Here is a 72,089-nt window from a genome sequence, read left to right as displayed (position 1 = left end):
TGGCCGCCCCCGTATCTACAAGAAAGTTTAATGATTTACCAGCTACATTTATTGCAATTTCGGGTTCACTCCCAAGACTTGCAATCAATTTTACTGGCAGCAGATTACAGGTATGGCCACACCCCTATTGGGTATGGTGACCTCCCTGAATCCCGCTGGCAGCAACTACTTGTGAAGGGGTTAAATGGGAACTGCCAGAGGCTTGCCAGTTTCTGTTCGGGGGGTATCTTTTTGTTTCCCCTGCATGTGGCTCATAACTCCGTTTCTGCGGACCCTGCTCCCAATGTCGTGTGTCGTGTCGTTGTCTAGGGGGTTGATATGAGTTTTGTGAATTTTTCACTCTACAGTCTCGTGCCATGTGTCCCTGTCTATGACAAGAAAAACAAGTTACCACATTTGACTTACCCACAGGGTTTGGTGATTTATACAAAGGCTGCCTTGTGGTCAGGGCCTGTATACTTACGGCCATTAACTTATCACCTTGTGACTCCCTGTGTCGGGTGATATTCCGGTCGTGATCAATAGCAGCCTCTCTCAAAGTAGCCACCGACAGACCTCGCCAACATGGTTGCGTGGTCTGTACCCTTGTCTTTAATGTCTCTTTTAAACCATCCATTAGTACAGATACTGCTACTTCTCGATGGTTTATGTTTGTTTTAATGTCCTCTATACCTGTGTATTTTGCCATTTCTAGTAATGCCCTGTGAAAATATTCTGCAGCAGTTTCTGACTCTTTCTGTTTAATGGAGAAAATCTTGTTCCATTTAACTACCGCTGGAAAATACTCCTTTAACTGTAAACTTATTCTTTTTACGTTATCTTTGTTGTACACATCTGTAAGAGGTACATCCTGATCCAATCCACAGTCAGCTAAAAATTGAGCTGCGTCGACATTGGAGGGTAAACATGCCCTCAGCAATATCTGCCAGTCTTTGTTATTGGGCTCTAAAGTGTTTCCTAGGTCTCTGATGTATTTCTGGCTAGCAACTAAGTCTTTCCTAGGGTCAGGGAATTCTGACACTATGGTTCTTAATTCCATTCGGGAAAATGGGCTGTACATGGCAATGTTCCTAACAGGTGTGATTCCTGTCATGTCAGTTTTCCCATTTGGCACTGCTATTACCCTAACAGGATTAAGTCTACTAACATCATTCTGTGTAGGTTCTACAGCCTGTGGTGAAATGGTTTCAGCATAGTGTATGGTGCCGTACTTACCTGTAGATACGACCTCACCTATCCCTCCGCTAGGGGCTTTTGTTACTAATCTCGTGGGTGGAGCCGTGCCTACTGTTGTCTCTGCTATGGTGGCTGCTAGAGAGAGCGCCGATATTGTTGCCGATTCGTCCTCTTGATCACACTCCTGGGGAAAGTTCAAAACAGGGTACAACTTGCACGGGTTAATACTTGCATTTGTTAACTTATTAACATTTACACAGTTGCTAAGTGTTTGTTTGTTACACCCTAATGCGTCATTCTCCGCAACCAATTTCTCTCCTGATATGTATGGTGGCGGCGGGGCCGTGGCTACCAATTTCTTGATAGGATTAGAACCCGCCGCCAGAGCCAATCCTCTCTGTATTTCACCCTCCTGTTGCCATAACTGCAAATAATCATAATGTTGGATTCGTCTCTTTGTTGATTTAATGAGACATATCCTCCTCCTTAAATTTTGCAACACTTCTGGGCTAAAGCTACCTACTCTTGGGAATTTCTCCCCGTCATGCACTGTCATTCTCTCCCATTCATCACATAAAACCTCTGTGTGTGAACCATATTTTTCACACATTACGTACCTTGCCGACCCGACTGGTCGGTTTACTGAATCAACCCGAACCGAGGTTGATCGCCCCTTTCCTGAACAATTGGCCCCCATAACTTGCAGGCGTTGCTTTCACCACCTCTGACCTTCAATCAGGGTCTTCAGCGAACCCTTACAAAAACCAAAATGTTCACGATAGGCTGACGGTGGCGGTTTACCGAGTACCCCACTCACTCGCCCACGCCGACCAATACGACCTACACACTGCCTTAGCGCTGGCGTACTCGACCCAGGGCCCCTATGAACCTCTATTTACTGGAACATGCGAGGGATATCCGCAGAACACTTACTCTTTCCAGTAACTATTGGTTGTTGGACAATTCCTGAGTGACCAGCGAACTTCCCTTCAGAAAATAAAAAATTACACAAATCACGTCAGAATGTACAAATAGTTTTATGACCGGGTTCGTACACAAATGGTACTGGTCAGACTAACTAATGCACACAATTACGTGCGGTACAATCGTTCAGCACATAAGCAACTAATCTTATGTACTGAGCGACCAGTGGAATCGAAAATTTCGGCTGCGAATTCCTTCAGCCAGAGCTTTATTGGCCTATATGGGTTTTGCACCAACCCCCTGGGTTGTGCCCTTTTCTCTTATTTATGGCAGACTTCTTAGTCTGCTGTACCTGGACCTCCTGGTCTGTAGTATGACCTCCTGGTCTACTATACTCTACTGCTCAAATTTTATATTTAACAAAGGATGCCTCCCTCGCCACCATGTACGACACTTACATGCATGTACCTCTGCGAGAACTCGACTTCTTGTGGTTCAACCTGGAAATTGTATAAACTTATATATACAAAACACTCACTCACCACATATATACTTTTGTTTCTATTTCTATTTCTGCGCAGAAATTTTCTTTAAACCAGATGTGTTGTGAATTTGGAGAAGGATCTGTTAGTCTAAATTTCGGACACTAAAATAAACTTGCGCTATTTATCGCATTGCCACCTTTTCGCCTGTTACGATAATACTACCGTGTGATTTGAGTTACGTGGGCGTACCCGGACGCTCCGTTGCGTAATTTACGCTGCGTGCGTCGGCCTTTGAGTTGCGTACGCGAGTCTCACCCTTTGTTAGAGACACGTGTACGCAAAGCAAATATCCACCGTAACACAACTAACACGTTTATCAATGTAGATGATCCTCGATCGTCTACCGCGCAACACACCAATCTCTCCTTATACCTTAGGTAGAGTTGCGTGTGGGCTTTACACTTTATCCCTTTATATATTACTTTTACACTTTAACTATGAAATAGCGACAAATCTCTCTTAGCACGTTTTATCAATTATAAAATGGCAAACAGGAGAGTGATATGAAAATACACGAATGAAAAAGAAATGCAGATATGTGCGTGCGTGCGTACGCAAGACAGAAATAAACAGTTTTAAAAGACACTAGCGTTTTGTTCTTACCTCCGGTTCCGGATTCCTTCAGCACCCTTTACTAAGCTAAGCAGACGCTTATCCAAACAGCACTACGAGGAATATGACCTCCCGCCCTTTGCTGCTGGATAATGTCTGCTGAAATTACCTAGCAGAGATATGTGAAGGACGGACGAGCCGCCAATTGATAAAGCTAAATATTTATCTTATTTAAAACCCTTTAAGAGGCCTAAGAACACTGTACGCTATTGACGTATGGAGTACCGTAAGGGTACGCACGTTGCGTAGCAATCGCTTAGCCGAGGTCGAGACGCTCAAGCGTCACGTTCGCTCACGGCCAAGAGATCACAGGCAGGCACGCTATTGGCTGCTGACTAACGTAATGGTTCGCTATAGCGTAGCGGACGCTCGGGACCACGAGGAGATCACCAGCGGCGCAGACGCTCACAATGTTAAACCTTTATCTCTAAACCATAAACAATGTAATATGCAGTAAAACTTTAGTGTAGAGATAGGGTGTAGATGCAACACAGTGTAACCTTATTAACTTAAAAGCTGTTTGAGCGTCACCGACGCTCTGTGAATACTTAACACTATAATAAATACACAACTACCGGGCTTAGGGTCTAACGCCTTATATGAATGTTTATACTTGCAAAAAGAATAATACAGTACAAGTCATACACTACAATATAACACAGACTAACTAACCAGGTAACTACACAGGAAATACAATACAATACTATTACGTTTAAGAGAATACGAGAGAAAGAGGAGAAGAGAGAGAGAGATATGGCTCACAATAACAAGAAAGACAATATGATTGCGGAGAAAACTTACGCACAAAGGGGAACGATCGCATGCGCCTCTGGACATCCAGCTCCCGATTATCAGCAATGAGAACCGTTGAAGAGTGAGCTGGATGTGATCGGCTTGTCTATTTATGCCCCACACACAATACAATTCAATGGTCCCTACAATCTCATTGTTCATTGGACACAGGAATTCCTCTTCGCATTATAACAAAAGGTCATAGGTTGATTCATACAGGTGGGCTGTGACGATTTCCAACTGCTCAGGTGAGTGGGAAACTAGGTTTCCCGCCGCATGGATAAGTAAGTGCAAATAATAGTAAATGGACATAAACTTCTTATGTCCATAACTATTCGCACGAGCGATTAATCTGTTTCAAACCAACACCGGAATATTGCTAATTAAATACTCTTCCGATGGATACTAAACACCACTGTATTACTCCTGTCTGACCCTTCGTATCAAACAAAGAGGGATTTATCTGTCCATGAACATGCTACATTAACCAAACTTTCAGAATCTATCAAAGGGACCATAATCTACAAAATACATTATATAGTTAAAATATGTTATGAACGAGTCGCCCGCTAGACGCATACAATCTCTACCGTAAATGCGCACACCGTGCGCCTGCGGGTGCCCGCAACAGCGAGTATGCGCACGCACGGGAGAGCGCACGCATGCGCAGCAGGGACACATATGAGGTGCAAATATGGCAGTGTGCATCATGATATTTTTCTGACTTTGACAACCTATTTACCTACTTAACACTATGTCAAGGTTTTCTTATACTCCCCACATCACTCAGTGTCTACCTAATAATGTATCTTTAGCCTTCCCCCCTAGTCTCCTACACCTCCTCCTCTCTCCCCTCCTCTGTCTCCCCTCCATCCCTCTGTTTCCTTCCCCCACCTTTCCTGTTACCCCACTTTCATTCACCTCTGCCCCATGGTCCTGCTACCCCACAACTCAGCCCTGCTCCCTCTCTCCCTTCCCTGTCACCTCCCCACACCCCCATCCACATCACACTGACCTCCCTCCCTGCCCACCTCCTGCAGTTTCCCCTCCTAGCTCAGGCACCCGTACCATCACTACTCTCTCATCATCCCTGCCCTCAAAGTTAATCCCACCTCATCGCTACAGCAACCCTGAAAATCTAATTCACATCTCTCCCACAAACTCATACCCCCTATCCTGTGCCCTCTGGAATGCCAGATCTGTTTATAACAAACTGGTCCCCACTCATGACCTTTTCATTTCCAACTCCCTACACCTACTAGCCATTACTGAAACTTGGATTACGCCCTCTGACACTACTTCTGCTGCTGCTCTCTCTGCTGGAGGCCTTACATTCACACACACACCCCGACCTGGGGGTCGCCATGGGGGTGGTGTTGGGGTCCTTTTACCTTCTAGTTACTCCTACCAACTCATACCACCAGAACCATCCCTTATATTCTCTACATTTGAGGTCCACGCCATATGCCTCTTCCAACCAGTCCATCTTAGAGTAGCTGTCATTTACCGCCCCCCTGGCACTGCTTCCAAATTCATCGACAACTTTGCTTACTTGCTTCCTCACTTCCTCTCTTCTGACATTCCCACCATTATCCTAGGCGATTTCAACATCCCTATTGACATCCCCACACAATCCCCTGCCTCTAAACTCCTTAACCTCACCTCTTCACTTGGTCTCTCCCAGTGGACCTCCTCACCCTCCCATGTGAATGGGAGCTCACTGGATCTGGTCTTCACTCACCGCTGTGATATTTCTGATTTTTCCAACTCCCCATTTCCCCTCTCTGACCACCACCTGCTCTCCTTCAACCTATCTCCCTCGACTTCCCCATCTCAACCTCCTAAGGCTACCATCACTAAGCGTAACATTGAAGCTATTGACACCACATTCCTTTCCTCCCTGTTTGACTCACTTCTCTCTCCTATTCTCTCTCTCTCTCTCATGCCCTGAACAAGCCACTTCCACATACAATGCTTCCCTTACTTCTGCTCTTGACTCTGTTGCTCCACCAACCACTGTTCACCCTCGCAAATTAACACCTCAACCCTGGCACACCAAATGCACCAGATATCTGCAAAAATGCTCACGTACTGCTGAGCGACACTGGAGGAAATCACGCTCTAAGGCAGACTTCCTCCATTTCAAACTTATGCTCTCATCCTTCAGTGCTGCCCTTTCTCTTGCTAAACAGTCATACTTCAAGAACCTCATCTCCTCCCAGTCTTCCAACCCCCGGCGCCTCTTTGCCACTCTCAACTCACTCCTCTGCCCACCTCCACCTCGTCTCCCTTCCTCACTCTCTGCTCTTGACTTTGCCACTTACTTCACATCCAAAATTGACTCCATACGTCAGGACATCACATCACACCAGACTATCAGTAACCAGCCTTCTCCCATCCCTTACCAACCCTCCCCATCCCTCGCACCAACTCTGTCATCTTTCTCCCATGCATCTGGAGAGGAAGTCATGGCCCTCATTCGTTCCTGTCCCCTCACCACCTCCCCACTTGACCCTATCCCCTCCCGCCTCCTCTGCCACATCTCTTCTTCTGCTTGTTCCCATCTTTCCCACCTTCTCAATCTCTCCCTCTCATCAGGCACTGTCCCCTCTGCCTTCAAGCACGCTCTCATCTCTCCTATTCTTAAAAAAACCTACCCTTGATCCAAACACTCTCTCCAACTACCGACCCATCTCTCTTCTCCCTTTTGCCTCCAAACTCCTTGAGCGTATTGTCTACAACCGCCTTACTTCCTTTCTTTCCTCACACTCACTGCTTGACCCATTCCAGTCTGGCTTCCGTCCTCTCCACTCCACTGAAACTGCCCTTACAAAAGTATGCAATGACCTCCATGCTGCTAAATCTAAGGGACACTACTCTCTACTTATTCTACTTGATCTCTCTGCTGCTTTTGACACTGTGGACCATCCTCTCCTACTGCAAATCCTTCACTCCATTGGTCTGCGTAACACTGCCCTCTCTTGGTTGTCGTCCTACCTTTCTGACCGTTCATTCTCTGTCTCCTCTCATGACTCCACCTCCCCCTCACTTCCACTAACTGTAGGGGTACCCCAAGGTTCTGTCCTTGGTCCTCTTCTCTCTCTATACGTCCTCACTAGGTAAGCTCATTAGTTCTTTTGGTTTCCAATATCATCTCTATGCTGATGACACTCAAATCTATCTTTCCTCTGCAGACCTCTCCCCTACTCTCCTCACTCGTATCTCCAACTGTCTCTCTGCTATCTCTTCCTGGATGTCCCAGCGCTTTCTTAAACTTAACATGTCTAAGACCGAGCTGATCATCTTCCCTCCCTCCCGCATAACCTCACCTCCTACAATCTCATTATCTATTGATGGCACTACTATCTCCTCTACCCCCCAAGTGCGCTGTCTTGGAGTAATCCTTGACTCCTCCCTCTCCTTCAAACCACACATTCAGCACCTCTCACAAACCTGCCGTTTTCATCTAAAAAATATTTCCAGGATCAGACCCTTTCTGACCCAGGATGCTACTAAGACTCTTATCCACTCACTGGTCATCTCCAGACTGGACTACTGTAATCTCCTCCTGACTGGCATTCCTGACAAATACCTCTCTCCACTCCAATCTATCCTCAATGCTGCTGCCCGGCTCATTTTCCTCACCAAATGCACTACGTCCACCTCTCCTCTCTTACTAGTCCTTCACTGGCTCCCCTTCCCTTTCAGAATCCATTTCAAGCTTCTCACACTTGCTTACAAAACCCTCACCCACTCCTCTCCCATCTACATCTCTGATCTTATCTCGCTTTACACTCCCACCCGTCCTCTTCGCTCTGCTAATGCACGCCGACTCTCCTGCCTACGGATTACTTCCTCCCACTCCTACCTCCAAGATTTTTCACGTGCTGCACCACTTCTCTGGAATTCCCTACCTCTCCCCCTCAGACTCTCCACCTCTCTACAAAACTTCAAATGGGCTCTCAAGACCCACTTCTTCACCAAACCCAGCCAAATCTCATCCTAAACCTCTGTTCCACGCTCTCTATGTACCCCATCTGTCTCACCCCTGTCTGTCTACCCCTCCCCTTTAGAATGTAAGCTCTCATGAGCAGGGCCCTCTTCCCTCATGTGCTTACTCTTTTCTTACTTTAATAATCTTCAGCTGCACCAAATCCAGCAGTCTTCTGCCACCTGATACTTATTCCAGTGTCATCTGCTGATGTAGCTATGTTTATTTACCCTGTACTTGTCCTATATTGTCATCAACTGTAAGTTGCTGTTTTCCTGTTTGATTATTTGTTTATGTACTCTGTAATTTGGTGCTGCGGAACCCTTGTGGCGCCATATAAATAAAGGATAATAATAATAAATAATATAATATATAGCAGTACGGTACAGTAGGCCACTGCTCTACCTACCTCTGTGTCGTCAAGTATACTATCCATCCATACCTGTGGTGCATTTTAGAAAAAAAACATATCTCGGCAGAGCAATCTATATATCCATCATTTTTCAGACAGCAACAGTGGGTATTGTAATAGTCACCCAATCCATCACTTTTATAGGGTTACATGCATCCACATGCTACAGCCTGTCTCAATAATTTTACTGTCACGGTGTGTGTGTTTGTGTTTTTATTTGGGTATTTTTTGTTGTTGTAGAACTACAGGTACCAGCGAGCCCGTTATTTCCCCGCCTGCTGGTACTTGAGGTTCTCCAAGTACCAGCAAGTGGGGGAGGCTTGCTGGGCCTTGTAGTTCCACAACAAAAAATCAATATTCTTTTTTTACACATATGGCTATCAGCCCGGCACCCACCACCCAGGGGTGCTGGGGACAGCCTCGGGCTTCACCCCTGGCCCTTGGGTGCCTCGAGGGGAGGAACCTCTTGATTTAAGGGATCCCCACTCCTCCAGGGAACCCCGGCCAGGGGTGACTAGTTGGAGGGGTAATGCCAGGGCCGCAGGGACCTACATAAAAGTGTCCCCTGGCTGTGGCATTATCTCTCTGGCTAGTGGAGCCCGGTGCTGGTTTTAAAAATATGGGGGACCCCTACATATTTTGTCCCACGTATTTTTGGAACCAGGACCCGTCTAAGAGCCCGGTGCTGGTTGTCTAAATACGGGGAACCCCTGTCCAATTTTCCCCCCAGTATTTAAATAACCAGGACCGGCTCAAAGAGGCTGGTTATACTAAGGAGGGGGGACCTCACACATTTTTTTTAACCCATTCAGACCCTTCTCCTTTAAGTTAATGGAAGCCCTGGACAACAAAATTGCATTCATGTCCTCCTCCCTCACCCTTCCCAGTCCCAAACACTCATTTTTTTTCTTTAAAAATGTATAATATATCACAAGAACAATGAGCAGGCAGGCAGCGGGCATTGGCGGCATCGGACTGAGATAGAAATTAGTGGTGGAGGGCTGGGTCAGTTGATTGTGGGAGAGTTTGTAAGCCATTGGCGGTGGCAGTGGGTATCGGCTCAGAGGCAGTAGCGGGCATTGGCTAAGGGTCATCGGCAGGATTCGGCGGACATTATGGCTGTAGTGCCTCACTAGCCACTGACCTCACCGCACGCCACTGTGGGACAGATGTAACATGCAGAGAGAGGTAGATTTTGGGAGAAGGAATGTCCTAGCATAACTGTTAATTGCAGTGTAATACTGTAATTCAACTGTGCAGCATTTGTGGCTAAATGTCAAAGAAGCCAGTATTTACCCTGCATGCAAAACAATAAATGTATTTGCACATACCTCCCAACTAACCCAATTTTTGCAGGACAGTCACTTTTTTTGGGAATGTCCAGCTAACCCAAATAACCCCCCCCCCCAGTGTCCCATAGTCATGGGGAAGGGGGGGGGTGGAAGGCTCCCTGTAGCTTGTTACTCTGCAAATATGCACATTGTGGGTAATTCAGACCTGATCGCTAGGGTGTGTTTTTTGCATCCCTGTGATCAGGTGGTTGCCGCCTACAGCGGAAGGGAAAATTTGCTGTGCAGGTGTGTGATCACATGTGCACAAGAGCTGCACAGCTCAGCACTTACTCAGCCATTGAGGTGACGTCACAAATCCTCCCACAAAACGCCGGGTCCCTCCAGTGTTTTTCCGGACACTCCCTAGAAACATTCAGTTGCCACCCACACAAACACCCTCTTCTTGTCAATCTTCTTGTGCACCTACGCATTGTGGCGCATACGCATGTGCAGTGCAGACCTGATTGCCCGCTGGGTGAAAATAAATTGAAGCGATCTGGTCTGAATAAGCCCCAATGTCTATTCACGGGAGAAAGAGGGGCTGGGGCATGGTCAGCAGCTCACAGAGCACCTATAATGACAAAAATGGGAGACATGGCTCATGATCGCGATATACCTGCGAAGGTACGCCCTCTATTGATTGACAGGCAGAGGCATTCGCATTTTCTGCGGGGCACCCAGAGAAAATGTAGGCACATGCCCCCATCCTCTTCATAGTTTTTGGGGTTGGAACGAGCAGTGTGAAAACATCAATCGATGGGGGTAATTCCAAGTTGATCGCAGCAGGAATTTTGTTAGCAGTTGGGCAAAACCATGTGCACTGCATTTACGAACAGATGATTTTTTATATAAATTTTAAAATGTTAGTAAATGTGTGTTTTTTTCAACCTGGAAGCCCAACATCGATTAAGATCGATCTTAAATAGACCCCTGGGTTTTAAGGATAACCATGGTTGAGTCCAATAATGAATTCACATTGACCGAAGTTCTAATTAAGTAGTGATGTGCACCGGAAATTTTTCGGGTTTTGGTTTTGGGTTCGGTTCCGCGGCCGTGTTTTGGGTTCGGGCGCGTTTTGGCAAAACCTCACCGAAATTTTTTTGTCGGATTCGGGTGTGTTTTGGATTCGGGTGTTTTTTTCAAAAAACCCTAAAAAACAGCTTAAATCATAGAATTTGGGGGTCATTTTGATCCCATAGTATTATTAACCTCAATAACCATAATTTCCACTCATTTTCAGTCTTTTTTGAACACCTCACACCTCACAATATTATTTTAATTGGTATTTGGTACCGGGGACACAGTACCTCAATCAAGTCTATAGTTGGCTCTGAAATCAGCATTAAACTGGATCCACACTTAGATTATCTGTCCAATTTTTTTTTCTAGTTGAAACAAAATTATGCTAATATGTGGCAGCAAATGACAATTGACCATTTGCTCCCAAACACTGGAAAACATCCAAAAATGGTCATTTAGATAAATTGGTTAAATCCATTTCATTTAGCTAATTTATCCAAACTACCTTTATTGTATCTTTGTGGGTGAATGATGTGTGGGTCAGTGTTGAGGGTGGTGGAGGAGATGGGTAATAGGCACAGCAGGGTGTGGACAGTCAAATAGTGTGCTTAGAGGTGCAGATAAATAGGGATATCTAATAATTCACCCACTATTCTATAGAATTATTAGATATCCCTATTTATCTGCATTACTCACCTAACACTCAGCATTTATCTACATGCTGATGCTATTCATAGCACTTAGCTTGCAAGTATTTTACACATAAGGAGACACATTAGATGTTCCCTCTCTTTTCATTAAAGACGTCCCCAGCAACCATACTGTACTATACTACAACAGGAATAATTACTGTGGGGGATTATACCATTTGATCTCGAATAAAGGGAAAATATTGTGGAAAGAGTGCTGTAAGTGTATGATATGTAGAACTATTGCCAGGTTCTGACATTTGTCAAGTGAATTACTAATATACATTCAACTAATATTACATAGTGTCCAGTAATTCAGTATCAGACTAATTGATATAGTCAATTTGGATCAATAATAAAGACACAACACAGGTAGCGAACCTTGATATTAATAAATGTATTTCCATTTATTATATATGGTAATTACATTATACAAACTTATTGTACTTTATTTCGTGTTTAGACAATTTTAACGAATTTATTAAAAGTTAATTTTTAAATCATCATTTGTGCGCCAGCAAAAGAGACATTCTTTTCTCTTCTCCTTTCCTGCATAACATTACTTGTCTCTGGTAGCACCCCCGAACGTCCTACAATTAATATTTAATATAACTGATGGACATTTATTGGGGCCTCTTCATACAAATATTTAGAATTTAATAGCTGGTGCAGAACACATCCCCTTCCCCCCATTCCCTGTATATCTGGATTCACCAAGGAAATGCTGATACTGACTCCAATAAGAAAGGGAGTCTCTTCCCTATGAAGGTGAAGCCTTGTTTGGCGACGGCCTAGTTAATTTGATCTCGGCAGCTCCCGCAGGTAAGTCAACCTTCTTGCACTATGTTCCCTCTCAACGGATAAAGACGCATCATTATCTGATGCAGTCATTTCGGCCCAATAGATATGCAAGAAGTTAAGATTCCCCTTTCTTTGCAGGTAGAGGAAGGAGAAGAGGGAAGAGGTCTGTAGCCTCTTCAAGATTGCAGGAGCAGAGATTGTCCTCTGCTTCTGCCAAATCCACTGCATGACGCTAGGGCTTTCTTGCAGGAGCCCGCACCAGTGGGGGCACGTCTAAAACTCTTCAGTCAGTTCTGGATTCATTCGGACCTGGACTCGTGGGTTTTATAAATAGTGTCCCAAGGGTACAAACTGGGGTTTCAAGACGTTCCCCCTCACCGATTGTTCAAATCAGCCTTAGTCAGCAGGGAGAAGGTTTTTATTCAAGCCGCTTCGTGGTCCCGAAGCCGGACGGCTCAGTCAGACCAATCTGAAATCTGAAATCCCTCAATTTCTACCTAAAGAAATTCAATTTCAAGATGGAATCTCTCACGGTAGTGATCTCCAGTCCGGAGGAAGGAGATTTCATGGTTTTGGTAAACTTAAAGGATGCCTACTTACATGTTCCCATTTAGCCACTGCATCAAGCTACCTGAGGTTTGCAATTCAGGATTGTCATTACTAATTTCAGACGTTGCCATTTGGTCTGTCCACGGCTCCGAGGATTTTCACCAGGGTGATGGCGGAAATGATGGTTCTCCTTCGCAAGCAAGGAGTCACAATTATCCCGTACTTGGATGTTCTCCTGATAAAGGCGAGATCCAGGGACCAGTTGGTGCAAAACATTGCACTCTCCCTGACAGTTCTTCAACAACATGGTTGGCTCCTAAACTTGCCAAAATCGCAGTTGGTCCCAATGACGCGGTTGTTGTTTTTGGGAGTGATACTGGACACAGAAGAGGTTTTCCTCCAGTGGAAAGGCTATGGAGATCCAGAGTCTGGTCAAACAAATTCTGAAACCAGCAAGAGTGTTAATCCATCAATGCATTCGGTTGCTGGGGAAAATGGTTTTGGCCTACGAGGCCATTCAGTTTGGCAGGTTCCATGCCAGAGTGTTCCAGTGGGACCTGTTGGACAAGTGGTCCGGATCCCACTTACACATGCACCGGAGGATAATCCTGTCTTCCAAGACCAGAATCTCACTCCATTGGTGGCTGCACAGTTCTCACCTCCTAGAGGGGCGATGGTTCGGGATCCAGGACTGGATCCTAGGGACCACGGATGCAACCCTTTCGAGGTGGGGAGCAGTCACACAGGGGGAAAACGTCCAAGGAAGATGGTCAAGTCAGGAAAGTTGTCTCCACATAAATGTTCTGGAGTTATGGGCCATTTAATAACAGCAGACACAGTACACACTGGGACGGGTGCCCAGCATCCTCTACGGACTAAGAGAAAAGGATTTACCGGTAGGTATTAAAATTCTAGTTTCTCTAATGTCCTAGAGTATGCTGGGGACTCCGTAAGGACTATGGGGATAGACGGGCTCCGCAGGAGACATGGGCACTTTAAGAAAGACTTTAGTTCTGGGTGTGCACTGGCTCCTCCCTCTATGCCCCTCCTCCATACCTCAGTTTGATACTGTGCCCAGTTGAGACTGGGTGCTTTTCAGGAGCTCTCCTGAGCTTTCTGACAGAAAGTATTTTGTTAGGTTTTTAATTTTCAGGGAGCACTGCTGGCAACAGACTCCCTGCATCGAGGGACTGAGGGGAGAGAAGCAGCCCTACTCTCTGAGTTGCAAGGTCCTGCTTCTTAGGCTACTGGACACCATTAGCTCCAGAGGGATTGGTACGCAGGATCTCACCCTCGCCGTCCGTCCCAGAGCCGCGCCGCCGTCCCCCTTGCAGATTCAGAAGATAGAAGCAGGGTGAGTATGAGAAGAAAAGAAGACTTCAGAGGCGGCAGAAGAGTTCATAATCTTCACTGAGGTAACGCACAGCACTGCAGCTGTGCACCATTGCTCCCATACACCTCACATACTCCGGTCACTGTAAGGGTGCAGGGCGCAGGGGGGGCGCCCTGGGCAGCAATATAAACCTCTTTTTGGCAAAAATATAACATATATACAGCTGGGCACTGTATATGTATGAGCCCCTGCCAATTTTACAGTTTAAGCGGGACAGAAGCCCGCTGCCGAGGGGGCGGGGCTTCTCCCTCAGCACTCACCAGCGCCATTTTTTCTCCACAGCACCGCTGAGAGGAAGCTGCCCGGACTCTCCCCTCCTTATACCATGGTAGACAAGAGGGTTGAAAAGAGAGGGGGGGCACATAATTCGGCGCAAATGACATACAGCAGCGCTACTGGACAAACATTAAGTTACTGTGTTATTCCTGGGTTATATAGCGCTGGGGTGTGTGCTGGCATACTCTCTCTCTCTGTCTCTCCAATGGGCCTTGTGGGGAAACTGTCTTCAGAAAAAGCATTCCCTGTGTGTGTGTGGTGTGTCGGTACACGTGTGTCGACATGTCTGAGGAAGAAGGCTATATTAGAGAGGAGCGGGAGCAAATGAATGTGGTGTCTCCGCCGACACCTGATTGGATGGATATGTGGAATGTTTTAAATGCTAGTGTAAACTCATTGCACAAAAGATTAGACAAGGCTGAAGCTTTGGGACAGTCAGGGTCTCAACCCATCCCTGATCCTATGTCGCAGGGACTGTCAGGGTCTCATAAGTGCCCACTATCCCAGATTGTTGACACAGATACCGACACGGATTCTGACTCCAGTGTCGATTACGTTGATGCAAAGTTACAGCCAAAATTGGCAAAATCCATTCGATATAGGATTATGGCAATAAAAGATGTTTTGCACATCACAGAGGAACCCCCTGTCCCTGACAAGAGGGTACATATGTACAAGGGAAAGAAGCCTGAGGTAACCTTTCCCCCCTCACACGAGCTGAACGAGTTATGTGAAAAAGCTTGGGAATCTCCAGATAAAAGACTGCAGATTTCCAAAAGGATTCTTATGGCGTATCCTTTCCCATCAACGGATAGGTTACGATGGGAATCCTCCCCTAGGATGGACAAAGCATTAACACGCACAGCTACAGCTGGAAAATCAAATTTTTTACCTTATGTTCCCTCACAGCATAAGAAAGCTCTGCATTATCAAATGCAGTCCTTTCGGTCACAAAGAAACAAGAAAGTGCGAGGTGCGTCCTTTCTTGCCAGAGGTAGGGGCAGAGGAAAAAAGATGCACAACACAGCTAGCTCCCAGGAACAGAAGTCCTCCCCGGCCTCTACAAAATCTACTGCATGACGCTGGGGCTCCACTGGCGGAGTCCGGCCCATGTGATGTCATGCAGCCGCTCTGACCACGCCTCCTGTTTCTCCGTTGCCGACCCAATATTGAAAACCCTGCCCCCGCACCGCTCCATCTCCGACTTGGAAATGGAGTGTTGTTGACCCCCCTCCCCCCCCCCTGCACCGATTGACAGGCAGAGGCGATCGCATTATCTGCAGGCGGATGCGTATGCTCTTAGCAATTTTTGCAGTTGGATTGCTTATTGCGATTGCAATCCAACCTGAATCAGGCCCTATTACCTATCACAATGCACTGCGGGTAGTACAAAATGGGGTTAATATAGGAGAAAAACCCCCAGAGCTGTGCTCCTTAACTGTCCCTGGTGGCTAGTGGAGCAGCTGCCCAGTAATCAGTGTCCACGCCAGTGCGCACACGGCCCGCCCCCTACAGCCACGCTGGATCACGGTATAAAGTGGGCACAGAAGCCCCTTACCACCCTTTCATCAGCGGCCTCGTGATCCCGGAGGGCGGTGTGTGTGTGACTGACCTTAGGAAGAAACCGGAGCCTCCGCTGCAGTGACCCAGCAACCGGGGCACTGGAGTATACTGTGCCGCTGGGAGTGATGGAGCTGCAGTAAATATGTCTATTAGACCTAGCCTGCTGCAGCCCTTGTAGATTCTTATTAAAAAAGTTCTTCTTTTCTTGTCAAAATTAATAGCTAAGAATAGGCTGCCTGAGGCAGCCCCCTGTTAAGTGGCCTGCTACTGAAGGCACCAACTACAAACTGAGCTCCCTGTTCATGGAAGCGAGGTTATAGAGGAGGGGGCGCTGAGTATCTTGTGAACAGTCAAAAGCTTTGAGCTTGTTGGTGCCTCAGATCAAGATCCTACTCTACACCCCAATATGAATCCTTGTGGAGTCCAGTGTACCCCACAGAAGAAAATAATGTGTCACAACCATTGGCAGCAACATAAGAATAGCTGCTGATGGGCACAATTGAGAAAGGAAGGGGGGAAAACATTTGAATCCAGCACATATATGTAATTCGAATATGTAATTTGTACCTTCCTACTTTAAAATGTAATGGATGAACCTCACCCTGTGAGAACTATCTTCATGATCAAGAGATCTCATATGCAAGATAAGTATGTGTTGGGATAGGGCTGTGGAGGGCGGCTGCTCGGGCACCCCCCCGTCAAGTTAAGGAGATTCAACTGAGGAAGCACAAGGGAACTCTCATCTGGGGACAACAACTGCAGGGAGAACACATTTTCAGATGAATGTGGGAGGGCAGAAGGCTGCCTAATACTGAAGCACCCCCAAACAACAAACCAAATGCAACAACTAGTGCAAGCATTCCTGGGGGAAGGCCTGCAGCAGATGGATCCAATAACAGCTCCAGAGTTGCTCTACAAGACAAGTAAAAGGGTGTGAGCCCTGCAGCACCACCTGTACTTTGCATACACACATATAGGACAGCATCTCTTATATGCCCCAGGGTCAATAAAATAGTATCCTTATCTAGGGTATCCATCCCCTCAGATAAGGTATCCGTCCATGCTGCTACAGCACTACACACCCAGGCCGACGCAATTGCCGATCTGAGTAAGGTACCCGAATGTGTATAAATGGACTTCAGGGTTATCTCCTGTTTGCGGTTAGCAGACTCTTTGAGGGTAGCCGTATCCTGGGACGGGAGGGCTACCTTCTTGGATAAGCGTGTTAATGCTTTGTCCACCCTAGGGGAGGATTCCCATCTTAACCTATCCATTGATGGGAAAGGATACGCCATAAGAATCCTTTTGGAAATCTGCAGTCTTTTATCTTGAGATTCCCAAGCTTTTTCACATAACTCGTTCAGCTCGTGTGAGGGGGGAAAGGTTACCTCAGGCTTCTTTCCCTTGTACATATGTACCCTCTTGTCAGGGATAGGGGGCTCCTCTGTGATGTGCAAAACATCTTTTATTGCCATAATCATATATCAAATGTATTTTGCCAATTTTGGCTGTAACTTTGCATCATCGTAATCGACACTGGAGTCAGAATCCGTGTCGGTATCTGTGTCAACAATCTGGATAGTGGGCACTTATGAGACCCTGACAGTCCCTGCGACATAGGATCAGGCATGGGTTGAGACCCTGACTGTCCCAAAGCTTCAGCCTTGTCTAATCTTTTGTGCAATGAGTTTACACTAGCATTTAAAACATTCCACATATCCATCCAATCAGGTGTCAGCGGAGACACCACATTCATTTGCTCCCGCTCCTCTCTAATATAGCCTTCTTCCTCAGACATGTCGACACACGCGTACCGACACACCACACACACAGGGAATGCTTTTACTGAAGACATTTCCCCCACAAGGCCCTTTGGCAGAGCTGGCCCTAACCAATATGATGCCCTAGGCAAGATTTTGCCTGGTGCCCCCTAGCACCACCGCTGGTTCCGCCTCTGACCTTGCACCTCTTTCCCAGCACCATCAACCCTCACCCATAACAGTACTTATTTTGGTGTTTGTACCCCCTATATTTTAAACAGGAACAGTTCGCACATTTGGCGCACAGTCCAAAAAGGGGTGTGTTTTTGCTGGCAATGGGCATGTCCTCACAATAGTACCCCCAATTAAAATTCCGCCACACAGTACTGCAATTTTATTCACATTTGATCACGCGATAGTGTCCATAATTCACATTACATCCCACAGTAGTATTACTTTACCTTATAAACGTTACTTCTCACAGTAGTGCTCCTTATTCACATTACATCACACTGAATTGCTCCTTATTTACATTACACCACACCCTATTGCTCTTTATTCACATTAGACGACACAGTAAATGCCCTTTCTATACGCAACGCTACATATTAGAGCACCTTATACACATAATGCCACACATTAGTAATGCATTTATACACATAATTCCACACAGTAATGCCCCTTACACATATGAGACACATCACTAATGTCCTTATAAACATAATGCGTCTTACACATTATGACAACCTTTATTAATGCCCTTTTACACATAATGGCCCTCATTCCGAGTTGTTAGCTCGCAAGCTGCTTTTAGCAGCATTGCACACGTTAAGCCGCCGCCTACTGGGAGTGAATCTTAGCTTATCAAAATTGCGAACGAAAGATTAGCAGAATTGCGAATAGACACTTCTTAGCAGTTTCTGAGTAGCTCCAGACTTACTCGACAACTGTGATCAGTTCAGTCAGTTTCGTTCCTGGTTTGACGTCACAAACACACCCAGCGTTCGCCCAGACACTCCCCCGTTTCTTCAGACACTCCCGCGTTTTACCCAGAAACGGCAGCGTTTTTTCACACACACCCATAAAACGGCCAGTTTCCGCCCAGAAACACCCACTTCCTGTCAATCACACTACGATCAGCAGAACAAAGAAAAAACCTCGTAATGCCGTGAGTAAAATACCTAACTGCATAGCAAATTTACTTTGCGCAGTCGCAGAGCGAACATTGCGCATGCGCAATTAGCTGAAAATCGCTGCGATGCGAAGAAAATTACAGAGCGAACAACTCGGAATGACCACCCTTGCGCATGCGCAATTAGCGGAAAATCGCTGCGATGCGAAGAAAATTACAGAGCGAACAACTCGAAATGACCACCAATGTCCCTTACACATATGCCGCACATTATTAATGCCCTTATACACATAATGACACACATAGTGCCCCTTACCCATATGTTGCACATTATTAATGCATTTTTACATGACACACATAATGCTCCTTACTCATATTCCGAACACTACTGCACAATCAACCCACTCACATGCACACAGCACTCACACTGCCACTAACACTGTGACCTCTGCCTCTGCTTGGATACAGATGTGTCCTCATAAATCTTGCCTCAATGCTAACGTTGGGGCACCTTTTTTTTATTAAAATGCATCTTATTTGCATTGCTATGTTGTTAGGATGCACACGCAGCTTCTGCCGATTAAAATGATATGCAGCACGCCTATATACTGTGTGAGACTGTGGCTGTATCTGCATATGAAATGCTACACACAGAATATAGGCATGCCGCATATCATTTTAATCAGCAGAAGTTGCTGATGCCCCTAGGCATATCAAATGCCCTAGGCAATTGCCTAGTTTGCCTATGCCTATGGCCGGCTCTGCCCTTTGGAGAGACAGAGAGAGAGTATGCCAGCACATACCCCAGCGCTATATAACCCAGGAATAGCACAGTAACTTAATGTTTGCACAGTAGCGCTGCTGTAAGTAATTTGCGCCAAATTATGTGCCCCCCCCTCTCTTTTCAACCCTCTTGTCTACCGTGGTATAAGCAGGGGAGAGTCCGGGGAGCTTCCTCTCAGCGGTGCTGTGGAGAAAAAATGGTGCTGGTGAGTGCTGAGGGAGAAGCCCCGCCCCCTCAACGGCGGGCTTCTGTCCTGCTTAAACTGTACAATTGGCGGGGGCTCATACATATATACAGTGCCCAGCTGTATATATGTTATATTTCTGCCAAAAAGAGGTTTATATTGCAGCCCAGGGCGCCCCCCCTGCGCCCTGCACCCTTACAGTGACCGGAGTATGTGAGGTGTATGGGAGCAATGGCGCACAGCTGCAGTGCTGTGCGTTACCTCAATGAAGATCATGAAGTCCTCTGCCGCCTCTGAAGTCTTCTTTTCTTCTCATACTCACCCGGCTTCTATCTTCCGGCTCTGCGAGGGGGACGGCGGCGCGGCTCTGGGACGGACGGCGAGGGTGAGATCCTGCGTACCAATCCCTTTGGAGCTAATCCCTTTGGAGCTAATGGTGTCCAGTAGCTTAAGAAGCAGGACCTTGCAACTCGGAGAGTAGGGCTGCTTCTCTCCCCTCAGTCCCTCGATGCAGGGAGTCTGTTGCCAGCAGTGCTCCCTGAAAATTAAAAACCTAACAAAATACTTTCTGTCAGAAAGCTCAGGAGAGCTCCTGAAAAGCACCCAGTCTCCACTGGGCACAGTATCAAACTGAGGTATGGAGGAGGGGCATAGAGGGAGGAGCCAGTGCACACCCAGAACTAAAGTCTTTCTTAAAGTGCCCATGTCTCCTGCGGAGCCGTCTATCCCCATGGTCCTTACGGAGTCCCCAGCATCCTCTAGGACGTTAGAGAAAATAGGATTTTAATACCTACAGGTAAATCCTTTTCTCTTATTCCGTAGAGGATGCTGGGCACCCGTCCCAGTGCATACTGTGTCTGCAGTTATTAAATGGCCCTTAACTCCAGAACATTTATGTGGAGACAACTTTCCCGACTTGACCATCTTCCTTGGACGTTTTCCCCCTGTGTGACTGCTCCCCAGCCTCGGAGGGTTGCATCCATGGTCCCTAGGATCCAGTCCTGGATCCCGAACCTTCGCCCCTCTAGGAGGTGAGAACTGTGCAGCCACCAATGGAGTGAGATTCTGGTCTTGGAAGACAGGATTATCCTCCGGTGCGTGTGTAGGTGGGATCCGGACCACTTGTCCAACAGGTCCCACTGGAACACTCTGGCATGGAACCAGCCAAACTGAATGGGCTCGTAGGCCGCAACCATCTTACCCAGCAACCAAATGCATTGATGGATTAACACTCTTGCTGGTTTCAGAATTTGTTTGACCAGACTCTGGATCTCCAGAGCCTTTCCACTGGAAGAAAACCTCTTCTGTGTCCAGTATCACTCCCAAAAACAACAACCGCGTCATTGGGACCAACTGCGATTTTGGCAAGTTTAGGAGCCAACTATGTTGTTGAAGAACTGTCAGGGAGAGTGCAATGTTTTGCACTAACTGGTCCCTGGATTTCGCCTTTATCAAAAGATCATCCAAATACGGGATAATTGTTACTCCTTGCTTGCGATCACCCTGGTGAAAATCCTCAGAGCCGTGGACAGACCAAACGGCAATGTCTGAAATTGGTAATGACAATACTGAATTGCAAACCTCAGGTAGCTTGATGCAGAGGCTAAATGGGAACATGTAAGTAGGCATCCTTTATGTCTACCAAAACCATGAAATCTCCTTCCTCCGGACTGGAGATCACTGCACTGAGAGATTCCATCTTGAAATTTAATTTCCTTAGGTAGAAATTGAGGGATTTCAGATTTCAGATTGGTCTGACTGAGCTGTCCGGCTTAGGGACCACGAAGAGGCTTGAATAAAAACCTTCTCCCTGCTGACTAAAGCCGATTTGAACAATCGGTGAGGGGGAACGTCTTGAAACCCCAGTTTGTACCCTTGGGACACTATTTGTAAAACACACGAGTCCATGTCCGAATGAATCCAGAACTGACTGAAGAGTTTTAGACGTGACCCCACTGGTGCGGGCTCCTGCAAGAGAGCCCCAGCGTCATGCGGTGGATTTGGCAGAAGCAGAGGATGATCTCTGCTCCTGCGATCTTGAAGAGGATGCAGACCTCTTCCCTCTTCTCCTTCCTCTACCTGCAAAGAAAGGGGAATCTTAACTTCTTGCATATCTATTGGGCCGAAATGACTGCATCAGATAATGATGCGTCTTCATCCGTTGGGAGGGAACATAGGGCAAGAAGGTTGACTTACCTGCGGGAGCTGCCGAGATCAAATTAACTAGGCAGTCACCAAACAACGCTTCACCTTCATAGGGAAGGGACTCCCTTTCTTCTTGGAGTCAGCATCAGCATTCTCTTGGTGAATCCACAATGCCCTCCTATCCGAGACTGCCATGAAATTGGCCCGTGAACTCAAGAGTCCTATATCCCTTGCAGTCTCACGTAAGTATGCTGCAGTGTCCTTGATATGATACAACGTAAGGAGTATCCCATCTCTCCAAGGTATCTATATCGGATGACAAGGTATTCGACCAATTCTTGAATACTACTACTCACCCATGCACATGTAATGGCAGGTCTAAGTAATGTACCCTTGGTTACATAACTAGAAATAATGTAGCTTCCTGCATACGATCCGCTGGATTTGTGACAGGGCCCCGTGCAGAACAGGGGGTGACTCCCACTTTATTCTGTCCGCGGCGGGAAATGAATAAACAACCAGAATCCTTTTGGGGATTTGAAACCATCTTGTCGAGCTGGCCCAGACTTTCTCAAACAGAGATGGAGGAACGTTACATCAGCTTTCATTATATATCTATATATACATACATATAGACCCCTTTCTCAGGAACAGCAGGGTCTTCAGTGATTTTAATATGTCCTTAATATCCACAATCATGTACTGAATGCTCCTTGCCAATATTGGATCTAATCAGGAAACATTATGGTCGACATAGGAATCAGTATCCGTGTCAGTATCAGTGTGTAGTAACTGGGCAAAATAACATTTTTGCGACCCCGTGGGGCCTGAGGGAAAAGAAACATAGCCATGAACATCACATCTATTCTCTACGTCTGTGTCTGGGACACAGATTTATCCAACCTTACTCTGATATTACTGAAACTTTTACCCAGTCAGTTATTGGTGGTGCCAACAGGGCCACCATCATATGTCTGCATTCCTAATATAGTTTCCTCTTGGGAAAAACATTCAGCCATCGACATGTTGACACACATGTACCAAGTACCCACAGACACATCGGCTTATGGGGGACAGACCGTCAGTAAATCTGTCAGAGGGACACAGAGGATTTTTCAGCTCACAATCCAGCGCCAAAAGTACACAGTCTGGGAAATAATAAACTCTATAGTGATAGACTTGTAATGCTCTAAAGATGTTCTGGTGAGGTGAGGAAGAAGCCCCGCTACTGTAATGGCGCGTATCTGTCCTGCTCAGAAATAATTAATTACGCTAGCGGGGTAAGGACAGTGCCCAGGCACTAATGTCCACTTTTTCCAGCCTTTTGTGAGGAATTTATGCTGCCCAGGGTGCCCCCCCCCCCGTGCCCTGCACCCTGCAGTGCCTGTGTTTGTGTGGGAGCATGGCGCGCAGCGTTCCGCTCGCTGCTCGGTACCTCAGAATGCCATCACTGGAGAAGAAGTCTTCTGTTCTTCTGCTACTCACCTGTCTTCTGGCTCTGTAAGGGGGTGACGGCAGGCTGCGGGAGTGTGCATCTAGGCGTACCCAGCGATCAGCACCCTCAGGAGCTAATGGTGTCCTGTCAGCCTGAAGCAGAGCTATTGAACTCACTAGAAGTTGGTCATACTTCTCTCCCCTAAGTCCCACGAAGCAGGGAGACTGTTGCCAGCAGCCTCCCTGAAAATAAAAAAAACTAACAAGTCTTTTCAGAGAAACTCAGTAGAGCTCCCCTGTAGTGCATCCAGTATCACTGCGCACAATACTAAAACTGGAGTCTGGAGGAGGGGCATAGAGGGAGGAGACAGTTCACACCCTTTGAAAGTCTTAAAGTGCCCATGTCTCCTGCGGATCCAGTCTATACCCCAAGGTTCTTAATGTGACCCCAGCATCATCTAGGACGTATGAGAAAACAAATAACGCACACATGAGGAGGAGAGAACTAAGGAAGCTATAAGGAGAAGAGGGGAGGGGGGGTTGAAAGGTAAGGTAGTAAAGGCATATTGGATAAACTACAACCTTATACATATTCATTAATGTACCAGTAGTTAGAAGTAGAAGAGCTCTAACAGAAACCACAAAGCTTATCTAAAGCCACACCACACTGGATATGCCCAATCTCATTTGATTTTTGAAGCAAAGCAGTATTGGACTTTGTTAATACATGGATGGGAGACTGCTTGGTAGTATCAGATTCTTTAGGTGTTTTTAAACTACCAACACCATTTTCTTGGTACATTTAATTTTTACATGTATTCTTTTATGTACCAGAAGTTAGAAGTAGAAGAGCTGTAATAAAAACCACCAGCTCATCTACAGCCACAGCACACTGGATTTGCCCAATCTCTCCTGATCATGGAAGCTGAGCAGTGTTGGTCCTGGTTTTAGTACTTGGATGGGAGACCACCAGGAAATACCAGGAGCGGTGTGTATTTTTACAATACTAACACCGTTCTCTTGATGCATTCCATTTTGAAACATTGGGGCAGATCTATTAAGCCTGGTGAACTGATAAAGTGCAAGGTGATAAAGTACCAGCCAGTCAGCTCCTAACTGTCATTTTTCAAACCCAGCCTGTGACATGGCAATTAGGAGCTGATTGGCTGGTACTTTATCACCATGCAAATTATCATTTCACCAGGTTTAATAAATCGTCCGCTTACTCATTTATGTACGAGTAGTTAGAAGTAGAAGAACTCTAACAGAAACCACTAAGCTCATCTACAGCCACACCACACTGTATATGCCCAATATCACCTGATTTTAGGCCTGGTTTGTTCTTGGATGTGAGACCACCTGGGAATACCAGGTGCTGTAGGTAGTTTTATACTACCAACACCGTTCTCTTGATGCATTCTATTTTGAAACTTATTCATTGATGTACCAGTAGTTAGAAGTAGAAGTTAGAAACAGCAAAAATCATCTACAGCCGCATCACACTGGATATGTCCAATCTCATCTGATGTTGGAAGCTAAGCAGTGTTGTGCCTGGTTAGTTTTTGGATTTCAGGTCCTGCCTTCTGGTTTGGCCACGGCACCTCGGAAATTCACCAAGGTCATGGCCGTGATGACGACCCTTCACCATCGGTGGACCAGGGAGGAATCTCTCCTCCCGATAAACATTCTGGAATTGCAGGCAGTGTTCAATTCATTGACACTGGCCCTGCCTCTAGTACAGAACAGGCCTGTTCAAGTACAATTGGACAACGCCACCACGGTAGTGTACACAAATCATCAAGGCGGCACTCGAAATTGCATAGCAAAGCTGGAAGTATCAAAAATCCTCAGTTGGGTAGAACGTCATCTGCCAGCAATATCGGCAGTGTTCATTCCCGGAGTCCTCAACTGGGAAGCGGATTTCCTCAGTCGTCAGGACGTTCACGCTGGAGAGTGGAGAGGCCGCAGCAGAAATGTCTGCACTGGTGTCAGTAGGTGACTGAGGCAGGGATGACTGGGAGATAGTGGGTGACTGAAGCATGTATGAGTGGGAGATAGTGGGTGACTGAGGCCGGGGTGACAGAGATAGTGGGTGACTAAAGCAGGGGTGACTGGTATAGTGGGTGACTGAGGCAGGGGTCGCAGGTATAGTGGTTAACTGAGGCAGCGGTGACTGGGAGATAGTGGGTAACTGGGGCAGGGGTGACAGGGAAAGTGTGTGACTCAGGCAGGGGTGATAGGGAGATAGTGGGCAGCAGATCACTGCCTTGCTGACAGCAGCACATCCCTGCTTCACTGACAGCAGCACATCCCTGCCTCACTTATAGCAGCACATCCCTGCCTTACTGACAGCAGCAGATCACTGCCTCACTGACAGCAGCAGATCACTGCTTCACTGACAGCAGCACATCCCTGCCTCACTGGCAGCAGCAGATCCCTGCCTCACTGGCAGCAGCAGATCCCTGCCTCACTGGCAGCAGCAGATCCCTGCCTTACTGACAGCTGTATATAGGGCCTAATTCAGACCTGATCTCTGCTGTGCATATTCACACAACAGGAGATCAGGTCTGCAGTGTGTGTGTGTGCTGGTGCCGCAGTGCACCGGCACATGCCAGAGATGCGATCAGCATCTCTGCCCAGTGAGCGCCTCTGCCAACACATACTTATCTTGCATATGAGATCTCTTGATCATAAAGATAGTTCTCACAGGGTGAGGTTCATCCATTACATTTTAAAGTAGGAAGGTACAAATTACATATTCAAATTACATATATGTGCTGGATTCAAATGTTTTCCCCCCTTCCTTTCTCAATTGTGCCCATCAGCAGCTATTCTAATGTTGCTGCCAATGGGTGTGACACATTCATTTCTTCTGTGGGGTACACTGGACTCCACAAGGATTCACATTGGGGTGTAGAGTAGGATCTTGATCTGAGGCACCAACAGGCTCAAAGCTTTTGACTGTTCCCAAGATGCTCAGCGCCCCCTGCTCTATAACCTCGCTTCCATGAACAGGGAGCTCAGTTTGTAGTTGGTGCCTTCAGTAGCAGGCCACTTAACAGGGGGCTGCCTCAGGCAGCCTATTCTTAGCTATTAATTTTGACAAGAAAAGAAGAACTTTTTTTATAAGAATCTACAAGGGCTGCAGCAGGCTAGGTCTAATAGACATCTTTACTGCAGCTCCATCACTCCCAGCGGCGCAGTATACTCCCGTGCCCTGGTTGCTGGGTCACTGCAGCGGAGGCTCCGGTTTCTTCCTAAGGTCAGTCACACACACACACCGCCCTCCGGGATCACGAGGCCGCTGATGAAAGGGAGGTAAGGGGCTTCTGTGCCCACACTATACCGAGATCCAGCGTGGCTGTAGGGGGCGGGCCGTGTGCGCACTGGCGTGGACACTGATTACTGGGCAGCCGCTCCACTAGCCACCAGGGACAGTTAAGGAGCACAGCTCTGGGGGTTTTTCTCCTATATTAACCCCATTTTGTACTACCTGCACTGCATTGTGATAGGTAATAGAGCCTGATTCAGGTTGGATTGTAATCGCAAAGAGCTGCGCATTGGAAAATTCAGGGCTATGCCGTGTAGATGATGGCCTAACAGGAGGCTTTAAAATTTTCTTTCTAGTGTCCTTCGTTTGGAATTTTAAAGCCTCCTGTTAGGCCATCATCTACACGGCATAGCCCTGAATTTTCCAATGCGCAGCTCTTTGCAAAAGAGAGATATTGGCAAGGAAAAGCTGTCTTGTACCTTTGCATTTTTCTCCCAAACGAAGGACACTAGAAAGAAAATTTTAAAGCCTCCTGTTAGGCCATCATCTACACGGCATAGCCCTGAATTTTCCAATGCGCAGCTCTTTGCAAAAGAGAGATATTGGCAAGGAAAAGCTGTCTTGTACCATTGGATTTTTCTCCCAAACGAAGGACACTAGAATGAAAATTTTAAAGCCTCCTGTTAGTGCTTCATCTACACGGTATAGCCCTGAATTTTCCAATGCGTAGCTCTTTGCAAAAGAGAGATATTGGCAAGGAAAAGCTGTCTTGTACCTTTGCATTTTTCTCCCAAACAAATGTAGTTTGTTTTTGTCAATTACCATTTTAATAATAGGGTAAAAAAAATTAAGTAGATTTTTGAAAGAAAACAATACTGTCAATATACTATTAAAACAAATTAAAATGGTAAAAGTTATTGTACTTTAAGAAAACATAAAAGAGCTAACATATCAATCCCAGTTTTGGATTACTTTAATTAACAAAAAAAATGCATATAGCAGAGGATAGTTTCAATCTGCCTACCTCTGGGTAATGGGCCCAGCATGCTTCCATTGCAGTACTCTGCTGCACATGTAAGTGCAAGAGATCCTAAAGCACTCACTCATCATGGGAAAGTACCAATGTGTTTCTTCGTTGGTTGATGGAAGAAACATCTTAAAAAAACTCTCCAGATTATTGACTTTTTAAAGTTTTTCTAGGAAAAGTTTTAGATGTATGCTTATTAGCCTTAGTCAGTATGTACTTTTCGCGAAGTGTCTCTGTGGCGCAATCGGTTAGTGTGTCCGGCTACTAACCAAAAGGTTGGTGGTTCAATCCCACCCAGGGACGTAATTGACCTTGTTATCAGATTTTGGTGATCTTTAAGTAGACAAGTCAAAATTTCAAACCCCCTGTTATGGTGTAGGGTACCTGGCCTTTTCTGATGTAATCAGAGTTAGATTTGATTCAGTGATTTAATAAAAACAGCTAGGAAGCACAATTTAGCAGTGGGTTGCAGAGAAAAAGAAATATGCTGGCAAAAAAAATCCAATTGAGTGATTAAACAGCTCTTCATTTTCTGGCTTTATTTTTATGCTAACAAATTTGTTCTCTGAAAAGTGTCCACAAAGCCAAGTCTCTGATTAACACCTTTGTAGGGATGGTTTTTCACCTATTACTAAATTAAACTTGCTTCATTGGAAAGGCAGCAAGATGCATCCTCATTTCAATGTTTACTGAAATAATACAGGTTGACACCAGGAAACATTAACGCCACTGCATCCTTGCTGCTTTCTCATGTAGAAGTCTGTTTAATGTGAAAACAAGGTGATATCTAATTAGCACACAGGTAAGGAATTAAGAAAATCTTTATTTAAGGGTGAAGATGTTTCTCACAAAATCGTTGCCCCAATGCATCATTGAAATTCAAGCTGGAAAGATGATTTTAATATATCACTTGTACATTTTGTATTGCTCTTCTGGTGACAATGTAGTTTGTTTTTGTCAATTACCCTTTTAATAATAGGGTAAAGAAAATTAAGTGGATTTTTTAAAGAAAACAATACTGTCAATATACTATTAAAACAAATTAAAATGGTAAAAGTTATTGTACTTTAAGTAAAAATAAAAGAGCAAAAATATCAATCCCAGTTTTGATTACTTAAATTAACAAAAAAAATGCATATAGCAAAGGATAGTTTCAATCTGCCTACCTCTGGGTTATGGGCCCAGCATGCTTCCATTGCAGTACTCTGCTGCACATGTAAGTGCAAGAGATCCTGAAGCACTCACTCATCATGGGAAAGTACCAATGTGTTTCTTCATTGGTTGATGGAAGAAACATCTTACAAAAACTCTCCAGATTATTGACTTTTTAAAGTTTTTCTAGGAAACGTTCTAGATGTATGCTTATTAGACTTTGTCAGTATGTACTTTTTGCAAAGTGTCTCTGTGGCGCAATCGGTTAGTGTGTTCGGCTACTAACCAAAAGGTTAGTGGTTCAATCCCAACCAGGGACGTAATTGACCTTGTTATCAGATTTTGGTGATCTTTAAGTAGACAAGTCAAAATTTCAAACCCCCTGTTATGGTGTAGGGTACCTGGCCTTCTCTGATGTAATCAGAGTTAGATTTGATTCAGTGATTTAATAAAAACAGCTAGGAAGCACAATTTAGCAGTGGGTTGCAGAGAAAAAGAAATATGCTGGCAAAAAAAATCCAATTGAGTGATTAAACAGCTCTTCATTTTCTGGCTTTATTTTTATGCTAACAAATTTGTTCTTTGAAAAGTGTCCACAAAGCCAAGTCTCTGATTAACACCTTTGTAGGGATGGTTTTTCACCTATTACTAAATTAAACTTGCTTCATTGGAAAGGCAGCAAGATGCATCCTCATTTCAATGTCTACTGAAATAATACAGGTTGACACCAGGAAACATTAACGCCACTGTATCCTTGCTGCTTTCTCATGTGGAAGTCTGTTTAATGTGAAAACAAGGTGATATCTAATTAGCACACAGGTAAGGAATTAAGAAAATCTTTATTTAAGGGTGAAGATGTTTCTCAAAAAATCGTTGCCCCAATGCATCATTGAAATTCAAGCTGGAAAGATGATTTTAATATATCACTTGTACATTTTGTATTGCTCTTCTGGTGACAATGTAGTTTGTTTTTGTCAATTACCATTTTAATAATAGGGTAAAGAAAAGTAAGTGGATTTTTGAAAGAAAACAATACTGTCAATATACTATTAAAACAAATTAAAATGGTAAAAGTTATTGTACTTTAAGTAAAAATAAAAGAGCCAAAATATCAATCCCAGTTTTGGATTTCTTTAATTAACAAAAAAAAATGCATATAGCAGAGGATAGTTTCAATCTGCCTACCGCTGGGTTATGGGCCCAGCATGCTTCCATTGCTGTACTCTGCTGCACATGTAAGTGCAAGAGATCCTGAAGCACTCACTCATCATGGGAAAGTACCAATGTGTTTCTTCATTGGTTGATGGAAGAAACATCTTACAAAAACTCTCCAGATTATTGACTTTTTAAAGTTTTTCTAGGAAACGTTTTAGATGAATGCTTATTAGCCTTTGTCAGTATGGCCTTTCGCAAAGTGTCTCTGTGGCGCAATCAGTTAGTGTGCATGGCTATTAACCAAAAGGTTGGTGGTTCAATCCCACCCAGAGACGTAATTGACCTTGTTATCAGATTTTGGTGATCTTTAAGTAGACAAGTCAAAATTTCAAACCCCCTCTTATGGTGTAGGGTACCTGGCCTTCTCTGATGTAATCAGAGTTAGATTTGATTCAGTGATTTTATAAAAACAGCTAGGAAGCACAATTTAGCAGTGGGTTGCAGAGAAAAAGAAATATGCTGGCAAAAAAATCCAATTGAGTGATTAAACAGCTCTTCATTTTCTGGCTTTATTTTTATGCTAACAAATTTGTTCTCTGAATAGTGTCCACAAAGCCAAGTCTCTGATTAACACCTTTGTAAGGATGGTTTTTCACCTATTACTAAATTAAACTTGCTTCATTGGAAAGGCAGCAAGATGCATCCTCATTTCAATGTCTACTGAAATAATACAGGTTGACACCAGGAAACATTAACGCCACTGCATCCTTGCTGCTTTCTCATGTGGAAGTCTGTTTAATGTGAAAACAAGGTGATATCTAATTAGCACACAGGTAAGGAATTAAGAAAATCTTTATTTAAGGGTGAAAATGTTTCTCACAAAATCGTTGCCCCAATGCATCATTGAAATTCAAGCTGGAAAGATGATTTTAATATATCACTTGTACATTTTGTATTGCTCTTCTGGTGACAATGTAGTTTGTTTTTGTCAATTACCATTTTAATAATAGGGTAAAGAAAATTAAGTGGATTTTTAAAAGAAAACAATACTTTCAATATACTATTAAAACAAATTAAAATGGTAAAAGTTATTGTACTTTAATGAAAAATAAAAGAGCAAAAATATCAATCCCAGTTTTGGATTACTTTAATTAACAAAAAAAATGCATATAGCAGAGGATAGTTTTAATCTGCCTACCTCTGGGTTATGGGCCCAGCATGCTTCCATTGCAGTACTCTGCTGCACATGTAAGTGCAATAAATCCTGAAGCACTCACTCATCATGGGAAAGTACCAATGTGTTTCTTCGTTGGTGGATGGAAGAAACATTTTACAAAAACTCTCCAGATTATTGACTTTTTAAAGTTTTTCTAGGAAACGTTTTAGATGAATGCTTATTAGACTTTGTCAGTATGTACTTTTGCAAAGTGTCTCTGTGGCGCAATCAGTTAGTGTGTACGGCTATAAACCAAAAGGTTGGTGGTTCAATCCCACCCAGGGACGTAATTGACCTTGTTATCAGATTTTGGTGATCTTTAAGTAGACAAGTCAAAATTTCAAACCCCCTCTTATGGTGTAGGGTACCTGGCCTTCTCTGATGTAATCAGAGTTAGATTTGATTCAGTGATTTTATAAAAACAGCTAGGAAGCACAATTTAGCTGTGGGTTGCAGAGAAAAAGAAATATGCTGGCAAAAAAATCCAATTGAGTGATTAAACAGCTCTTCATTTTCTGGCTTTATTTTTATGCTAACAAATTTGTTCTCTGAAAAGTGTCCACAAAGCCAAGTCTCTGATTACCACCTTTGTAGGGATGGTTTTTCACCTATTACTAAATTAAATTTGCTTCATTGGAAAGGCAGCAAGATGCATCCTCATTTCAATGTCTACTGAAATAATACGGGTTGACACCAGGAAACATTAACGCCACTGCATCCTTGCTGCTTTCTCATGTGGAAGTCTGTTTAATGTGAAAACAAGGTGATATCTAATTAGCACACAGGTAAGGATTTAAGAAAATCTTTATTTAAGGGTGAAGATGTTTCTCACAAAATCGTTGCCCCAATGCATCATTGAAATTCAAGCTGGAAAGATGATTTTAATATATCACTTGTACATTTTGTATTGCTCTTCTGGTGACAATGTAGTTTGTTTTTGTCAATTACCCTTTTAATAATAGGGTAAAGAAAATTAAGTGGATTTAAACAAATTAAAATGGTAAAAGTTATTGTACTTCAAGTAAAAATAAAAGAGCAAAAATATCAATCCCAGTTTTGATTACTTAAATTAACAAAACAAATGCATATAGCAAAGGACAGTTTCAATCTGCCTACCTCTGGGTTATGGGCCCAGCATGCTTCCATTGCAGTACTCTGCTGCACATGTAAGTGCAAGAGATCCTGAAGCACTCACTCATCATGGGAAAGTACCAATGTGTTTCTTCGTTGGTTGATGGAAGAAACATTTTACAAAAACTCTCCAGATTATTGACTTTTTAAAGTTTTTCTAGGGAACGTTCTAGATGTATGCTTATTAGCCTTTGTCAGTAGGTACTTTTTGTGAAGTTTCTCTGTGGCGCAATCGGTTAGTGTGTCTGGCTACTAACCAAAAGGTTGGTGGTTCAATCCCACCCAGGGACGTAATTGACCTTGTTATCAGATTTTGGTGATCTTTAAGTAGACAAGTCAAAATTTCAAACCCCCTGTTATGTTGTAGGGTACCTGGCCTTCTCTGATGTAATCAGAGTTAGATTTGATTCAGTGATTTTATAAAAACAGATAGGAAGCACAATTTAGCAGTGGGTTGCAGAGAAAAAGAAATATGCTGGAAAAAAAAATCCAATTGAGTGATTAAACAGCTCTTCATTTTCTGGCTTTATTTTTATGCTAACAAATTTGTTCTCTGAAAAGTGTCCACAAAGCCAAGTCTCTGATTAACACCTTTGTAGGGATGGTTTTTCACCTATTACTAAATTAAACTTGCTTCATTGGAAAGGCAGCAAGATGCATCCTCATTTCAATTTCTACTGAAATAATACAGGTTGACACCAGGAAACATTAACGCCACTGCATCCTTGCTGCTTTCTCATGTGGAAGTCTGTTTAATGTGAAAACAAGGTGATATCTAATTAGCACACAGGTAAGGAATTAAGAAAATCTTTATTTAAGGGTGAAGATGTTTCTCACAAAATCGTTGCCCCAATGCATCATTGAAATTCAAGCTGGAAAGATGATTTTAATATATCACTTGTACATTTTGTATTGCTTTTCTGGTGACAATGTAGTTTGTTTTTGTCAATTACCCTTTTAATAATAGGGTAAAGAAAATTAAGTTGATTTTTTAAAGAAAACTATACTGTCAATATACTATTCAAACAAATTAAAATGGTAAAAGTTATTGTACTTCAAGTAAAAAAGAGCAAAAATATCAATCCCAGTTTTGATTACTTAAATTAACAAAAAAAATGCATATAGCAAAGGATAGTTTCAATCTGCCTACCTCTGGGTTATGGGCCCAGCATGCTTCCATTGCAGTACTCTGCTGCACATGGAAGTGCAAGAGATCCTGAAGCACTCACTCATCATGGGAAAGTACCAATGTGTTTCTTCGTTGGTGGATGGAAGAAACATCTTATAAAAACTCTCCAGATTATTGACTTTTTAAAGTTTTTCTAGGAAACGTTTTAGATGAATGCTTATTAGCCTTTGTCAGTATGTACTTTTGCAAAGTGTCTCTGTGGTGCAATCAGTTAGTGTGTACGGCTATAAACCAAAAGGTTGGTGGTTCAATCCCACCCAGGGACGTAATTGACCTTGTTATCAGATTTTGGTGATCTTTAAGTAGACAAGTCAAAATTTCAAATCCCCTCTTATGGTGTAGGGTACCTGGCCTTCTCTGATGTAATCAGAGTAAGATTTGATTCAGTGATTTTATAAAAACAGCTAGGAAGCACAATTTAGCAGTGGGTTGCAGAGAAAAAGAAATATGCTGGCAAAAAAATCCAATTGAGTGATTAAACAGCTCTTCATTTTCTGGCTTTATTTTTATGCTAACAAATTTGTTCTCTGAAAAGTGTCCACAAAGCCAAGTCTCTGATGAACACCTTTGTAAGGATGGTTTTTCACCTATTACTAAATTAAACTTGCTTCATTGGAAAGGCAGCAAGATGCATCCTCATTTCAATGTCTACTGAAATAATACAGGTTGACACCAGGAAACATTAACGCCAATGCATCCTTGCTGCTTTCTCATGTGGAAGTCTGTTTAATGTGAAAACAAGGTGATATCTAATTAGCACACAGGTAAGGAATTAAGAAAATCTTTATTTAAGGGTGAAGATGTTTCTCACAAAATCGTTGCCCCAATGCATCATTGAAATTCAAGCTGGAAAGATGATTTTAATATATCACTTGTACATTTTGTATTGCTCTTCTGGTGACAATGTAGTTTGTTTTTGTCAATTACCCTTTTAATAATAGGGTAAAGAAAATTAAGTGGATTTAAACAAATTAAAATGGTAAAAGTTATTGTACTTCAAGTAAAAATAAAAGAGCAAAAATATCAATCCCAGTTTTGATTACTTAAATTAACAAAAAAAATGCATATAGCAAAGGACAGTTTCAATCTGCCTACCTCTGGGTTATGGGCCCAGCATGCTTCCATTGCAGTACTCTGCTGCACATGTAAGTGCAAGAGATCCTGAAGCACTCACTCATCATGGGAAAGTACCAATGTGTTTCTTCGTTGGTTGATGGAAGAAACATTTTACAAAAACTCTCCAGATTATTGACTTTTTAAAGTTTTTCTAGGGAACGTTCTAGATGTATGCTTATTAGCCTTTGTCAGTAGGTACTTTTTGTGAAGTGTCTCTGTGGTGCAATCGGTTAGTGTGTCTGGCAACTAACCAAAAGGTTGGTGGTTCAATCCCACCCAGGGCCGTAATTGACCTTGTTATCAGATTTTGGTGATCTTTAAGTAGACAAGTCAAAATTTCAAACCCCCTGTTATGTTGTAGGGTACCTGGCCTTCTCTGATGTAATCAGAGTTAGATTTGATTCAGTGATTTTATAAAAACAGATAGGAAGCACAATTTAGCAGTGGGTTGCAGAGAAAAAGAAATATGCTGGAAAAAAAATCCAATTGAGTGATTAAACAGCTCTTCATTTTCTGGCTTTATTTTTATGCTAACAAATTTGTTCTCTGAAAAGTGTCCACAAAGCCAAGTCTCTGATTAACACCTTTGTAGGGATGGTTTTTCACCTATTACTAAATTAAACTTGCTTCATTGGAAAGGCAGCAAGATGCATCCTCATTTCAATTTCTACTGAAATAATACAGGTTGACACCAGGAAACATTAACGCCACTGCATCCTTGCTGCTTTCTCATGTGGAAGTCTGTTTAATGTGAAAACAAGGTGATATCTAATTAGCACACAGGTAAGGAATTAAGAAAATCTTTATTTAAGGGTGAAGATGTTTCTCACAAAATCGTTGCCCCAATGCATCATTGAAATTCAAGCTGGAAAGATGATTTTAATATATCACTTGTACATTTTGTATTGCTCTTCTGGTGACAATGTAGTTTGTTTTTGTCAATTACCCTTTTAATAATAGGGTAAAGAAAATTAAGTTGATTTTTTAAAGAAAACTATACTGTCAATATACTATTCAAACAAATTAAAATGGTAAAAGTTATTGTACTTCAAGTAAAAAAGAGCAAAAATATCAATCCCAGTTTTGATTACTTAAATTAACAAAAAAAATGCATATAGCAAAGGATAGTTTCAATCTGCCTACCTCTGGGTTATGGGCCCAGCATGCTTCCATTGCAGTACTCTGCTGCACATGGAAGTGCAAGAGATCCTGAAGCACTCACTCATCATGGGAAAGTACCAATGTGTTTCTTCGTTGGTGGATGGAAGAAACATCTTACAAAAACTCTCCAGATTATTGACTTTTTAAAGTTTTTCTAGGAAACGTTTTAGATGAATGCTTATTAGCCTTTGTCAGTATGTACTTTTGCAAAGTGTCTCTGTGGTGCAATCAGTTAGTGTGTACGGCTATAAACCAAAAGGTTGGTGGTTCAATCCCACCCAGGGACGTAATTGACCTTGTTATCAGATTTTGGTGATCTTTAAGTAGACAAGTCAAAATTTCAAATCCCCTCTTATGGTGTAGGGTACCTGGCCTTCTCTGATGTAATCAGAGTTAGATTTGATTCAGTGATTTTATAAAAACAGCTAGGAAGCACAATTTAGCAGTGGGTTGCAGAGAAAAAGAAATATGCTGGCAAAAAAATCCAATTGAGTGATTAAACAGCTCTTCATTTTCTGGCTTTATTTTTATGCTAACAAATTTGTTCTCTGAAAAGTGTCCACAAAGCCAAGTCTCTGATGAACACCTTTGTAAGGATGGTTTTTCACCTATTACTAAATTAAACTTGCTTCATTGGAAAGGCAGCAAGATGCATCCTCATTTCAATGTCTACTGAAATAATACAGGTTGACACCAGGAAACATTAACGCCAATGCATCCTTGCTGCTTTCTCATGTGGAAGTCTGTTTAATGTGAAAACAAGGTGATATCTAATTAGCACACAGGTAAGGAATTAAGAAAATCTTTATTTAAGGGTGAAGATGTTTCTCACAAAATCGTTGCCCCAATGCATCATTGAAATTCAAGCTGGAAAGATGATTTTAATATATCACTTGTACATTTTGTATTGCTCTTCTGGTGACAATGTAGTTTGTTTTTGTCAATTACCATTTTAATAATAGGGTAAAGAAAATTAAGTGGATTTTTGAAAGAAAACAATACTGTCAATATACTATTAAAACAAATTAAAATGGTAAAAGTTATTGTACTTTAAGTAAACATAAAATAGCTAACATATCAATCCCAGTTTTGGATTACTTTAATTAACAAAAAAAATGCATATAGCAGAGGATAGTTTCAATCTGCCTACCTCTGGGTTATGGGCCCAGCATGCTTCCATTGCAGTACTCTGCTGCACATGTAAGTGCAAGAGATCCTGAAGCACTCACTCATCATGGGAAAGTACCAATGTGTTTCTTCGTTGGTTGATGGAAGAAACATCTTACAAAAACTCTCCAGATTATTGACTTTTTAAAGTTTTTCTAGGAAACGTTCTAGATGTATGCTTATTAGCCTTTGTCAGTATGTATTTTTTGCAAAGTGTCTCTGTGGCGCAATCGGTTAGTGTGTCCAGCTACTAACCAAAAGGTTGGTGGTTCAATCCCACCCAGGGATGTAATTGAACTTGTTATCAGATTTTGGTGATCTTTAAGTAGACAAGTCAAAATTTCAAACCCCCTCTTATGGTGTAGGGTACCTGGCCTTCTCTGATGTAATCAGAGTTAGATTTGATTCAGTGATTTTATAAAAACAGCTAGGAAGCACAATTTAGCAGTGGGTTGCAGAGAAAAAGAAATATGCTGGCAAAAAAAATCCAATTGAGTGATTAAACAGCTCTTCATTTTCTGGCTTTATTTTTATGCTAACAAATTTGTTCTCTGAAAAGTGTCCACAAAGCCAAGTCTCTGATGAACACCTTTGTAGGGATGGTTTTTCACCTATTACTAAATTAAACTTGCTTCATTGGAAAGGCAGCAAGATGCATCCTCATTTCAATGTCTACTGAAATAATACAGGTTGACACCAGGAAACATTAACGCCACTGCATCCTTGCTGCTTTCTCATGTAGAAGTCTGTTTAATGTGAAAACAAGGTGATATCTAATTAGCACACAGGTAAGGAATTAAGAAAATCTTAATTTAAGGGTGAAGATGTTTCTCACAAAATCGTTGCCCCAATGCATCATTGAAATTCAAGCTGGAAAGATGATTTTAATATATCACTTGTACATTTTGTATTGCTCTTCTGGTGACAATGTAGTTTGTTTTTGTCAATTACCCTTTTAATAATAGGGTAAAGAAAATTAAGTGGATTTTTTAAAGAAAACTATACTGTCAGTATACTATTAAAACAAATTAAAATGGCAAAAGTTATTGTACTTTAAGTAAAAATAAAAGAGCAAAAATATCAATCCCAGTTTTGATTACTTAAATTAACAAAAAAAAAATGCATATAGCAAAGGATAGTTTCAATCTGCCTACCTCTGGGTTATGGGCCCAGCATGCTTCCATTGCAGTACTCTGCTGCACATGTAAGTGCAAGAGATCCTGAAGCACTCACTCATCATGGGAAAGTACCAATGTGTTTCTTCGTTGGTTGATGGAAGAAACATCTTACAAAAACTCTCCAGATTATTGACTTTTTAAAGTTTTTCTAGGAAACGTTCTAGATGTATGCTTATTAGCCTTTGTCAGTATATACTTTTTGCAAAGTGTCTCTGTGGCGCAATCGGTTAGTGTGTCCGGCTACTAACCAAAAGGTTGGTGGTTCAATCTCACCCAGGGACGTAATTGAACTTGTTATCAGATTTTGGTGATCTTTAAGTAGACAAGTCAAAATTTCAAACCCCCTCTTATGGTGTAGGGTACCAGGCCTTCTCTGATGTAATCAGAGTTAGATTTGATTCAGTGATTTTATAAAAACAGCTAGGAAGCACAATTTAGCAGTGGGTTGCAGAGAAAAAGAAATATGCTGGCAAAAAAAATCCAATTGAGTGATTAAACAGCTCTTCATTTTCTGGCTTTATTTTTATGCTAACAAATTTGTTCTCTGAAAAGTGTCCACAAAGCCAAGTCTCTGATTAACACCTTTGTAGGGATGGTTTTTCACCTATTACTAAATTAAACTTGCTTCATTGGAAAGGCAGTAAGATGCATCCTCATTTCAATGTCTACTGAAATAATACAGGTTGACACCAGGAAACATTAACGCCACTGCATCCTTGCTGCTTTCTCATGTAGAAGTCTGTTTAATGTGAAAACAAGGTGATATCTAATTAGCACACAGGTAAGGAATTAAGAAAATCTTTATTTAAGGGTGAAGATGTTTCTCACAAAATCGTTGCCCCAATGCATCATTGAAATTCAAGCTGGAAAGATGATTTTAATATATCACTTGTACATTTTGTATTGCTCTTCTGGTGACAATGTAGTTTGTTTTTGTCAATTACCCTTTTAATAATAGGGTAAAGAAAATTAAGTGGATTTTTTAAAGAAAACTATACTGTCAATATACTATTAAAACAAATTAAAATGGTAAAAGTTATTGTACTTTAAGTAAAAATAAAAGAGCAAAAATATCAATCCCAGTTTTGATTACTTAAATTAACAAAAAAAAATGCATATAGCAAAGGATAGTTTCAATCTGCCTACCTCTGGGTTATGGGCCCAGCATGCTTCCATTGCAGTACTCTGCTGCACATGTAAGTGCAAGAGATCCTGAAGCACTCACTCATCATGGGAAAGTACCAATGTGTTTCTTCGTTGGTTGATGGAAGAAACATCTTACAAAAACTCTCCAGATTATTGACTTTTTAAAGTTTTTCTAGGAAACGTTCTAGATGTATGCTTATTAGCCTTTGTCAGTATATACTTTTTGCAAAGTGTCTCTGTGGCGCAATCGGTTAGTGTGTCCGGCTACTAACCAAAAGGTTGGTGGTTCAATCCCACCCAGGGACGTAATTGAACTTGTTATCAGATTTTGGTGATCTTTAAGTAGACAAGTCAAAATTTCAAACCCCCTCTTATGGTGTAGGGTACCTGGCCTTCTCTGATGTAATCAGAGTTAGATTTGATTCAGTGATTTTATAAAAACAGCTAGGAAGCACAATTTAGCAGTGGGTTGCAGAGAAAAAGAAATATGCTGGCAAAAAAAATCCAATTGAGTGATTAAACAGCTCTTCATTTTCTGGCTTTATTTTTATGCTAACAAATTTGTTCTCTGAAAAGTGTCCACAAAGCCAAGTCTCTGATTAACACCTTTGTAGGGATGGTTTTTCACCTATTACTAAATTAAACTTGCTTCATTGGAAAGGCAGTAAGATGCATCCTCATTTCAATGTCTACTGAAATAATACAGGTTGACACCAGGAAACATTAACGCCACTGCATCCTTGCTGCTTTCTCATGTAGAAGTCTGTTTAATGTGAAAACAAGGTGATATCTAATTAGCACACAGGTAAGGAATTAAGAAAATCTTTATTTAAGGGTGAAGATGTTTCTCACAAAATCGTTGCCCCAATGCATCATTGAAATTCAAGCTGGAAAGATGATTTTAATATATCACTTGTACATTTTGTATTGCTCTTCTGGTGACAATGTAGTTTGTTTTTGTCAATTACCCTTTTAATAATAGGGTAAAGAAAATTAAGTGGATTTTTTAAAGAAAACTATACTGTCAATATACTATTAAAACAAATTAAAATGGTAAAAGTTATTGTACTTTAAGTAAAAATAAAAGAGCAAAAATATCAATCCCAGTTTTGATTACTTAAATTAACAAAAAAAATGCATATAGCAAAGGATAGTTTCAATCTGCCTACCTCTGGGTTATGGGCCCAGCATGCTTCCATTGCAGTACTCTGCTGCACATGTAAGTGCAAGAGATCCTGAAGCACTCACTCATCATGGGAAAGTACCAATGTGTTTCTTCGTTGGTTGATGGAAGAAACATCTTACAAAAACTGTCCAGATTATTGACTTTTTAAAGTTTTTCTAGGAAACGTTCTAGATGTATGCTTATTAGCCTTTGTCAGTACGCACTTTTTACAAAGTGTCTCTGTGGCGCAATCGGTTAGTGTGTCTGGCTACTAACCAAAAAGTTGGTGGTTCAATCCCACCCAGGGACGTAATTGACCTTGTTATCAGATTTTGGTGATCTTTAAGTAGACAAGTCAAAATTTCAAACCCCCTGTTATGTTGTAGGGTACCTGGCCTTCTCTGATGTAATCAGAGTTAGATTTGATTCAGTGATTTTATAAAAACAGATAGGAAGCACAATTTAGCAGTGGGTTGCAGAGAAAAAGAAATATGCTGGAAAAAAATCCAATTGAGTGATTAAACAGCTCTTCATTTTCTGGCTTTATTTTTATGCTAACAAATTTGTTCTCTGAAAAGTGTCCACAAAGCCAAGTCTCTGATTAACACCTTTGTAGGGATGGTTTTTCACCTATTACTAAATTAAACTTGCTTCATTGGAAAGGCAGCAAGATGCATCCTCATTTCAATTTCTACTGAAATAATACAGGTTGACACCAGGAAACATTAACGCCACTGCATCCTTGCTGCTTTCTCATGTGGAAGTCTGTTTAATGTGAAAACAAGGTGATATCTAATTAGCACACAGGTAAGGAATTAAGAAAATCTTTATTTAAGGGTGAAGATGTTTCTCACAAAATCGTTGCCCCAATGCATCATTGAAATTCAAGCTGGAAAGATGATTTTAATATATCACTTGTACATTTTGTATTGCTCTTCTGGTGACAATGTAGTTTGTTTTTGTCAATTACCCTTTTAATAATAGGGTAAAGAAAATTAAGTTGATTTTTTAAAGAAAACTATACTGTCAATATACTATTCAAACAAATTAAAATGGTAAAAGTTATTGTACTTCAAGTAAAAATAAAAGAGCAAAAATATCTATCCCAGTTTTGATTACTTAAATTAACAAAAAAAAATGCATATAGCAAAGGATAGTTTCAATCTGCCTACCTCTGGGTTATGGGCCCAGCATGCTTCCATTGCAGTACTCTGCTGCACATGTAAGTGCAAGAGATCCTGAAGCACTCACTCATCATGGGAAAGTACCAATGTGTTTCTTCGTTGGTGGATGGAAGAAACATCTTACAAAAACTCTCCAGATTATTGACTTTTTAAAGTTTTTCTAGGAAACGTTTTAGATGAATGCTTATTAGCCTTTGTCAGTATGTACTTTTGCAAAGTGTCCCTGTGGTGCAATCAGTTAGTGTGTACGGCTATAAACCAAAAGGTTGGTGGTTCAATCCCACCCAGGGACGTAATTGACCTTGTTATCAGATTTTGGTGATCTTTAAGTAGACAAGTCAAAATTTCAAATCCCCTCTTATGGTGTAGGGTACCTGGCCTTCTCTGATGTAATCAGAGTTAGATTTGATTCAGTGATTTTATAAAAACAGCTAGGAAGCACAATTTAGCAGTGGGTTGCAGAGAAAAAGAAATATGCTGGCAAAAAAATCCAATTGAGTGATTAAACAGCTCTTCATTTTCTGGCTTTATTTTTATGCTAACAAATTTGTTCTCTGAAAAGTGTCCACAAAGCCAAGTCTCTGATGAACACCTTTGTAAGGATGGTTTTTCACCTATTACTAAATTAAACTTGCTTCATTGGAAAGGCAGCAAGATGCATCCTCATTTCAATGTCTACTGAAATAATACAGGTTGACACCAGGAAACATTAACGCCAATGCATCCTTGCTGCTTTCTCATGTGGAAGTCTGTTTAATGTGAAAACAAGGTGATATCTAATTAGCACACAGGTAAGGAATTAAGAAAATCTTTATTTAAGGGTGAAGATGTTTCTCACAAAATCGTTGCCCCAATGCATCATTGAAATTCAAGCTGGAAAGATGATTTTAATATATCACTTGTACATTTTGTATTGCTCTTCTGGTGGCAATGTAGTTTGTTTTTGTCAATTACCATTTTAATAATAGGGTAAAGAAAATTAAGTGGATTTTTGAAAGAAAACAATACTGTCAATATACTATTAAAACAAATTAAAATGGTAAAAGTTATTGTACTTTAAGTAAACATAAAATAGCTAACATATCAATCCCAGTTTTGGATTACTTTAATTAACAAAAAAAATGCATATAGCAGAGGATAGTTTCAATCTGCCTACCTCTGGGTTATGGGCCCAGCATGCTTCCATTGCAGTACTCTGCTGCACATGTAAGTGCAAGAGATCCTGAAGCACTCACTCATCATGGGAAAGTACCAATGTGTTTCTTCGTTGGTTGATGGAAGAAACATCTTACAAAAACTCTCCAGATTATTGACTTTTTAAAGTTTTTCTAGGAAACGTTCTAGATGTATGCTTATTAGCCTTTGTCAGTATATACTTTTTGCAAAGTGTCTCTGTGGCGCAATCGGTTAGTGTGTCCGGCTACTAACCAAAAGGTTGGTGGTTCAATCCCACCCAGGGACGTAATTGAACTTGTTATCAGATTTTGGTGATCTTTAAGTAGACAAGTCAAAATTTCAAACCCCCTCTTATGGTGTAGGGTACCTGGCCTTCTCTGATGTAATCAGAGTTAGATTTGATTCAGTGATTTTATAAAAACAGCTAGGAAGCACAATTTAGCAGTGGGTTGCAGAGAAAAAGAAATATGCTGGCAAAAAAAATCCAATTGAGTGATTAAACAGCTCTTCATTTTCTGGCTTTATTTTTATGCTAACAAATTTGTTCTCTGAAAAGTGTCCACAAAGCCAAGTCTCTGATTAACACCTTTGTAGGGATGGTTTTTCACCTATTACTAAATTAAACTTGCTTCATTGGAAAGGCAGTAAGATGCATCCTCATTTCAATGTCTACTGAAATAATACAGGTTGACACCAGGAAACATTAACGCCACTGCATCCTTGCTGCTTTCTCATGTAGAAGTCTGTTTAATGTGAAAACAAGGTGATATCTAATTAGCACACAGGTAAGGAATTAAGAAAATCTTTATTTAAGGGTGAAGATGTTTCTCACAAAATCGTTGCCCCAATGCATCATTGAAATTCAAGCTGGAAAGATGATTTTAATATATCACTTGTACATTTTGTATTGCTCTTCTGGTGACAATGTAGTTTGTTTTTGTCAATTACCCTTTTAATAATAGGGTAAAGAAAATTAAGTGGATTTTTTAAAGAAAACTATACTGTCAATATACTATTAAAACAAATTAAAATGGTAAAAGTTATTGTACTTTAAGTAAAAATAAAAGAGCAAAAATATCAATCCCAGTTTTGATTACTTAAATTAACAAAAAAAATGCATATAGCAAAGGATAGTTTCAATCTGCCTACCTCTGGGTTATGGGCCCAGCATGCTTCCATTGCAGTACTCTGCTGCACATGTAAGTGCAAGAGATCCTGAAGCACTCACTCATCATGGGAAAGTACCAATGTGTTTCTTCGTTGGTTGATGGAAGAAACATCTTACAAAAACTGTCCAGATTATTGACTTTTTAAAGTTTTTCTAGGAAACGTTCTAGATGTATGCTTATTAGCCTTTGTCAGTACGCACTTTTTACAAAGTGTCTCTGTGGCGCAATCGGTTAGTGTGTCTGGCTACTAACCAAAAAGTTGGTGGTTCAATCCCACCCAGGGACGTAATTGACCTTGTTATCAGATTTTGGTGATCTTTAAGTAGACAAGTCAAAATTTCAAACCCCCTGTTATGTTGTAGGGTACCTGGCCTTCTCTGATGTAATCAGAGTTAGATTTGATTCAGTGATTTTATAAAAACAGATAGGAAGCACAATTTAGCAGTGGGTTGCAGAGAAAAAGAAATATGCTGGAAAAAAATCCAATTGAGTGATTAAACAGCTCTTCATTTTCTGGCTTTATTTTTATGCTAACAAATTTGTTCTCTGAAAAGTGTCCACAAAGCCAAGTCTCTGATTAACACCTTTGTAGGGATGGTTTTTCACCTATTACTAAATTAAACTTGCTTCATTGGAAAGGCAGCAAGATGCATCCTCATTTCAATTTCTACTGAAATAATACAGGTTGACACCAGGAAACATTAACGCCACTGCATCCTTGCTGCTTTCTCATGTGGAAGTCTGTTTAATGTGAAAACAAGGTGATATCTAATTAGCACACAGGTAAGGAATTAAGAAAATCTTTATTTAAGGGTGAAGATGTTTCTCACAAAATCGTTGCCCCAATGCATCATTGAAATTCAAGCTGGAAAGATGATTTTAATATATCACTTGTACATTTTGTATTGCTCTTCTGGTGACAATGTAGTTTGTTTTTGTCAATTACCCTTTTAATAATAGGGTAAAGAAAATTAAGTTGATTTTTTAAAGAAAACTATACTGTCAATATACTATTCAAACAAATTAAAATGGTAAAAGTTATTGTACTTCAAGTAAAAATAAAAGAGCAAAAATATCTATCCCAGTTTTGATTACTTAAATTAACAAAAAAAAATGCATATAGCAAAGGATAGTTTCAATCTGCCTACCTCTGGGTTATGGGCCCAGCATGCTTCCATTGCAGTACTCTGCTGCACATGTAAGTGCAAGAGATCCTGAAGCACTCACTCATCATGGGAAAGTACCAATGTGTTTCTTCGTTGGTGGATGGAAGAAACATCTTACAAAAACTCTCCAGATTATTGACTTTTTAAAGTTTTTCTAGGAAACGTTTTAGATGAATGCTTATTAGCCTTTGTCAGTATGTACTTTTGCAAAGTGTCCCTGTGGTGCAATCAGTTAGTGTGTACGGCTATAAACCAAAAGGTTGGTGGTTCAATCCCACCCAGGGACGTAATTGACCTTGTTATCAGATTTTGGTGATCTTTAAGTAGACAAGTCAAAATTTCAAATCCCCTCTTATGGTGTAGGGTACCTGGCCTTCTCTGATGTAATCAGAGTTAGATTTGATTCAGTGATTTTATAAAAACAGCTAGGAAGCACAATTTAGCAGTGGGTTGCAGAGAAAAAGAAATATGCTGGCAAAAAAATCCAATTGAGTGATTAAACAGCTCTTCATTTTCTGGCTTTATTTTTATGCTAACAAATTTGTTCTCTGAAAAGTGTCCACAAAGCCAAGTCTCTGATGAACACCTTTGTAAGGATGGTTTTTCACCTATTACTAAATTAAACTTGCTTCATTGGAAAGGCAGCAAGATGCATCCTCATTTCAATGTCTACTGAAATAATACAGGTTGACACCAGGAAACATTAACGCCAATGCATCCTTGCTGCTTTCTCATGTGGAAGTCTGTTTAATGTGAAAACAAGGTGATATCTAATTAGCACACAGGTAAGGAATTAAGAAAATCTTTATTTAAGGGTGAAGATGTTTCTCACAAAATCGTTGCCCCAATGCATCATTGAAATTCAAGCTGGAAAGATGATTTTAATATATCACTTGTACATTTTGTATTGCTCTTCTGGTGGCAATGTAGTTTGTTTTTGTCAATTACCATTTTAATAATAGGGTAAAGAAAATTAAGTGGATTTTTGAAAGAAAACAATACTGTCAATATACTATTAAAACAAATTAAAATGGTAAAAGTTATTGTACTTTAAGTAAACATAAAATAGCTAACATATCAATCCCAGTTTTGGATTACTTTAATTAACAAAAAAAATGCATATAGCAGAGGATAGTTTCAATCTGCCTACCTCTGGGTTATGGGCCCAGCATGCTTCCATTGCAGTACTCTGCTGCACATGTAAGTGCAAGAGATCCTGAAGCACTCACTCATCATGGGAAAGTACCAATGTGTTTCTTCGTTGGTTGATGGAAGAAACATCTTACAAAAACTCTCCAGATTATTGACTTTTTAAAGTTTTTCTAGGAAACGTTCTAGATGTATGCTTATTAGCCTTTGTCAGTATATATTTTTTGCAAAGTGTCTCTGTGGCGCAATCGGTTAGTGTGTCCAGCTACTAACCAAAAGGTTGGTGGTTCAATCCCACCCAGGGACGTAATTGAACTTGTTATCAGATTTTGGTGATCTTTAAGTAGACAAGTCAAAATTTCAAACCCCCTCTTATGGTGTAGGGTACCTGGCCTTCTCTGATGTAATCAGAGTTAGATTTGATTCAGTGATTTTATAAAAACAGCTAGGAAGCACAATTTAGCAGTGGGTTGCAGAGAAAAAGAAATATGCTGGCAAAAAAAATCCAATTGAGTGATTAAACAGCTCTTCATTTTCTGGCTTTATTTTTATGCTAACAAATTTGTTCTCTGAAAAGTGTCCACAAAGCCAAGTCTCTTATTAACACCTTTGTAGGGATGGTTTTTCACCTATTACTAAATTAAACTTGCTTCATTGGAAAGGCAGTAAGATGCATCCTCATTTCAATGTCTACTGAAATAATACAGGTTGACACCAGGAAACATTAACGCCACTGCATCCTTGCTGCTTTCTCATGTAGAAGTCTGTTTAATGTGAAAACAAGGTGATATCTAATTAGCACACAGGTAAGGAATTAAGAAAATCTTTATTTAAGGGTGAAGATGTTTCTCACAAAATCGTTGCCCCATTGCATCATTGAAATTCAAGCTGGAAAGATGATTTTAATATATCACTTGTACATTTTGTATTGCTCTTCTGGTGACAATGTAGTTTGTTTTTGTCAATTACCCTTTTAATAATAGGGTAAAGAAAATTAAGTGGATTTTTTAAAGAAAACTATACTGTCAATATACTATTAAAACAAATTAAAATGGTAAAAGTTATTGTACTTTAAGTAAAAATAAAAGAGCAAAAATATCAATCCCAGTTTTGATTATTTAAATTAACAAAAAAAAATGCATATAGCAAAGGATAGTTTCAATCTGCCTACCTCTGGGTTATGGGCCCAGCATGCTTCCATTGCAGTACTCTGCTGCACATGTAAGTGCAAGAGATCCTGAAGCACTCACTCATCATGGGAAAGTACCAATGTGTTTCTTCGTTGGTTGATGGAAGAAACATCTTACAAAAACTCTCCAGATTATTGACTTTTTAAAGTTTTTCTAGGAAACGTTCTAGATGTATGCTTATTAGCCTTTGTCAGTATATACTTTTTGCAAAGTGTCTCTGTGGCGCAATCGGTTAGTGTGTCCAGCTACTAACCAAAAGGTTGGTGGTTCAATCCCACCCAGGGACGTAATTGAACTTGTTATCAGATTTTGGTGATCTTTAAGTAGACAAGTCAAAATTTCAAACCCCCTCTTATGGTGTAGGGTACCTGGCCTTCTCTGATGTAATCAGAGTTAGATTTGATTCAGTGATTTTATAAAAACAGCTAGGAAGCACAATTTAGCAGTGGGTTGCAGAGAAAAAGAAATATGCTGGCAAAAAAAATCCAATTGAGTGATTAAACAGCTCTTCATTTTCTGGCTTTATTTTTATGCTAACAAATTTGTTCTCTGAAAAGTGTCCACAAAGCCAAGTCTCTGATTAACACCTTTGTAGGGATGGTTTTTCACCTATTACTAAATTAAACTTGCTTCATTGGAAAGGCAGTAAGATGCATCCTCATTTCAATGTCTACTGAAATAATACAGGTTGACACCAGGAAACATTAACGCCACTGCATCCTTGCTGCTTTCTCATGTGGAAGACTGTTTAATGTGAAAACAAGGTGATATCTAATTAGCACACAGGTAAGGAATTAAGAAAATCTTTATTTAAGGGTGAAGATGTTTCTCACAAAAAAAAAAGCCAGAAAATGAAGAGCTGTTTAATCACTCAATTGGATTTTTTTGCCAGCATATTTCTTTTTCTCTGCAACCCACTGCTAAATTGTGCTTCCTAGCTGTTTTTATAAAATCACTGAATCAAATCTAACTCTGATTACATCAGAGAAGGCCAGGTACCCTACACCATAAGAGGGGGTTTGAAATTTTGACTTGTCTACTTAAAGATCACCAAAATCTGATAACAAGTTCAATTACGTCCCTGGGTGGGATTGAACCACCAACCTTTTGGTTAGTAGCTGGACACACTAACCGATTGCGCCACAGAGTCACTTTGCAAAAAATATATACTGACAAAGGCTAATAAGCATACATCTAGAACGTTTCCTAGAAAAACTTTAAAAAGTCAATAATCTGGAGAGTTTTTGTAAGATGTTTCTTCCATCAACCAACGAAGAAACACATTGGTACTTTCCCATGATGAGTGAGTGCTTCAGGATCTCTTGCACTTACATGTGCAGCAGAGTACTGCAATGGAAGCATGCTGGGCCCATAACCCAGAGGTAGGCAGATTGAAACTATCCTTTGCTATATGCATTTTTTTTTGTTAATTTAAATAATCAAAACTGGGATTGATATTTTTGCTCTTTTATTTTTACTTAAAGTACAATAACTTTTACCATTTTAATTTGTTTTAATAGTATATTGACAGTATAGTTTTCTTTAAAAAATCCACTTAATTTTCTTTACCCTATTATTAAAAGGGTAATTGACAAAAACAAACTACATTGTCACCAGAAGAGCAATACAAAATGTACAAGTGATATATTAAAATCATCTTTCCAGCTTGAATTTCAATGATGCAATGGGGCAACGATTTTGTGAGAAACATCTTCACCCTTAAATAAAGATTTTCTTAATTCCTTACCTGTGTGCTAATTAGATATCACCTTGTTTTCACATTAAACAGACTTCTACATGAGAAAGCAGCAAGGATGCAGTGGCGTTAATGTTTCCTGGTGTCAACCTGTATTATTTCAGTAGACATTGAAATGAGGATGCATCTTACTGCCTTTCCAATGAAGCAAGTTTAATTTAGTAATAGGTGAAAAACCATCCCTACAAAGGTGTTAATCAGAGACTTGGCTTTGTGGACACTTTTCAGAGAACAAATTTGTTAGCATAAAAATAAAGCCAGAAAATGAAGAGCTGTTTAATCACTCAATTGGATTTTTTTTGCCAGCATATTTCTTTTTCTCTGCAACCCACTGCTAAATTGTGCTTCCTAGCTGTTTTTATAAAATCACTGAATCAAATCTAACTCTGATTACATCAGAGAAGGCCAGGTACCCTACACCATAAGAGGGGGTTTGAAATTTTGACTTGTCTACTTAAAGATCACCAAAATCTGATAACAAGTTCAATTACGTCCCTGGGTGGGATTGAACCACCAACCTTTTGGTTAGTAGCTGGACACACTAACCGATTGCGCCACAGAGACACTTTGCAAAAAATATATACTGACAAAGGCTAATAAGCATACATCTAGAACGTTTCCTAGAAAAACTTTAAAAAGTCAATAATCTGGAGAGTTTTTGTAAGATGTTTCTTCCATCAACCAACGAAGAAACACATTGGTACTTTCCCATGATGAGTGAGTGCTTCAGGATCTCTTGCACTTACATGTGCAGCAGAGTACTGCAATGGAAGCATGCTGGGCCCATAACCCAGAGGTAGGCAGATTGAAACTATCCTCTGCTATATGCATTTTTTTTTGTTAATTAAAGTAATCCAAAACTGGGATTGATATGTTAGCTATTTTATGTTTACTTAAAGTACAATAACTTTTACCATTTTAATTTGTTTTAATAGTATATTGACAGTATTGTTTTCTTTCAAAAATCCACTTAATTTTCTTTACCCTATTATTAAAATGGTAATTGACAAAAACAAACTACATTGCCACCAGAAGAGCAATACAAAATGTACAAGTGATATATTAAAATCATCTTTCCAGCTTGAATTTCAATGATGCATTGGGGCAACGATTTTGTGAGAAACATCTTCACCCTTAAATAAAGATTTTCTTAATTCCTTACCTGTGTGCTAATTAGATATCACCTTGTTTTCACATTAAACAGACTTCCACATGAGAAAGCAGCAAGGATGCATTGGCGTTAATGTTTCCTGGTGTCAACCTGTATTATTTCAGTAGACATTGAAATGAGGATGCATCTTGCTGCCTTTCCAATGAAGCAAGTTTAATTTAGTAATAGGTGAAAAACCATCCTTACAAAGGTGTTCATCAGAGACTTGGCTTTGTGGACACTTTTCAGAGAACAAATTTGTTAGCATAAAAATAAAGCCAGAAAATGAAGAGCTGTTTAATCACTCAATTGGATTTTTTTGCCAGCATATTTCTTTTTCTCTGCAACCCACTGCTAAATTGTGCTTCCTAGCTGTTTTTATAAAATCACTGAATCAAATCTAACTCTGATTACATCAGAGAAGGCCAGGTACCCTACACCATAAGAGGGGATTTGAAATTTTGACTTGTCTACTTAAAGATCACCAAAATCTGATAACAAGGTCAATTACGTCCCTGGGTGGGATTGAACCACCAACCTTTTGGTTTATAGCCGTACACACTAACTGATTGCACCACAGGGACACTTTGCAAAAGTACATACTGACAAAGGCTAATAAGCATTCATCTAAAACGTTTCCTAGAAAAACTTTAAAAAGTCAATAATCTGGAGAGTTTTTGTAAGATGTTTCTTCCATCCACCAACGAAGAAACACATTGGTACTTTCCCATGATGAGTGAGTGCTTCAGGATCTCTTGCACTTACATGTGCAGCAGAGTACTGCAATGGAAGCATGCTAGGCCCATAACCCAGAGGTAGGCAGATTGAAACTATCCTTTGCTATATGCATTTTTTTTTGTTAATTTAAGTAATCAAAACTGGGATAGATATTTTTGCTCTTTTATTTTTACTTGAAGTACAATAACTTTTACCATTTTAATTTGTTTGAATAGTATATTGACAGTATAGTTTTCTTTAAAAAATCAACTTAATTTTCTTTACCCTATTATTAAAAGGGTAATTGACAAAAACAAACTACATTGTCACCAGAAGAGCAATACAAAATGTACAAGTGATATATTAAAATCATCTTTCCAGCTTGAATTTCAATGATGCATTGGGGCAACGATTTTGTGAGAAACATCTTCACCCTTAAATAAAGATTTTCTTAATTCCTTACCTGTGTGCTAATTAGATATCACCTTGTTTTCACATTAAACAGACTTCCACATGAGAAAGCAGCAAGGATGCAGTGGCGTTAATGTTTCCTGGTGTCAACCTGTATTATTTCAGTAGAAATTGAAATGAGGATGCATCTTGCTGCCTTTCCATTGAAGCAAGTTTAATTTAGTAATAGGTGAAAAACCATCCCTACAAAGGTGTTAATCAGAGACTTGGCTTTGTGGACACTTTTCAGAGAACAAATTTGTTAGCATAAAAATAAAGCCAGAAAATGAAGAGCTGTTTAATCACTCAATTGGATTTTTTTCCAGCATATTTCTTTTTCTCTGCAACCCACTGCTAAATTGTGCTTCCTATCTGTTTTTATAAAATCACTGAATCAAATCTAACTCTGATTACATCAGAGAAGGCCAGGTACCCTACAACATAACAGGGGGTTTGAAATTTTGACTTGTCTACTTAAAGATCACCAAAATCTGATAACAAGGTCAATTACGTCCCTGGGTGGGATTGAACCACCAACTTTTTGGTTAGTAGCCAGACACACTAACCGATTGCGCCACAGAGACACTTTGTAAAAAGTGCGTACTGACAAAGGCTAATAAGCATACATCTAGAACGTTTCCTAGAAAAACTTTAAAAAGTCAATAATCTGGAGAGTTTTTGTAAGATGTTTCTTCCATCAACCAACGAAGAAACACATTGGTACTTTCCCATGATGAGTGAGTGCTTCAGGATCTCTTGCACTTACATGTGCAGCAGAGTACTGCAATGGAAGCATGCTGGGCCCATAACCCAGAGGTAGGCAGATTGAAACTATCCTTTGCTATATGCATTTTTTTTGTTAATTTAAGTAATCAAAACTGGGATTGATATTTTTGCTCTTTTATTTTTACTTAAAGTACAATAACTTTTACCATTTTAATTTGTTTTAATAGTATATTGACAGTATAGTTTTCTTTAAAAAATCCACTTAATTTTCTTTACCCTATTATTAAAAGGGTAATTGACAAAAACAAACTACATTGTCACCAGAAGAGCAATACAAAATGTACAAGTGATATATTAAAATCATCTTTCCAGCTTGAATTTCAATGATGCATTGGGGCAACGATTTTGTGAGAAACATCTTCACCCTTAAATAAAGATTTTCTTAATTCCTTACCTGTGTGCTAATTAGATATCACCTTGTTTTCACATTAAACAGACTTCTACATGAGAAAGCAGCAAGGATGCAGTGGCGTTAATGTTTCCTGGTGTCAACCTGTATTATTTCAGTAGACATTGAAATGAGGATGCATCTTACTGCCTTTCCAATGAAGCAAGTTTAATTTAGTAATAGGTGAAAAACCATCCCTACAAAGGTGTTAATCAGAGACTTGGCTTTGTGGACACTTTTCAGAGAACAAATTTGTTAGCATAAAAATAAAGCCAGAAAATGAAGAGCTGTTTAATCACTCAATTGGATTTTTTTTGCCAGCATATTTCTTTTTCTCTGCAACCCACTGCTAAATTGTGCTTCCTAGCTGTTTTTATAAAATCACTGAATCAAATCTAACTCTGATTACATCAGAGAAGGCCAGGTACCCTACACCATAAGAGGGGGTTTGAAATTTTGACTTGTCTACTTAAAGATCACCAAAATCTGATAACAAGTTCAATTACGTCCCTGGGTGGGATTGAACCACCAACCTTTTGGTTAGTAGCCGGACACACTAACCGATTGCGCCACAGAGACACTTTGCAAAAAGTATATACTGACAAAGGCTAATAAGCATACATCTAGAACGTTTCCTAGAAAAACTTTAAAAAGTCAATAATCTGGAGAGTTTTTGTAAGATGTTTCTTCCATCAACCAACGAAGAAACACATTGGTACTTTCCCATGATGAGTGAGTGCTTCAGGATCTCTTGCACTTACATGTGCAGCAGAGTACTGCAATGGAAGCATGCTGGGCCCATAACCCAGAGGTAGGCAGATTGAAACTATCCTTTGCTATATGCATTTTTTTTTGTTAATTTAAGTAATCAAAACTGGGATTGATATTTTTGCTCTTTTATTTTTACTTAAAGTACAATAACTTTTACCATTTTAATTTGTTTTAATAGTATATTGACAGTATAGTTTTCTTTAAAAAATCCACTTAATTTTCTTTACCCTATTATTAAAAGGGTAATTGACAAAAACAAACTACATTGTCACCAGAAGAGCAATACAAAATGTACAAGTGATATATTAAAATCATCTTTCCAGCTTGAATTTCAATGATGCATTGGGGCAACGATTTTGTGAGAAACATCTTCACCCTTAAATAAAGATTTTCTTAATTCCTTACCTGTGTGCTAATTAGATATCACCTTGTTTTCACATTAAACAGACTTCTACATGAGAAAGCAGCAAGGATGCAGTGGCGTTAATGTTTCCTGGTGTCAACCTGTATTATTTCAGTAGACATTGAAATGAGGATGCATCTTACTGCCTTTCCAATGAAGCAAGTTTAATTTAGTAATAGGTGAAAAACCATCCCTACAAAGGTGTTAATCAGAGACTTGGCTTTGTGGACACTTTTCAGAGAACAAATTTGTTAGCATAAAAATAAAGCCAGAAAATGAAGAGCTGTTTAATCACTCAATTGGATTTTTTTTGCCAGCATATTTCTTTTTCTCTGCAACCCACTGCTAAATTGTGCTTCCTAGCTGTTTTTATAAAATCACTGAATCAAATCTAACTCTGATTACATCAGAGAAGGCCAGGTACCCTACACCATAAGAGGGGGTTTGAAATTTTGACTTGTCTACTTAAAGATCACCAAAATCTGATAACAAGTTCAATTACGTCCCTGGGTGGGATTGAACCACCAACCTTTTGGTTAGTAGCCGGACACACTAACCGATTGCGCCACAGAGACACTTTGCAAAAAGTATATACTGACAAAGGCTAATAAGCATACATCTAGAACGTTTCCTAGAAAAACTTTAAAAAGTCAATAATCTGGAGAGTTTTTGTAAGATGTTTCTTCCATCAACCAACGAAGAAACACATTGGTACTTTCCCATGATGAGTGAGTGCTTCAGGATCTCTTGCACTTACATGTGCAGCAGAGTACTGCAATGGAAGCATGCTGGGCCCATAACCCAGAGGTAGGCAGATTGAAACTATCCTTTGCTATATGCATTTTTTTTTGTTAATTTAAGTAATCAAAACTGGGATTGATATTTTTGCTCTTTTATTTTTACTTAAAGTACAATAACTTTTACCATTTTAATTTGTTTTAATAGTATATTGACAGTATAGTTTTCTTTAAAAAATCCACTTAATTTTCTTTACCCTATTATTAAAAGGGTAATTGACAAAAACAAACTACATTGTCACCAGAAGAGCAATACAAAATGTACAAGTGATATATTAAAATCATCTTTCCAGCTTGAATTTCAATGATGCATTGGGGCAACGATTTTGTGAGAAACATCTTCACCCTTAAATAAAGATTTTCTTAATTCCTTACCTGTGTGCTAATTAGATATCACCTTGTTTTCACATTAAACAGACTTCTACATGAGAAAGCAGCAAGGATGCAGTGGCGTTAATGTTTCCTGGTGTCAACCTGTATTATTTCAGTAGACATTGAAATGAGGATGCATCTTGCTGCCTTTCCAATGAAGCAAGTTTAATTTAGTAATAGGTGAAAAACCATCCCTACAAAGGTGTTAATCAGAGACTTGGCTTTGTGGACACTTTTCAGAGAACAAATTTGTTAGCATAAAAATAAAGCCAGAAAATGAAGAGCTGTTTAATCACTCAATTGGATTTTTTTTGCCAGCATATTTCTTTTTCTCTGCAACCCACTGCTAAATTGTGCTTCCTAGCTGTTTTTATAAAATCACTGAATCAAATCTAACTCTGATTACATCAGAGAAGGCCAGGTACCCTACACCATAAGAGGGGGTTTGAAATTTTGACTTGTCTACTTAAAGATCACCAAAATCTGATAACAAGTTCAATTACATCCCTGGGTGGGATTGAACCACCAACCTTTTGGTTAGTAGCTGGACACACTAACCGATTGCGCCACAGAGACACTTTGCAAAAAATATATACTGACAAAGGCTAATAAGCATACATCTAGAACGTTTCCTAGAAAAACTTTAAAAAGTCAATAATCTGGAGAGTTTTTTTAAGATGTTTCTTCCATCAACCAACGAAGAAACACATTGGTACTTTCCCATGATGAGTGAGTGCTTCAGGATCTCTTGCACTTACATGTGCAGCAGAGTACTGCAATGGAAGCATGCTGGGCCCATAACCCAGAGGTAGGCAGATTGAAACTATCCTCTGCTATATGCATTTTTTTTGTTAATTAAAGTAATCCAAAACTGGGATTGATATGTTAGCTATTTTATGTTTACTTAAAGTACAATAACTTTTACCATTTTAATTTGTTTTAATAGTATATTGACAGTATTGTTTTCTTTCAAAAATCCACTTAATTTTCTTTACCCTATTATTAAAATGGTAATTGACAAAAACAAACTACATTGTCACCAGAAGAGCAATACAAAATGTACAAGTGATATATTAAAATCATCTTTCCAGCTTGAATTTCAATGATGCATTGGGGCAACGATTTTGTGAGAAACATCTTCACCCTTAAATAAAGATTTTCTTAATTCCTTACCTGTGTGCTAATTAGATATCACCTTGTTTTCACATTAAACAGACTTCCACATGAGAAAGCAGCAAGGATGCATTGGCGTTAATGTTTCCTGGTGTCAACCTGTATTATTTCAGTAGACATTGAAATGAGGATGCATCTTGCTGCCTTTCCAATGAAGCAAGTTTAATTTAGTAATAGGTGAAAAACCATCCTTACAAAGGTGTTCATCAGAGACTTGGCTTTGTGGACACTTTTCAGAGAACAAATTTGTTAGCATAAAAATAAAGCCAGAAAATGAAGAGCTGTTTAATCACTCAATTGGATTTTTTTGCCAGCATATTTCTTTTTCTCTGCAACCCACTGCTAAATTGTGCTTCCTAGCTGTTTTTATAAAATCACTGAATCAAATCTAACTCTGATTACATCAGAGAAGGCCAGGTACCCTACACCATAAGAGGGGATTTGAAATTTTGACTTGTCTACTTAAAGATCACCAAAATCTGATAACAAGGTCAATTACGTCCCTGGGTGGGATTGAACCACCAACCTTTTGGTTTATAGCCGTACACACTAACTGATTGCACCTCAGAGACACTTTGCAAAAGTCCATACTGACAAAGGCTAATAAGCATTCATCTAAAACGTTTCCTAGAAAAACTTTAAAAAGTCAATAATCTGGAGAGTTTTTGTAAGATGTTTCTTCCATCCACCAACGAAGAAACACATTGGTACTTTCCCATGATGAGTGAGTGCTTCAGGATCTCTTGCACTTCCATGTGCAGCAGAGTACTGCAATGGAAGCATGCTGGGCCCATAACCCAGAGGTAGGCAGATTGAAACTATCCTTTGCTATATGCATTTTTTTTGTTAATTTAAGTAATCAAAACTGGGATTGATATTTTTGCTCTTTTTTACTTGAAGTACAATAACTTTTACCATTTTAATTTGTTTGAATAGTATATTGACAGTATAGTTTTCTTTAAAAAATCAACTTAATTTTCTTTACCCTATTATTAAAAGGGTAATTGACAAAAACAAACTACATTGTCACCAGAAGAGCAATACAAAATGTACAAGTGATATATTAAAATCATCTTTCCAGCTTGAATTTCAATGATGCATTGGGGCAACGATTTTGTGAGAAACATCTTCACCCTTAAATAAAGATTTTCTTAATTCCTTACCTGTGTGCTAATTAGATATCACCTTGTTTTCACATTAAACAGACTTCCACATGAGAAAGCAGCAAGGATGCAGTGGCGTTAATGTTTCCTGGTGTCAACCTGTATTATTTCAGTAGAAATTGAAATGAGGATGCATCTTGCTGCCTTTCCAATGAAGCAAGTTTAATTTAGTAATAGGTGAAAAACCATCCCTACAAAGGTGTTAATCAGAGACTTGGCTTTGTGGACACTTTTCAGAGAACAAATTTGTTAGCATAAAAATAAAGCCAGAAAATGAAGAGCTGTTTAATCACTCAATTGGATTTTTTTTCCAGCATATTTATTTTTCTCTGCAACCCACTGCTAAATTGTGCTTCCTATCTGTTTTTATAAAATCACTGAATCAAATCTAACTCTGATTACATCAGAGAAGGCCAGGTACCCTACAACATAACAGGGGGTTTGAAATTTTGACTTGTCTACTTAAAGATCACCAAAATCTGATAACAAGGTCAATTACGGCCCTGGGTGGGATTGAACCACCAACCTTTTGGTTAGTTGCCAGACACACTAACCGATTGCACCACAGAGACACTTCACAAAAAGTACCTACTGACAAAGGCTAATAAGCATACATCTAGAACGTTCCCTAGAAAAACTTTAAAAAGTCAATAATCTGGAGAGTTTTTGTAAAATGTTTCTTCCATCAACCAACGAAGAAACACATTGGTACTTTCCCATGATGAGTGAGTGCTTCAGGATCTCTTGCACTTACATGTGCAGCAGAGTACTGCAATGGAAGCATGCTGGGCCCATAACCCAGAGGTAGGCAGATTGAAACTGTCCTTTGCTATATGCATTTTTTTTGTTAATTTAAGTAATCAAAACTGGGATTGATATTTTTGCTCTTTTATTTTTACTTGAAGTACAATAACTTTTACCATTTTAATTTGTTTAAATCCACTTAATTTTCTTTACCCTATTATTAAAAGGGTAATTGACAAAAACAAACTACATTGTCACCAGAAGAGCAATACAAAATGTACAAGTGATATATTAAAATCATCTTTCCAGCTTGAATTTCAATGATGCATTGGGGCAACGATTTTGTGAGAAACATCTTCACCCTTAAATAAAGATTTTCTTAATTCCTTACCTGTGTGCTAATTAGATATCACCTTGTTTTCACATTAAACAGACTTCCACATGAGAAAGCAGCAAGGATGCATTGGCGTTAATGTTTCCTGGTGTCAACCTGTATTATTTCAGTAGACATTGAAATGAGGATGCATCTTGCTGCCTTTCCAATGAAGCAAGTTTAATTTAGTAATAGGTGAAAAACCATCCTTACAAAGGTGTTCATCAGAGACTTGGCTTTGTGGACACTTTTCAGAGAACAAATTTGTTAGCATAAAAATAAAGCCAGAAAATGAAGAGCTGTTTAATCACTCAATTGGATTTTTTTGCCAGCATATTTATTTTTCTCTGCAACCCACTGCTAAATTGTGCTTCCTAGCTGTTTTTATAAAATCACTGAATCAAATCTTACTCTGATTACATCAGAGAAGGCCAGGTACCCTACACCATAAGAGGGGATTTGAAATTTTGACTTGTCTACTTAAAGATCACCAAAATCTGATAACAAGGTCAATTACGTCCCTGGGTGGGATTGAACCACCAACCTTTTGGTTTATAGCCGTACACACTAACTGATTGCACCACAGAGACACTTTGCAAAAGTACATACTGACAAAGGCTAATAAGCATTCATCTAAAACGTTTCCTAGAAAAACTTTAAAAAGTCAATAATCTGGAGAGTTTTTATAAGATGTTTCTTCCATCCACCAACGAAGAAACACATTGGTACTTTCCCATGATGAGTGAGTGCTTCAGGATCTCTTGCACTTCCATGTGCAGCAGAGTACTGCAATGGAAGCATGCTGGGCCCATAACCCAGAGGTAGGCAGATTGAAACTATCCTTTGCTATATGCATTTTTTTTGTTAATTTAAGTAATCAAAACTGGGATTGATATTTTTGCTCTTTTTTACTTGAAGTACAATAACTTTTACCATTTTAATTTGTTTGAATAGTATATTGACAGTATAGTTTTCTTTAAAAAATCAACTTAATTTTCTTTACCCTATTATTAAAAGGGTAATTGACAAAAACAAACTACATTGTCACCAGAAAAGCAATACAAAATGTACAAGTGATATATTAAAATCATCTTTCCAGCTTGAATTTCAATGATGCATTGGGGCAACGATTTTGTGAGAAACATCTTCACCCTTAAATAAAGATTTTCTTAATTCCTTACCTGTGTGCTAATTAGATATCACCTTGTTTTCACATTAAACAGACTTCCACATGAGAAAGCAGCAAGGATGCAGTGGCGTTAATGTTTCCTGGTGTCAACCTGTATTATTTCAGTAGAAATTGAAATGAGGATGCATCTTGCTGCCTTTCCAATGAAGCAAGTTTAATTTAGTAATAGGTGAAAAACCATCCCTACAAAGGTGTTAATCAGAGACTTGGCTTTGTGGACACTTTTCAGAGAACAAATTTGTTAGCATAAAAATAAAGCCAGAAAATGAAGAGCTGTTTAATCACTCAATTGGATTTTTTTTCCAGCATATTTCTTTTTCTCTGCAACCCACTGCTAAATTGTGCTTCCTATCTGTTTTTATAAAATCACTGAATCAAATCTAACTCTGATTACATCAGAGAAGGCCAGGTACCCTACAACATAACAGGGGGTTTGAAATTTTGACTTGTCTACTTAAAGATCACCAAAATCTGATAACAAGGTCAATTACGTCCCTGGGTGGGATTGAACCACCAACCTTTTGGTTAGTAGCTAGACACACTAACCGATTGCGCCACAGAGACACTTCACGAAAAGTACCTACTGACAAAGGCTAATAAGCATACATCTAGAACGTTCCCTAGAAAAACTTTAAAAAGTCAATAATCTGGAGAGTTTTTGTAAAATGTTTCTTCCATCAACCAACGAAGAAACACATTGGTACTTTCCCATGATGAGTGAGTGCTTCAGGATCTCTTGCACTTACATGTGCAGCAGAGTACTGCAATGGAAGCATGCTGGGCCCATAACCCAGAGGTAGGCAGATTGAAACTGTCCTTTGCTATATGCATTTGTTTTGTTAATTTAAGTAATCAAAACTGGGATTGATATTTTTGCTCTTTTATTTTTACTTGAAGTACAATAACTTTTACCATTTTAATTTGTTTAAATCCACTTAATTTTCTTTACCCTATTATTAAAAGGGTAATTGACAAAAACAAACTACATTGTCACCAGAAGAGCAATACAAAATGTACAAGTGATATATTAAAATCATCTTTCCAGCTTGAATTTCAATGATGCATTGGGGCAACGATTTTGTGAGAAACATTTTCACCCTTAAATAAAGATTTTCTTAATTCCTTACCTGTGTGCTAATTAGATATCACCTTGTTTTCACATTAAACAGACTTCCACATGAGAAAGCAGCAAGGATGCAGTGGCGTTAATGTTTCCTGGTGTCAACCTGTATTATTTCAGTAGACATTGAAATGAGGATGCATCTTGCTGCCTTTCCAATGAAGCAAGTTTAATTTAGTAATAGGTGAAAAACCATCCTTACAAAGGTGTTAATCAGAGACTTGGCTTTGTGGACACTATTCAGAGAACAAATTTGTTAGCATAAAAATAAAGCCAGAAAATGAAGAGCTGTTTAATCACTCAATTGGATTTTTTTGCCAGCATATTTCTTTTTCTCTGCAACCCACTGCTAAATTGTGCTTCCTAGCTGTTTTTATAAAATCACTGAATCAAATCTAACTCTGATTACATCAGAGAAGGCCAGGTACCCTACACCATAAGAGGGGGTTTGAAATTTTGACTTGTCTACTTAAAGATCACCAAAATCTGATAACAAGGTCAATTACGTCTCTGGGTGGGATTGAACCACCAACCTTTTGGTTAATAGCCATGCACACTAACTGATTGCGCCACAGAGACACTTTGCAAAAGGCCATACTGACAAAGGCTAATAAGCATTCATCTAAAACGTTTCCTAGAAAAACTTTAAAAAGTCAATAATCTGGAGAGTTTTTGTAAGATGTTTCTTCCATCAACCAACGAAGAAACACATTGGTACTTTCCCATGATGAGTGAGTGCTTCAGGATCTCTTGCACTTACATGTGCAGCAGAGTACAGCAATGGAAGCATGCTGGGCCCATAACCCAGCGGTAGGCAGATTGAAACTATCCTCTGCTATATGCATTTTTTTTTTGTTAATTAAAGTAATCCAAAACTGGGATTGATATTTTGGCTCTTTTATTTTTACTTAAAGTACAATAACTTTTACCATTTTAATTTGTTTTAATAGTATATTGACAGTATTGTTTTCTTTCAAAAATCCACTTAATTTTCTTTACCCTATTATTAAAATGGTAATTGACAAAAACAAACTACATTGTCACCAGAAGAGCAATACAAAATGTACAAGTGATATATTAAAATCATCTTTCCAGCTTGAATTTCAATGATGCATTGGGGCAACGATTTTTTGAGAAACATCTTCACCCTTAAATAAAGATTTTCTTAATTCCTTACCTGTGTGCTAATTAGATATCACCTTGTTTTCACATTAAACAGACTTCCACATCAGAAAGCAGCAAGGATACAGTGGCGTTAATGTTTCCTGGTGTCAACCTGTATTATTTCAGTAGACATTGAAATGAGGATGCATCTTGCTGCCTTTCCAATGAAGCAAGTTTAATTTAGTAATAGGTGAAAAACCATCCCTACAAAGGTGTTAATCAGAGACTTGGCTTTGTGGACACTTTTCAAAGAACAAATTTGTTAGCATAAAAATAAAGCCAGAAAATGAAGAGCTGTTTAATCACTCAATTGGATTTTTTTTGCCAGCATATTTCTTTTTCTCTGCAACCCACTGCTAAATTGTGCTTCCTAGCTGTTTTTATTAAATCACTGAATCAAATCTAACTCTGATTACATCAGAGAAGGCCAGGTACCCTACACCATAACAGGGGGTTTGAAATTTTGACTTGTCTACTTAAAGATCACCAAAATCTGATAACAAGGTCAATTACGTCCCTGGTTGGGATTGAACCACTAACCTTTTGGTTAGTAGCCGAACACACTAACCGATTGCGCCACAGAGACACTTTGCAAAAAGTACATACTGACAAAGTCTAATAAGCATACATCTAGAACGTTTCCTAGAAAAACTTTAAAAAGTCAATAATCTGGAGAGTTTTTGTAAGATGTTTCTTCCATCAACCAATGAAGAAACACATTGGTACTTTCCCATGATGAGTGAGTGCTTCAGGATCTCTTGCACTTACATGTGCAGCAGAGTACTGCAATGGAAGCATGCTGGGCCCATAACCCAGAGGTAGGCAGATTGAAACTATCCTTTGCTATATGCATTTTTTTTGTTAATTTAAGTAATCAAAACTGGGATTGATATTTTTGCTCTTTTATTTTTACTTAAAGTACAATAACTTTTACCATTTTAATTTGTTTTAATAGTATATTGACAGTATTGTTTTCTTTAAAAAATCCACTTAATTTTCTTTACCCTATTATTAAAAGGGTAATTGACAAAAACAAACTACATTGTCACCAGAAGAGCAATACAAAATGTACAAGTGATATATTAAAATCATCTTTCCAGCTTGAATTTCAATGATGCATTGGGGCAACGATTTTGTGAGAAACATCTTCACCCTTAAATAAAGATTTTCTTAATTCCTTACCTGTGTGCTAATTAGATATCACCTTGTTTTCACATTAAACAGACTTCTACATGAGAAAGCAGCAAGGATGCAGTGGCGTTAATGTTTCCTGGTGTCAACCTGTATTATTTCAGTAAACATTGAAATGAGGATGCATCTTGCTGCCTTTCCAATGAAGCAAGTTTAATTTAGTAATAGGTGAAAAACCATCCCTACAAAGGTGTTAATCAGAGACTTGGCTTTGTGGACACTTTTCAGAGAACAAATTTGTTAGCATAAAAATAAAGCCAGAAAATGAAGAGCTGTTTAATCACTCAATTGGATTTTTTTTGCCAGCATATTTCTTTTTCTCTGCAACCCACTGCTAAATTGTGCTTCCTAGCTGTTTTTATTAAATCACTGAATCAAATCTAACTCTGATTACATCAGAAAAGGCCAGGTACCCTACACCATAACAGGGGGTTTGAAATTTTGACTTGTCTACTTAAAGATCACCAAAATCTGATAACAAGGTCAATTACGTCCCTGGGTGGGATTGAACCACCAACCTTTTGGTTAGTAGCCGGACACACTAACCGATTGCGCCACAGAGACACTTCGCGAAAAGTACATACTGACTAAGGCTAATAAGCATACATCTAAAACTTTTCCTAGAAAAACTTTAAAAAGTCAATAATCTGGAGAGTTTTTTTAAGATGTTTCTTCCATCAACCAACGAAGAAACACATTGGTACTTTCCCATGATGAGTGAGTGCTTTAGGATCTCTTGCACTTACATGTGCAGCAGAGTACTGCAATGGAAGCATGCTGGGCCCATTACCCAGAGGTAGGCAGATTGAAACTATCCTCTGCTATATGCATTTTTTTTGTTAATTAAAGTAATCCAAAACTGGGATTGATATGTTAGCTCTTTTATGTTTTCTTAAAGTACAATAACTTTTACCATTTTAATTTGTTTTAATAGTATATTGACAGTATTGTTTTCTTTCAAAAATCTACTTAATTTTTTTTACCCTATTATTAAAATGGTAATTGACAAAAACAAACTACATTTGTTTGGGAGAAAAATGCAAAGGTACAAGACAGCTTTTCCTTGCCAATATCTCTCTTTTGCAAAGAGCTACGCATTGGAAAATTCAGGGCTATACCGTGTAGATGAAGCACTAACAGGAGGCTTTAAAATTTTCATTCTAGTGTCCTTCGTTTGGGAGAAAAATCCAATGGTACAAGACAGCTTTTCCTTGCCAATATCTCTCTTTTGCAAAGAGCTGCGCATTGGAAAATTCAGGGCTATGCCGTGTAGATGATGGCCTAACAGGAGGCTTTAAAATTTTCTTTCTAGTGTCCTTCGTTTGGGAGAAAAATGCAAAGGTACAAGACAGCTTTTCCTTGCCAATATCTCTCTTTTGCAAAGAGCTGCGCATTGGAAAATTCAGGGCTATGCCGTGTAGATGATGGCCTAACAGGAGGCTTTAAAATTCCAAACGAAGGACACTAGAAAGAAAATTTTAAAGCCTCCTGTTAGGCCATCATCTACACGGCATAGCCCTGAATTTTCCAATGCGCAGCTCTTTGCGATTACAATCCAACCTGAATCAGGCTCTATTACCTATCACAATGCAGTGCAGGTAGTACAAAATGGGGTTAATATAGGAGAAAAACCCCCAGAGCTGTGCTCCTTAACTGTCCCTGGTGGCTAGTGGAGCGGCTGCCCAGTAATCAGTGTCCACGCCAGTGCGCACACGGCCCGCCCCCTACAGCCACGCTGGATCTCGGTATAGTGTGGGCACAGAAGCCCCTTACCTCCCTTTCATCAGCGGCCTCGTGATCCCGGAGGGCGGTGTGTGTGTGTGACTGACCTTAGGAAGAAACCGGAGCCTCCGCTGCAGTGACCCAGCAACCAGGGCACGGGAGTATACTGCGCCGCTGGGAGTGATGGAGCTGCAGTAAAGATGTCTATTAGACCTAGCCTGCTGCAGCCCTTGTAGATTCTTATAAAAAAAGTTCTTCTTTTCTTGTCAAAATTAATAGCTAAGAATAGGCTGCCTGAGGCAGCCCCCTGTTAAGTGGCCTGCTACTGAAGGCACCAACTACAAACTGAGCTCCCTGTTCATGGAAGCGAGGTTATAGAGCAGGGGGCGCTGAGCATCTTGGGAACAGTAAAAAAGCTTTGAGCCTGTTGGTGCCTCAGATCAAGATCCTACTCTACACCCCAATGTGAATCCTTGTGGAGTCCAGTGTACCCCACAGAAGAAATGAATGTGTCACACCCATTGGCAGCAACATTAGAATAGCTGCTGATGGGCACAATTGAGAAAGGAAGGGGGGAAAACATTTGAATCCAGCACATATATGTAATTTGAATATGTAATTTGTACCTTCCTACTTTAAAATGTAATGGATGAACCTCACCCTGTGAGAACTATCTTTATGATCAAGAGATCTCATATGCAAGATAAGTATGTGTTGGCAGAGGCGCTCACTGGGCAGAGATGCTGATCGCATCTCTGGCATGTGCCGGTGCACTGCGGCACCAGCACACACACACACTGCAGACCTGATCTCCTGTTGTGTGAATATGCACAGCAGAGATCAGGTCTGAATTAGGCCCTATATACAGCTGTCAGTAAGGCAGGGATCTGCTGCTGCCAGTGAGGCAGGGATCTGCTGCTGCCAGTGAGGCAGGGATCTGCTGCTGCCAGTGAGGCAGGGATGTGCTGCTGTCAGTGAAGCAGTGATCTGCTGCTGTCAGTGAGGCAGTGATCTGCTGCTGTCAGTAAGGCAGGGATGTGCTGCTATAAGTGAGGCAGGGATGTGCTGCTGTCAGTGAAGCAGGGATGTGCTGCTGTCAGCAAGGCAGTGATCTGCTGCCCACTATCTCCCTATCACCCCTGCCTGAGTCACACACTTTCCCTGTCACCCCTGCCCCAGTTACCCACTATCTCCCAGTCACCGCTGCCTCAGTTAACCACTATACCTGCGACCCCTGCCTCAGTCACCCACTATACCAGTCACCCCTGCTTTAGTCACCCACTATCTCTGTCACCCCGGCCTCAGTCACCCACTATCTCCCACTCATACATGCTTCAGTCACCCACTATCTCCCAGTCATCCCTGCCTCAGTCACCTACTGACACCAGTGCAGACATTTCTGCTGCGGCCTCTCCACTCTCCAGCGTGAACGTCCTGACGACTGAGGAAATCCGCTTCCCAGTTGAGGACTCCGGGAATGAACACTGCCGATATTGCTGGCAGATGACGTTCTACCCAACTGAGGATTTTTGATACTTCCAGCTTTGCTATGCAATTTCGAGTGCCGCCTTGATGATTTGTGTACACTACCGTGGTGGCGTTGTCCAATTGTACTTGAACAGGCCTGTTCTGTACTAGAGGCAGGGCCAGTGTCAATGAATTGAACACTGCCTGCAATTCCAGAATGTTTATCGGGAGGAGAGATTCCTCCCTGGTCCACCGATGGTGAAGGGTCGTCATCACGGCCATGACCTTGGTGAATTTCCGAGGTGCCGTGGCCAAACCAGAAGGCAGGACCTGAAATCCAAAAACTAACCAGGCACAACACTGCTTAGCTTCCAACATCAGATGAGATTGGACATATCCAGTGTGATGCGGCTGTAGATGATTTTTGCTGTTTCTAACTTCTACTTCTAACTACTGGTACATCAATGAATAAGTTTCAAAATAGAATGCATCAAGAGAACGGTGTTGGTAGTATAAAACTACCTACAGCACCTGGTATTCCCAGGTGGTCTCACATCCAAGAACAAACCAGGCCTAAAATCAGGTGATATTGGGCATATACAGTGTGGTGTGGCTGTAGATGAGCTTAGTGGTTTCTGTTAGAGTTCTTCTACTTCTAACTACTCGTACATAAATGAGTAAGCGGACGATTTATTAAACCTGGTGAAATGATAATTTGCATGGTGATAAAGTACCAGCCAATCAGCTCCTAATTGCCATGTCACAGGCTGGGTTTGAAAAATGACAGTTAGGAGCTGACTGGCTGGTACTTTATCACCTTGCACTTTATCAGTTCACCAGGCTTAATAGATCTGCCCCAATGTTTCAAAATGGAATGCATCAAGAGAACGGTGTTAGTATTGTAAAAATACACACCGCTCCTGGTATTTCCTGGTGGTCTCCCATCCAAGTACTAAAACCAGGACCAACACTGCTCAGCTTCCATGATCAGGAGAGATTGGGCAAATCCAGTGTGCTGTGGCTGTAGATGAGCTGGTGGTTTTTATTACAGCTCTTCTACTTCTAACTTCTGGTACATAAAAGAATACATGTAAAAATTAAATGTACCAAGAAAATGGTGTTGGTAGTTTAAAAACACCTAAAGAATCTGATACTACCAAGCAGTCTCCCATCCATGTATTAACAAAGTCCAATACTGCTTTGCTTCAAAAATCAAATGAGATTGGGCATATCCAGTGTGGTGTGGCTTTAGATAAGCTTTGTGGTTTCTGTTAGAGCTCTTCTACTTCTAACTACTGGTACATTAATGAATATGTATAAGGTTGTAGTTTATCCAATATGCCTTTACTACCTTACCTTTCAACCCCCCCTCCCCTCTTCTCCTTATAGCTTCCTTAGTTCTCTCCTCCTCATGTGTGCGTTATTTGTTTTCTCATACGTCCTAGATGATGCTGGGGTCACATTAAGAACCTTGGGGTATAGACTGGATCCGCAGGAGACATGGGCACTTTAAGACTTTCAAAGGGTGTGAACTGTCTCCTCCCTCTATGCCCCTCCTCCAGACTCCAGTTTTAGTATTGTGCGCAGTGATACTGGATGCACTACAGGGGAGCTCTACTGAGTTTCTCTGAAAAGACTTGTTAGTTTTTTTTATTTTCAGGGAGGCTGCTGGCAACAGTCTCCCTGCTTCGTGGGACTTAGGGGAGAGAAGTATGACCAACTTCTAGTGAGTTCAATAGCTCTGCTTCAGGCTGACAGGACACCATTAGCTCCTGAGGGTGCTGATCGCTGGGTACGCCTAGATGCACACTCCCGCAGCCTGCCGTCACCCCCTTACAGAGCCAGAAGACAGGTGAGTAGCAGAAGAACAGAAGACTTCTTCTCCAGTGATGGCATTCTGAGGTACCGAGCAGCGAGCGGAACGCTGCGCGCCATGCTCCCACACAAACACAGGCACTGCAGGGTGCAGGGCACGGGGGGGGGGGGGGCACCCTGGGCAGCATAAATTCCTCACAAAAGGCTGGAAAAAGTGGACATTAGTGCCTGGGCACTGTCCTTACCCCGCTAGCGTAATTAATTATTTCTGAGCAGGACAGATACGCGCCATTACAGTAGCGGGGCTTCTTCCTCACCTCACCAGAACATCTTTAGAGCATTACAAGTCTATCACTATAGAGTTTATTATTTCCCAGACTGTGTACTTTTGGCGCTGGATTGTGAGCTGAAAAATCCTCTGTGTCCCTCTGACAGATTTACTGACGGTCTGTCCCCCATAAGCCGATGTGTCTGTGGGTACTTGGTACATGTGTGTCAACATGTCGATGGCTGAATGTTTTTCCCAAGAGGAAACTATATTAGGAATGCAGACATATGATGGTGGCCCTGTTGGCACCACCAATAACTGACTGGGTAAAAGTTTCAGTAATATCAGAGTAAGGTTGGATAAATCTGTGTCCCAGACACAGACGTAGAGAATAGATGTGATGTTCATGGCTATGTTTCTTTTCCCTCAGGCCCCACGGGGTCGCAAAAATGTTATTTTGCCCAGTTACTACACACTGATACTGACACGGATACTGATTCCTATGTCGACCATAATGTTTCCTGATTAGATCCAATATTGGCAAGGAGCATTCAGTACATGATTGTGGATATTAAGGACATATTAAAATCACTGAAGACCCTGCTGTTCCTGAGAAAGGGGTCTATATGTATGTATATATAGATATATAATGAAAGCTGATGTAACGTTCCTCCATCTCTGTTTGAGAAAGTCTGGGCCAGCTCGACAAGATGGTTTCAAATCCCCAAAAGGATTCTGGTTGTTTATTCATTTCCCGCCGCGGACAGAATAAAGTGGGAGTCACCCCCTGTTCTGCACGGGGCCCTGTCACAAATCCAGCGGATCGTATGCAGGAAGCTACATTATTTCTAGTTATGTAACCAAGGGTACATTACTTAGACCTGCCATTACATGTGCATGGGTGAGTAGTAGTATTCAAGAATTGGTCGAATACCTTGTCATCCGATATAGATACCTTGGAGAGATGGGATACTCCTTACGTTGTATCATATCAAGGACACTGCAGCATACTTACGTGAGACTGCAAGGGATATAGGACTCTTGAGTTCACGGGCCAATTTCATGGCAGTCTCGGATAGGAGGGCATTGTGGATTCACCAAGAGAATGCTGATGCTGACTCCAAGAAGAAAGGGAGTCCCTTCCCTATGAAGGTGAAGCGTTGTTTGGTGACTGCCTAGTTAATTTGATCTCGGCAGCTCCCGCAGGTAAGTCAACCTTCTTGCCCTATGTTCCCTCCCAACGGATGAAGACGCATCATTATCTGATGCAGTCATTTCGGCCCAATAGATTTGCAAGAAGTTAAGATTCCCCTTTCTTTGCAGGTAGAGGAAGGAGAAGAGGGAAGAGGTCTGCATCCTCTTCAAGATCGCAGGAGCAGAGATCATCCTCTGCTTCTGCCAAATCCACCGCATGACGCTGGGGCTCTCTTGCAGGAGCCCGCACCAGTGGGGTCACGTCTAAAACTCTTCAGTCAGTTCTGGATTCATTCGGACATGGACTCGTGTGTTTTACAAATAGTGTCCCAAGGGTACAAACTGGGGTTTCAAGACGTTCCCCCTCACCGATTGTTCAAATCGGCTTTAGTCAGCAGGGAGAAGGTTTTTATTCAAGCCTCTTCGTGGTCCCTAAGCCGGACAGCTCAGTCAGACCAATCTGAAATCTGAAATCCCTCAATTTCTACCTAAGGAAATTAAATTTCAAGATGGAATCTCTCAGTGCAGTGATCTCCAGTCCGGAGGAAGGAGATTTCATGGTTTTGGTAGACATAAAGGATGCCTACTTACATGTTCCCATTTAGCCTCTGCATCAAGCTACCTGAGGTTTGCAATTCAGTATTGTCATTACCAATTTCAGACATTGCCGTTTGGTCTGTCCACGGCTCTGAGGATTTTCACCAGGGTGATCGCAAGCAAGGAGTAACAATTATCCCGTACTTGGATGATCTTTTGATAAAGGCGAAATCCAGGGACCAGTTAGTGCAAAACATTGCACTCTCCCTGACAGTTCTTCAACAACATAGTTGGCTCCTAAACTTGCCAAAATCGCAGTTGGTCCCAATGACGCGGTTGTTGTTTTTGGGAGTGATACTGGACACAGAAGAGGTTTTCTTCCAGTGGAAAGGCTCTGGAGATCCAGAGTCTGGTCAAACAAATTCTGAAACCAGCAAGAGTGTTAATCCATCAATGCATTTGGTTGCTGGGTAAGATGGTTGCGGCCTACGAGCCCATTCAGTTTGGCTGGTTCCATGCCAGAGTGTTCCAGTGGGACCTGTTGGACAAGTGGTCCGGATCCCACCTACACACGCACCGGAGGATAATCCTGTCTTCCAAGACCAGAATCTCACTCCATTGGTGGCTGCACAGTTCTCACCTCCTAGAGGGGCGAAGGTTCGGGATCCAGGACTGGATCCTAGGGACCATGGATGCAACCCTCCGAGGCTGGGGAGCAGTCACACAGGGGGAAAACGTCCAAGGAAGATGGTCAAGTCGGGAAAGTTGTCTCCACATAAATGTTCTGGAGTTAAGGGCCATTTAATAACTGCAGACACAGTACGCACTGGGACGGGTGCCCAGCATCCTCTACGGAATAAGAGAAAAGGATTTACCTGTAGGTATTAAAATCCTATTTTCTCTAACGTCCTAGAGGATGCTGGGGACTCCGTAAGGACCATGGGGATAGACGGCTCCGCAGGAGACATGGGCACTTTAAGAAAGACTTTAGTTCTGGGTGTGCACTGGCTCCTCCCTCTATGCCCCTCCTCCATACCTCAGTTTGATACTGTGCCCAGTGGAGACTGGGTGCTTTTCAGGAGCTCTCCTGAGCTTTCTGACAGAAAGTATTTTGTTAGGTTTTTAATTTTCAGGGAGCACTGCTGGCAACAGACTCCCTGCATCGAGGGACTGAGGGGAGAGAAGCAGCCCTACTCTCCGAGTTGCAAGGTCCTGCTTCTTAAGCTACTGGACACCATTAGCTCCAAAGGGATTAGCTCCAAAGGGATTGGTACGCAGGATCTCACCCTCGCCGTCCGTCCCAGAGCCGCGCCGCCGTCCCCCTCGCAGAGCCGGAAGATAGAAGCCGGGTGAGTATGAGAAGAAAAGAAGACTTCAGAGGCGGCAGAGGACTTCATGATCTTCATTGAGGTAACGCACAGCACTGCAGCTGTGCGCCATTGCTCCCATACACCTCACATACTCCGGTCACTGTAAGGGTGCAGGGCGCAGGGGGGGCGCCCTGGGCTGCAATATAAACCTCTTTTTGGCAGAAATATAACATATATACAGCTGGGCACTGTATATATGTATGAGCCCCCGCCAATTGTACAGTTTAAGCAGGACAGAAGCCCGCCGTCGAGGGGGCGGGGCTTCTCCCTCAGCACTCACCAGCACCATTTTTTCTCCACAGCACCGCTGAGAGGAAGCTCCCCGGACTCTCCCCTGCTTATACCACGGTAGACAAGAGGGTTGAAAAGAGAGGGGGGGGGCACATAA

General features: G+C 40.8%; 10 non-coding genes across 10 annotated transcripts; 5 read left to right on the top strand and 5 right to left on the bottom strand.

Moving 5' to 3' along the window:
* The first annotated feature begins 28,040 nt into the window (after positions 1-28,040).
* On the top strand, positions 28,041-28,114 carry TRNAS-ACU (transfer RNA serine (anticodon ACU)). The gene has a single exon. It is a non-coding gene; the product is annotated as a tRNA-Ser (tRNA).
* An 11,540-nt stretch (positions 28,115-39,654) lies between these two features.
* TRNAS-ACU (transfer RNA serine (anticodon ACU)) lies at positions 39,655-39,728 on the top strand. The gene has a single exon. It is a non-coding gene; the product is annotated as a tRNA-Ser (tRNA).
* Positions 39,729-40,823: 1,095 nt separating this feature from the next.
* TRNAS-ACU (transfer RNA serine (anticodon ACU)) lies at positions 40,824-40,897 on the top strand. The gene has a single exon. It is a non-coding gene; the product is annotated as a tRNA-Ser (tRNA).
* A 2,262-nt stretch (positions 40,898-43,159) lies between these two features.
* TRNAS-ACU (transfer RNA serine (anticodon ACU)) lies at positions 43,160-43,233 on the top strand. The gene has a single exon. It is a non-coding gene; the product is annotated as a tRNA-Ser (tRNA).
* Positions 43,234-44,328: 1,095 nt separating this feature from the next.
* On the top strand, positions 44,329-44,402 carry TRNAS-ACU (transfer RNA serine (anticodon ACU)). Its single transcript has one exon. It is a non-coding gene; the product is annotated as a tRNA-Ser (tRNA).
* Positions 44,403-52,204: 7,802 nt separating this feature from the next.
* Positions 52,205-52,278, bottom strand: TRNAS-ACU (transfer RNA serine (anticodon ACU)). The gene has a single exon. It is a non-coding gene; the product is annotated as a tRNA-Ser (tRNA).
* A 1,095-nt stretch (positions 52,279-53,373) lies between these two features.
* Positions 53,374-53,447, bottom strand: TRNAS-ACU (transfer RNA serine (anticodon ACU)). Its single transcript has one exon. It is a non-coding gene; the product is annotated as a tRNA-Ser (tRNA).
* Positions 53,448-54,543: 1,096 nt separating this feature from the next.
* Positions 54,544-54,617, bottom strand: TRNAS-ACU (transfer RNA serine (anticodon ACU)). Its single transcript has one exon. It is a non-coding gene; the product is annotated as a tRNA-Ser (tRNA).
* Positions 54,618-60,343: 5,726 nt separating this feature from the next.
* Positions 60,344-60,417, bottom strand: TRNAS-ACU (transfer RNA serine (anticodon ACU)). Its single transcript has one exon. It is a non-coding gene; the product is annotated as a tRNA-Ser (tRNA).
* Positions 60,418-63,818: 3,401 nt separating this feature from the next.
* On the bottom strand, positions 63,819-63,892 carry TRNAS-ACU (transfer RNA serine (anticodon ACU)). Its single transcript has one exon. It is a non-coding gene; the product is annotated as a tRNA-Ser (tRNA).
* Between the last annotated feature and the right edge of the window lie 8,197 nt (positions 63,893-72,089).

The sequence above is a fragment of the Pseudophryne corroboree genome, chromosome 8, assembly GCF_028390025.1.
Source record: "Pseudophryne corroboree isolate aPseCor3 chromosome 8, aPseCor3.hap2, whole genome shotgun sequence".
NCBI classification, from domain to species: domain Eukaryota; kingdom Metazoa; phylum Chordata; class Amphibia; order Anura; family Myobatrachidae; genus Pseudophryne; species Pseudophryne corroboree.
The sequence above is the reverse complement of the archived record's forward strand: the minus strand, read 5'-3'. Positions and strand labels throughout refer to the sequence as shown.